We start from the raw sequence: 53,762 nt of genomic DNA, 5'->3' as shown, positions 1-53,762 counted from the left end.
TCCCCTCAGCTTCTCCCCCCTCTCTGCTGTCCCGGCCGGATTGTCCTGTCTTGTGCAGATGGGATTTTTTCCTTCCCTGTCTGCCTCACAGATAATTACTTTACCAGACAAGAGTCTACAGTCTGAAGAAAACAGGCCATCCATATTCTCAAAAGCAACAGTGCTAGAATGAGCGGGAAAGCAATTTCCTTCAAAACACTCTTCCCCAGAGCTAGTAACAGAAAATGCAGATTCTTAAGAGACTGCAGCCCACTCCTCCTTGTTCCGAAAAATAAAAGAACCTCCACCTGTCATTTTTACACAAGCAACACTTCTTTTGGATTTAGCCCATCTCCAGGGAGTCTGAATTTCAATCTCTAAGAGGCCATGAAACTTAGATGCCACCATGTGGGGAAGAAGTGACTGCCACATGGGAAATGACAGGTAACAGCACCTTGCAAAACCAGCTGACTTACAGGGTTCTGATCTTTGTTCCAAAGGAGGGGAAGGGGAAAAGGGAAAGGGAAAAGGGGAAAAGGGAAAGGGGAAAGGACAGGACAGGACAGAACTGTCCTCCAACCAGACATGTTGTGGTGATTCTTATATTGTGCACTACAGTGGTACCTTGGGTTACATACGCTTCAGGTTACAGACTCCGCTAACCCAGAAATAGTGCTTCAGGTTAAGAACAGTTTCAGGTTAAGTACGGACCTCTGGAACGAATTAAGTACTTAACCCGAGGTACCACTGTACAGCAGAATGGAGGTGGAGTGGAGGGATCTTCGCAGAATTCTAAATACATGTTGCCTAAAATTTAAAAGAGGGATGGGGGACATTCCTTTGGTATAGTAGGCTACATTCAGCCTCCGAATGCTATGCGCGCACACACACACACACACACACACACACACACACACACACACATGCACACTCACACACCCCTCTCCACCCAAGCAAGCAAGGGGCATTATCACAGGTCAAGAACCTGCAAAAACTCTTGAGGAGCAGAGCCGAAGAACGATGTGGCCTAGGGAGTGGGCAGGGCTCTCCGGTCCCAAGGGCCAGACCAGCTGGGCTGCATCCCCCACTAGTTATCCCAGTGCCTTGAACTGGAACACTGGAAGGCAGACACAACAGGTTTACTTCCAAGTGGCTACTTCAGGCGATTACATTATATAAAATATGGTGCAACACAAGCGCTTTATTTTTAAAAAAATGAAAACCAAGGAGAAGCCCCCTGCTCTACCCTCCCCCCTCACCATGATGGGCAGAGGAATCCCCTCCCCACCCCCACTGCATGGCAAATACCAGAAGCACAAAAACATCCATTGGTAGCATTGAGTAGACGAAATGGCATTCTTCTGCCACATTGTATTTTAAAACCAGGTTCTTAAACCTGAGGAAAACTCTGGTTTCTTATTGAAATGCTGCATGTATGTGAAGCATAAATATAAATGCCATTTCCCCTGCTACTAATACTATCCAATTCCACTTTACATGTTACTTATGATTCAGCTGGTAAAATTAGGTTAAGATAGATCTGCCATGCTAACATTCAGGCCTGCCCACATATGTTGTGTGTGTGTGTGTGTGGTCACTATAAAGCATTTTGCGCGACCCATGCAGGGACAGACTTGGGTCTTTCAGACTTCAGAGGCATTCTGTTCTTCTCAATTCACTACCAGGTAGCTGCAGTGCCCTGTGGCATCCTCTAGGCTTGGCTCCCAGTGTGTTGGAACTGGTTAAAAGGTAAAGGTAAAGGGACCCCTGACCATTAGGTCCAGTAGTGACCAACTCTGGGGTTGCGGCGCTCATCTCGCTTTACTGGCCGAGGGAGCCGGCGTACAGCTTCTGGGTCATGTGGCCAGCATGACTAAGCCGCTTCTGGCAAACCAGAGCAGTGCACGGAAATGCCATTTACCTTCCCACCAGAGTGGTACCTATTTGTCTACTTGCACTTGGACGTGCTTTTGAACTGCTAGGTTGGCAGGAGCAGGGACCGAGCAACGGGAGCTCACCCCATCGCAGGGATTCGAACCGCCAACCTTCTTATCAGCAAGTCCTAGGCTCTGTGGTTTAACCCACAGCGCCACCTGCGTCCCCTAAACCCACCTCTAACCTGTGCCTGGCAACGGTATCTGCAACTGGCAACCCTGCTGCTTTCCTCCCAGCTGGCAAGCATGGGGGAAGAGGGTGGATGCAGCAGAGAGATGAAGGTGAAAGGGTCCCCAAAGACTCCAATTTGCCCTTGCACCCCCTCCCACCTTGGGATAGCCCTGCTGACACGGAGTCTAATGTTTTCAGAATGGGGAGGCAGAGATCTTCTCAAGCACGGTGTGGCACAATGATATAAGAACTGCAGTGTGCTCCATGTGGGGCTGCTCAGAAGCATCAGTTGGTGTGGGATGCAGCTGCACATTTCCTGTCATGATACTGGGAGGCGTGCACGTATTTAGTTTGTTATGCGCCAAGTCCCATCCTGCTCCTTGACCCAATCCGAGGTTCATCGTTAAAGCTTTTCACAGCCAGCATCCTAGTTTCCCCAGACCCTCAACCCAATCTCAACGGCGAGGCACTTTCATTTTGCTGTAGATAAGTCTTCTCTGTGTGGATGCTCCACTCAACTCAGAACCAATTCTCCCTCAGTGAAATCCTATCCTAATCCCTACCTTCCATCTCAGATCAAGCCCTATCTCTGTCCCTGTCTCTCTCCCCCTCGGAAACGGCTCCTTTTATACTCCCTCCCAAAGTGCTGGCTCCACCCCCTCTGGCTAGCTGATTTGGTAGCCAATCAGAGAGAGGCTCCAGCATTCTGGTGGAATTCTGGGACATTGCATCACCAGACTGTGGTCTGGCTCTGCTGTCCATCACAGACACCCAGGTAAGTTTTCTTTCCAGTAAGACCCACCGGGCAACGACTTTTCAATAGGTTAAGACCTTCCTCTTTTCCCAGGCATTCAGTGAATTGATGGGTTATCCTGGCTCCTATATAGTAATGCTTTTTTACGGATTTTGTTGATGTGATTTGAGGTTGTTGTTTTAGTTACATATTGGTGACTGCTGTTTTTAACTCCATCTTCTTTATTCTGCTTGTTAAGTCTTCTGCAAACTACATTTTGTATTGGGCAATCAAAAAGAGTATGAAGAATAATTAATGTTCATTTAAAAGGCCCCAAGTATTCCTATGTCTTTTCTAGCTTCTGTAAGGCTCACTTTTGTGATAACCTTCTACTCATTTTGGTTTTAAAAAAACCCTAAAGCATGGGTAAGGCAACCTAAGGCCCGGGGGCCAGATCCGGCCCAATAGCCTTCTAAATCCGGCCCACGAACGGTCCGCGAATCAGCATGTTTTTACATGAGTAGAATGTGTCCTTTAATTTAAAATGCATCTCTGGGTTATTTGTGGGGCATAGGAATTCATTCATATTTTTTCCCCAAAATATAGTCCGCCGCCCCCGCCCCCCCCCCAAGTCTGAGGGACAGTGGACCGGCCCCCTGCTGAAAAAGTTTGCTGACCCCTCAAATATATTCACATTTTTCAACGTATCTGCTGTTAGTTTCCTTGAAAGTCACTTCTAGGGTGTCACTTTCAGAAGGAAAACAAGAGAGTCCGATATAAGCCCCTGTCCCAAAGGATGTAGTCAGGTAGCAAGTTTAGAAATCTTTTAAAATTTGTAAGCAAACACCAGCCAAGTGGTAATGAGAGCCCAGAACATGAAGTAGACAAAGGTTTAACCTCCTCCAGTCTAATGTAATTTTTAAATGCTGTTTATCCCAATTAACAATAGCACGTAAAGGAAAAAATAATCAGGTTCAATGTAACATTCAGATGCGTAAGAACACAGCAGCTGAGATGCCGTGAAGTTGTCTGCCAGAGCTGCTTTTTCCATTTGTGCCTCTAGGCTGCAGGAGATGAAACTCACTCCTTTTCCTATACATTGTAATACATTATTCTACCAGGGAAAGATGTCACTGGCACTTTTCCTGAATTACAGATCCGTTTGGAGAGATTCCACTAAAGCACAGTTGCTTCTAGTAGTAGTTTGAATTTTCCCCTTACATGGCATATTATTTGAAGGTATCATTCCCATATATGCAAAGTGTCCCTATTCACCTATAATCTTCCCAACACTGCTGATACTGATACTCTAAAATTTAATTAAGGCTTGTCATTTCTTCTTAGCCAGGTGCAGGCAGAGGGGCAAGTTCTGTGCATATTTATATTTGTGTGGTTTTAGTTGTATCTGTTTTGGTTTATGCTGTGAGCTGCATTGGATTCTGCACGGGGAAAAGTAGGGTATCATAAAAGAAATAAATAGATGGGAGAAATTTAACCATACTATTCTCTACAGTGAATGAACCTTTTAGATCAGGCATGGCCAAACTTGGCCCTCCAGCTGTTTTTGGGACTACAATTCCCATCATCCCTGACCACTGGTCCTGTTAGCTAGGGATGATGGGAGTTGTAGTCCCATAACAGTTGGAGGGCCAAGTTTGGCCATGCCTGTATTAGATATAGTGGGTGCAGAATGCTGCGGCGAGGCTCCTTATGGGGTCCTGAATCACATTCATCCAGTGCTTTACCAGCTGCACTGGCTCCCGGTGGAGTACAGGATCAGGTTCAAGGTGCTGGTTTTGACCTTTAAAACCCTATGCGGCCTAGGACCCATGTACCTATGGGACCGCCTCTCTGGGTATGCCCCACGGAGGACCTTAAGGTCCACAAATGACAACATTTTGGAGGTCCCAGGTCGCAAGGTGGTTAGATTGGTCTCAACTACAGCCAGGGCTTTTCCAGTACTGGCCCCGACTTGTTGGAACGCTCTGTCACAAGAGACTAGGGCCCTGCGGGACTTGACATCTTTCCGCAGGGCCTGCAAGACAGAGCTGTTCCGCCTGGCCTTTGGTTTGGACTCGGTCTGACCCTTATGTTTCCCTCCCCTTATGGTTTTGATCTATGGGCTTCTTTTAAAATGAGGCTGCATTTTAACCTGTATTTTAAATTGTTCCCCCCCCCCCCGATGTTTTTATTGTACTTTTACTGGTGTTAGCCACCCTGAGCCTGGCTCTGGGCGGGGTATAAATAAGATATAAGATATTATTATTATTATTATTATTATTATTATTATTATTTTATTATCAAAGTGCATGAGGCAATATAGAGGCTGTGTTTGGACACAATGTTAAAGTATAGTTTAGTGCTATGGGAAGGAATCATAACGTCATATGCTTCCTGATCCTCCGCCAATAAAATGGGTAGTTGAAGCTTTCAGCTAACTGTGGCTTCTTGAAGAACATTTCAGCAAAATAAGTGAGGATTGTTAACCACGGCTTGATGTTCACTATGGTTTAGAGAAGCAAGCAACTACTGAGCGGAGTTCGTAGTTTTAAGATGTACTTGCAGTTATTTGAAAAGGGATTGAGTGGAGGGAGAAAGCACACAACAGAAGACGCTTGTCCATGCGTTTTTAAGCTATAGTTTAGTGTTATGTGCGAATCAGGTTATAAGATCAGGTCTGCTCCCGTTCAGGAATTTTTTTGTAGGCATACTCTTGTGTGCAATAAAACAAGACATGGGACCTTATGAATGAAATAGCCATTTGGTCCTTCCCAGATTTAGTAGTGCTGCTATATACAGTATCAGCCTCACTCGTGAGTGTCCTGATGCTTAAAGAATCATTAAGTAGAAAGCTTAATGTAGCTGCAGTGATGCCTCTCCTGCTGATCGTAAGGCCCAGTGTATTGAGCAAGGATGGGAAACCCCAGACCCTTAGGGTTTTATATGCTTTTTTGTACAACAGCCACCCTGATGGCTCAACACATGAAGGCAAAAATTGCTTCCCTCAAGCAGCTGATCTGAATGTTGGCGTACCTTACACATTTTCAGAACCAAACAGTAGTAGTACTAAGTATGCTATTCAAAATGGAGTATCTAATTTCTACATTTCCTAGACGAAATGATGCATTTCCATTTTGAACTAAAATTTAAGCTTTTCTGGACAGGAAGTGCTAAAACGTCCAGGTATCTTATAGTTTGCATCCCTTATGTTTTTTGTACACGTAATGAGTAATAGCTTTAAATTTCATCTCTTGCTATTAGTTTATGCAATGTTCATTACTTGTTTTAATTTTTTCTCCAGCTCTCTTTATAGTTTTCCAGGCTCTACAGCATTTAATTCACTGCTACATAAATTTGCCTTATTCTACATGCAAGGATTCCTATTTCCCACAGTCTCTAGAGTCAGAAGTAATTTCCTCCATCTCTACTGCAATAGATTTTTCACCCTCATGCTACAGAAATAGATGAATCAACTGAAATCAGCCAAGCTTCTTGAGGTTATTTGGTGTCATAAATCAAGACAATTTGGTCTGTCATTTTAAGCTCTCTCTTATCTTGGCAACACTGCAAATGACTAGCTAAACTCCTTAGTCTGGAGCTTGCTAGGAGTCCACAGAAAAAGAACTTCCATGCAAGTAGCGTTACTCACATTTTACAGATCCTGTAAAAAATTTAAGAGTTTGTATTATCATCTTGCAAACTGCTTGCACTTTGAATTCTTGTATGGCCACAATCCAGCACAGAGGTAATTAATTTAAGTAAGAGGCATCTATTTTTTAATACATAGCCTTCAGTTCAGCTGAATAATTGACAGTGAGTTTTGTTATATAAAACATTTGAATTTATTTACTTCCTTTCTCATGAGTGCAGAACTATTTCTTTTCCATTTTAATTGTTTAAAGCATTTAAACAATTTAGGGAAGTTTTTAATGTTTTGATGTTTTCCTGTGTTTTTAATGCTCAGTTGGAAGCAGCCGGAATGGCTGGGGCAACCAAGACAGATGGGCAGAATACAAATATCATCATCATCAGGAAAAGGTTGGGGTTTTTTAAAAAAATCTGAATGTGATGCCTTCGAACTGTCTATATAGCTTTATGGTTGGAAAAATATGCCTCATTCTGTGATAGCATCAGTAACCAAAAAATAGCTGGTGCTCTTGATATTGAGTTTTAGTCTCTTAACTCCCTAAACATTTAAGATGAGTACTGCTCAACATCTTAGCAACTACTCTGTGAAACTGTTGTACTTTTTCATCGTTTTATATATATTCATGCCTTTTAACTTCTTTCTCTCTCTTCTGAAATTTTTTTTTTGGGGGGGGCTGTTATGTTGGAGTGAACTTACCCTCAAACTCTAAAAATTATGCTGAGGTTCAACAGCACACATTATTGCAAGAACACCCACACCATATTCTCCCACACAGTAAAAGGCTGACTATTCTGAGTCAGTGTTTGTTGCCAGCCACTTGTCAAAGTTGGCATTTGTAGCTCTTATGTACTTAGATACCGGTTATCTAGTTTATTTTACCATATTTCAGTGCTTCTCATAGTAGAAAACAAGGGTTGACCCTGTAGTTTGTGTTCCTGTTTGGGATTTTCACCGAGGGGGAAAAGGTAGAGTAAAAGCTCACAAACCAAGGAGGAATGAAAAGCAGAGAGTTGGAACCAGCAAAAGGCACTCACAATGTACATGCTACTACTAGCTGAAGCTGAACCCATCTTGTGTGAGGAGGCACTGCACACATTAGCACTTGCTTTCAACAGATATGCTTAAGGCACACACAAAAAGAGAAAATATTAACAGAAATTAGAGGGCACCCTTATTCACATGGAACAGTTGCCCTGTGTGTGTTGTACTTCTTTCTGTCTGAAGCTGCTTCACCCATCTTTTTGACAGGCTTTCCTTTTTATGCACATGTATGGAACACCACAAATTACCAAAAATGCTCTGGTGAGAAAGCAGCTTTCGTCTTCCGGCATTCCTGGTGGATGTTACTTCGAAGGGTGTCAATAATCACTATACCTTTCTTCAGTGGTACATTTGACTTTAATGAAACAGTATTTCAAATATTTACTTTATTTCCTTTTATCCCAGAGTCAAGATTAGACAGGTAAATTTTGAGTATTTACCAGTTTACTACAATGCCAATATTCCAATGTGGGGTTTTTTAACCGCTACAAATATAGGTCATTCCTCACAACCTACCTCACAGTTCCATATATAAATATCTGGGTGATTTTAAATAACATTTAACAATTATATATTTTTTTTAATTTTAAAAAAAGCAATAATTACTTGGCACTGTGTTACTGTGTGTTCAAATTTAATACAATTCTGTTTTTCTCTAATTTTGTACCAGTAAATAAAGTTCAGGTTTTTTTTTTAAACATACTACTTTCAATAGATTATATCCAGGAATCCAGTCCCAGATGACATTCTAATGTTACCCATTAAAAAAAAAAGTCTTTAAGCCCCAATGATAATGAAAGATGGTATCACAGTACCAAAAAAAAGAAAGGGGGAAAAATGCAAGAAGCTCTGTATGCATTCCATAGGAGAAAAAAACTACCTAGTGCCAAATCATTAAGCTAGAAATATACATTTGAGAGAGAGAAGTGCAGGCAGTTAAGATAATTAATTTGCGACAACAGACAGGCAAATTTCTATTTTAGTTTCCTCATAACTCTGCCATCTGATTAAGGATACATAATCAATTTTCACGTGAAACAATTTCAGACCCCAAAATATTCCGGGGGAAGGTTTAAAAAAATGTTTGCCATTTGATCCAATTTAAGAGATCATAAGCAAGATATAAAGACACTGATTTCAGAGTTCTTACAATATAAAGACACTGAACAGCATGGGATAAAGGCAAAAAGATGCAAAGATAAATCACTACAACCACATGATAGTAAAGAGCTGTTTGTCCAAAGGTTCTCTCGTGCTAAAAAAAGGTTCCATCCATGATGAGCTACAGACAAATGCCAACAGCATTATAGCAATAACCCAAGAAAAAGCTACTGGAATTACCCAACTGCCTACTGGGAAGGAACGATGTGACAGACAGGCTATTCGTGCCCTTGTTTTGTTTGCTGAGAAGTGGTCCAATTAAGTAGTCAAATATAGCCACATTTAAAATATCTAACAAAGGAACCAGAACAAAACCTAGCCCTTGGGTCAAAGGGCAGAGACAGGCCTTTCCGTGTCACATAGCTGAATGAGTTCAAAGATTGGCAATAAAGGAATGCGAGCATTGGAGCTGCGATGGGAGCAAGCTCCAGAGTTTATCTAACCGTCACACCAAGTTTCTCAAGCACACGTACTCCCTTCTCCTGGTATTCTTGTCTGGTCATCCAGAAGTTATCTTTGTCTTTCATGATGTCTGCTAGAACTGCACCACCAAGGAATACCATGTGCTTTCGACGAGGTGGATCTTCAATACGAATCTTAAATTTCTTAATGGGAAAAGATGATAAAGCAGCATTACTAGAGGTTATGGAGCAAAGCTGTAAAACCTGTTAAGAATGGCATTCAAACAGCTCTTTCTCTCTGGATGGTCAATGACTACAGTACTGGAATAATAGTAGACACCATGTATAAAAGAGCTATAGCTTGGGAGATTATGGGAAAGATTGCAAATTAGAAACTGAACTGTAGTTCCAATTTTGTCTTTTTCTAATGGATTTATCTGAGCTTGTAGCCTATTACATTAAAAAAAAACAACAACCCCTGATATATACATATATTATAAAAAAAGCAGGTTTGGATAGCAGGAGAATCTGTAAACTATCTTTATGTGGATGCATTTGGCAAGATAGGGGAGCATTCTACATTTTGCCTTATTTCCCTGAAGCGTTATAGCACAGGTTAGACCTCCAATCTATTCCCCCAGCTTTGGGTTTGGCTCCCTGTAGAACTGGACTCAAGGGCACCAGCAAAACATAGCATGCCTTGTATTCTCTGCTCAGAAACTTTTTCCTTATGTTCTGATCCAGAACAATCGCAAAAGTAGTTGTGGACAGAGATACTAAGAGACTAGTTTATAATCAATGACCTTATCCAATATGCAAGCGGAGTATAATGCAGATGTCTAATTATATACGTATTAAGCCACAAAATTAACCAAAGTATTATGTAAATATTAGAATATTAAAAATGTTAATATATAGGCTTTTTTAAGTTCTGTAATTGGTAAGCCACTGTATTTTGGAAGCTCTGTATATGACATACTGTAGAGTTGCAACCCAGTTTGCACAAATTTAAGTCAATTAACCTGCATATACACAATGTCTGTGAAGCAAGAATATTTTTGATACATTTAGATGCACACAATTTATAAGGCATTCCTCCTATGTCACCTACATTTTGTATAAACACTTGTATTAAAAATTGTGCTGTAAAAATATGCTGCCCAACCAATGCCGTGATTAATCCATTCACATTTAAATCTAACCTGTTACAAAGTCATCCCATAAAGCAGGTAGCTTCATAATATAGAAAATTAACTGATGCTAGTAAGAAAGAAATCAAGGTTGATCTCACAAATGTGAAGTCAGATCACATGTAATTTTGAGAACACAGTGGTGTTTGGTATTTCTGGAAACCTGAACAAAAGCCCAGCAATTTCCAGAGGGTCAAATATTTCACATCACAGGGTGATCTAATTTAGCAGGTTTATTTTACTTATTTTCAGTAAACCAAGCTAGAAACTTTGAAACTGCCAAGATTGCAAAATAAAATTGAATCAGTAGCCATTCATTGGTACTAACAAACACATGAAACGGAAGTTTTCCTGCAGAAAGATTGAGCACTGGAACATTTTCTAATCTACGCCACTGATGTGGATAGGTCAAAGCAGAGGTGGCTAATCTTTCTCTGCTCAAGGGCCACATTAAAGGTATGCCACCCTCCAAGGGCCACATTCCAGTATGTGTGCACACTCATATAAACACATACATGCTCTCTCTCAGCTGGTGCCATTGTCAGATGTTCTTAAAGAGGAACAAGGAAGCAGTGCTTCTTCCCATTTGCTAAGCCTCTCTGAGAACTTCTAACAAGAACACTGCACCCAAGGGAGAAAGTGCCCCTCTGCAATGGTAAAAAGAGGCACCTTAGGGGACCAGTGGAGAGGCTGAAACCTGTCCAGTATGACCAGCACAATACTAGGTCCATGCCGCCTGCTGGGGGATTTTTAAATTTTCTCTTGTTTTAAGATCATTGTTGGGAAGCTTCAGGAGCTGCCAGAAATTCCTTCAGGGGACTGTATACAACATGCACCCTGGCCATCCTGGGTTAAATAATTGTTTTATGAAGGATGAAGACCACCTAAGAGCTTCAGGAAACTAAACTTCTACTGTATGTAATGAAATGCACAACAACACAAAGCAAAACCAGTTTCTCCTCATTGTTCCAACTTAGCAGTTCCTCTACTGCAGGCATGGCCAAAGTCTGTTTCGGGGGCCTAATCCAGCCCGCTGGTCAGTTTAATCCGGCCCCTGTGGCAGTTTATTTCCTGGGGTAAAATCTTTAAAAAAACCTCAACAACTTCAACCCTAAAAGAAACTCAACAACTTCAATCCTAAAAAAGGTTAACAACTTGGGTCGGCCCTCACGGCCCTTCACTTCATCAAATCTGGCCCTCTTTGAAAAAAGTTTGGATGCCACTTCTCTACTGAGATGCCATTCTAGAGAGAACTCTAGAAAGTTAGTCACAGTGTACTTAAGTACAATCCAAGACGCTGAACAGCTTAAAGCAATTTCACAAACAACTGTAATCTCAACATGCAGTTGTTTATTCAAAGTTTATAAACTCAATCGACAGTCCCACGCTATTTTTGACCACCTTGCTCCCTCTAGTGACGGTCCTGTATATAATTTAGGATTTATTTGAAGGCTACTTACTGAAAGTTTCTCCACATCACCTTTCAGGACCCGTTCTAGGTAAAGCTGTTTAAGTTCACGTTCCAGTCGTGAAGGCAGCCCTGGGTACATCGTGGAACCTCCAGATAACACAATGTGCTTATAGAACTCAGACCTAAAGATGAAACACACTTCTGTAAACAATGAGCGTGACTGCAGCGACACCAGTGTGAAAGACATGTTTTCACTTCCAAAAAGGGGAACAGAAACCAACATTAAAGATGCAGTAATTGTCCCTTAAACATTCCCATTGAGGATTGTCTTTCTGCAGCAAGACAGGAGTAGTAAATGCTGTACAGATGATTGGTAGCCATTTCTGCCTAGTCTTTGAATCTTAATTGTATTTTCATATACTCATCTCTTTAAACACAACATCCATGCAACATCGGGAAATTGCCCGTCCCATCTTCTACCTTCACACAGATTTGAGTGCGCTAGTTTTTCCTGGTCCTACCTGGTGTCAATATCAGCGGCTTGGATGGTATTGAACAGCAGTTCAGCGACACCAACTCCCTCCACATTGATCAAGTGAGGCTGGAACAGAGCTTCTGGCGCCTCAAACCGTTCGCCACCAACCTTAATAATTCTGCCGTCTGGAAGCTATGGAACAGAACGTCTGATGTTACTGATAAAATTACTGTTAAATTACAACTAATAAAAGTGTTGTTTTTTTAAAAAAAATACTGACAGTGTTCAGATAAATCACTGGAATCCCCTCTAGCAGTCCCAAGTTGGTCCAAATGTGTGATGGGAGAAAAGTTACCAAATCTCATTTTGATGCACTTGTAGTTTGGGCTCTCTCTCCACTTGAATTCTAATTCTAATTCTAATTCTTATTATTAAATGTATATACCACCCTTCTCTGAAGCTCTCAGGGAGGTTTACAAGAGAAAAAGACAATATAAAAGCACAATATAAAAGCACTAATAAATAGTTAGAACAAAAACAAAACAATTAGTCCCCCTCCCACAAACACATGTAAAAGGTGGTTTTATTCCAGGAGTCTGACAGCTCTTTAAAGCCTCGCTTACAGCCACCATAGCGGTTGTTGTGTGGCTTTTTCTCTGACTTCTGACCAGAAAGCACAGCTGATGCAAGACAGGCTGTTATCATGACCCAGTATTGCGTCTCCTGGCAAAATAACACTCCAATCTTCTCTCTCTTCCAGCTCTTAATTTTAAATGATATCATTTTAAAATTACATCACGCCTGTCGACAAATCCTCCAAGGTGTCTTACAACAGTTTAAAAAACAACAAAACACAACCCCAACAAGGTAGCTGAGACAAAACGAGGCAAAAACAGAGGCAGGTGACCATTAACTGGAAGCATTTGCTTCCTGCTCTTTCCAAGAAAGTGGTTAAATTGTATGTCTAAGGTAGTTAGGAGCATAAAAGACATGAGTTAGACAGACAGTGATAGGCAAATGGCACACCAAGTGGTAATGTCTTCAGATGACTCATCAGCTTTTATTAAGCCTTAAGGAACATGTTTTCAATTGAATTTGGAACAAGGCAGCCCATTTGAACAATGAACACTTTAGAACAGGGATGTCCAACAGGTCAATCGCAATTTACTGGAAGATCCCCGTGAGGTTTTGGTAGATCACAGTCGATCTCCGGCTCCCTTTCCTTAGCGTCGCTAAAACTGACTCCTGCCCTGCCCCCTCGCCCCGCCCTCCATCGTTGTACGATCTCTGGAAGGGAAGACGGAGCTTTCTCTGTGCTGCTGTTTTCATCCATAGAGATTATTATTATTATTATTATTATTATTATTATTATATATTATTTATACCCCGCCCATCTGGCTGGGCTTCCCCAGCCACTCTGGGCGGCTTCCAAAAAAATATTAAAATACTGTAATACAGCAAACATTAAAAGCTTCCCTAAACAGGGCTGCCTTCAGATGTCTTCTAAAAGTCTGGTAGTAGTTGTTCTCTTTGACATCTGGTGGGAGGGCGTTCCACAGGGAGGGCACCACTACCGAGATGGCCCTCTGCCTGGTTCCCTGTAACTTGGCTTCTCGCAGTGAGGGAACCGCCAGAAGGCCCTCGGTGCTGGACCTCAGTGTCCGGGTAGAACGATGGAGGTGGAGAAGCTCCTTCAGATATACTGGACCGAGGCCGTTTAGGGCTTTAAAGGTCAGCACCAACACTTTGAATTGTGCTCAGAAACGTATTGGGAGCCAATGTAGGTCTTTCAAGACCGGTGTTATATGGTCTCGGCTGCCGCTCCCAGTCACCAGTCTGGCTGCCGCGTTCTGGATTAGTTGTAGTTTCCGGGTCACCTTCAAAGGTAGCCCCACGTAGCGCGCATTGCAGTAGTCCAAGCGGGAGATAACCAGAGCATGCACCACTCTGGCAAGGCATTCCACAGGCAGATAGGGTCTCAGCCTGCGTACCAGATGGAGCTGGTAAACAGCTGCCCTGGACACGGATTTGACCTGTGCCTGTGAGTGACTTCACTCCTTTGTCCCTTGCCTTTACCCCCCCCCCAAAAAAACAGAAGTTGCCCCTCAAAAAGCTTTTTTTAAAAAAACTCCTATAAAAACGGCGCTTTTCTATTCCTCAACAACTTTAAGCTGAACTCCCCAAAAACGGGGATAGATCACTGCCAGTTTTTAATTCTGAAAGTAGAACACAGTCACTTGAGAGTTGGCTACCCCTGCTTTAGAAGAAGAGGCTTCACTCAAATCAGCATTTGAAGTAGTGCCTAAGTGTGGTAGCTTAAGCCTGTGACATACTCACCGTGTAGGACTCAACTAGCACAGTAGTTTCCAAGGCCAGTTTCTGCTCCTGTTCAATGTTGTAGCCCACATAGCACAGCTTTTCTTTAATCATACGAACAGTCTCAAAATCAGCGGAATGGTTGAAGGCATATCCTCGTAGTAAAAGCAGCTGGCATGAAAGTAAGTTAATTAGTGGCAAATCTGAAAAGTGCTCTCCCTTCTACATAGTGTAAGCCCACAACTTGCGTGGGAGTTACGTTCCAAGAATTGTGCCTAAAGCCAAAATTGCATCTAATCAAACCCCATTGGGTTCAATGATGGTCGGGACTGCCAAAGTCATTTTCCCTGGAACCCCGCCCCCACCCCTTAAAAAAACATGCCACACATGTAAGGCTGAATGCACACAAATTAAATGCGTGTAAGTTGCAGGCTTACTGTATAGCTTTTTAAAATAAGCAGGCTTCTGAAAGACAAGCTGATAAAAGCATGACTTTTAAGAAAATAATCAAATTACATAGGTTAAGGGAACTGAGTTTTCAGGTCCAGCAATTTAGTTTGCTATGGACACGTGAAAACGTAAAAGGGTACTGGGAAATGATTTATAATGAATTGAAAAACACGTTTAAGTATAACTTTCCCAAAAACAACAGAGTCCTTTTTGTTGGGGATAACCCAGACTGAAATTCCCAGGTGTCAAAAATGTATGATCTATTATTGAAATGGGAGATGAAGAATGAAATAGTTAAATCAGTAATGTTCCAAGGATCTAGCACATAATATAGAAATAAATGTCTGGGGAAAGTTATGGAAAACAAATTTGAAATTTACTGCTTGTTATGTTATAAAAGAAAATGATATGAAAATGATGTATAGATGGTATAGAACACTTAGTAAATTGGCTAAAATGTATAAGAAAGTTCCTAAGAACTGTTGGAAATGTAAACAAGCAGGAGGATCCTTTTTCCCATATGATGGAATTGTAGGAAAGTAAGGATGTTTTAGAGGATGATATATGATGAGATAAAAAATATGTTTCAAGTGATTATACAATAAAAAACACCCTAAAGCTTTCCTTTTAGGGATTATAGGGACAGAAGTTTTTAAAAAATGATTAAATTGTTTATGTACGTTACGACAGAAGCAGGTATTTTATATGCTCAAAAATGGAAGGAAGAAGAAATTTCCACAAAAGAAATATGGATGGGTAAGGTGATGGACTACACAGAAATGGCAAAGTTAACAGCTAAAATTAATTGATGACCGTTTTGTGGAATAATGGAAGCCTTTTTGGGACTATTTAAATAAATATTATAGTTTGATGAATTCGCAAGTAGGATTTTAAGTATGAGCAACAAAGAATTAGGACTTACTGTAATACTGTTATGACATAAGAGATAGACAGGGTGCAACAAAGGGCAGAAAACAAAATCATCATGGAAAATGTATATTGTGTATTGGAGTGTATATGTGGAAAGTTTTATTTTTTCTTGAAAATAATAATAATAATAATAATAACAACAACAATAACAATAACAATAACAATAACAACAACAACAACAACATGCATTCTGCTCAGATTCAACACCACTAGCTTACCTTGATGAGGTATCTGGTAATATCTCTACCAGCAATATCTAGTCTTCTCGTGAGATGAGGAAGAGAGAAGCCTTCATAGACTGGACAAATATGAGTAACACCATCTCCAGAATCCACAACAACACCAGTAAGTAAACCTGAACAAGAATAATGGCAAAGCACATGAGAGCATGTCAATATGGATCCTGGTTTTAAGTCTAGGAAACAAAACTAGCCTTGGTCTGTATGCTGGGAGAAGGTCAGAGGAAAGCATGAGCCTACAGATTCTCCTAAATCTCTCCGTGGCTTGTGACACAGACAACGAAAGTATAATCCTGGAAGAGTTATCTAGATTAGGGACTGGGACTGCCACTTCTTGAATGGCTTACTCCTGAAGCCTGTGAAACTAACATCATGGTACAGTGTCCACACTGAGCAAAAAGTAAGTTAAATTCAGTTGTGTTATTATATTTATATCCCACCATATGAAGATATCAAGAATGGCTAGTGTCATTCTGCCTCAAGATGAAAAGCATGCTACTATAACATTTTAGGGCTTTCACACTACAGCGTAGAAATAATTATTATTCAAACTATTAAAGAAGACATTTGGGCACATTCCTAGTGTCGTTTTTTACGCAGTCTTCCTTTCTTTTATAGGCCTGATGCAGATTGCTTTTGCTTATTTCCTTCAAGGAAACAAAGGCATCATAGTGGAAAATACCAGCTAGCATTTCAAACGTGTACCCTAACATACTGAGCCACGAAAAATATATACTGTCATTCTCCATGTATGAAGGATGGTCCTGCACACATGGAGAATGGAAATATATATTTTAGTAGCTGAGCATGTTGCTGATAATAGTCGTTTTTTCATATTCTTTACAATGCAAGCTCATTATAATAATCATCTGGCTTGAACAACTTTCATCAAGCATGCATCATGGTTCCATTTGTATTTGGATACAAGTTTTATTTTCTTCAGGCTCCAAAAGTCAAGCTGTCTTCCTCTAGTCTCAGTAAATGAAGCGGCCAGTTGAATAGGCTTTTGAGCCTTTTCAATCAATACATGAAGAAGCTTGCTTCCATAAAAAATTATTAACTTGACCCAAGAGTAAAGCAACATGCAGTTCAGACTAATACATGTCATAGTGTTCTCTCTGCCCTAATTATGAGCTAGCAGTAGTCTCTCAATTAGCAATAGAAAAGAGTGCACTTTAGAGAACAGAAGTACTACTAGCTATGCTTTTTAGCTACTAATTAAAGTAGGGATGGGTGGCCCAAGCCACAGTGGGCAGAGCTGCCTCATAGTCACTCGTCAACAAACAATACAAGCAGCACCAGTATATTAGATAGCACTGCAATTCTTATTGCATGATATACATGATTTAGTACAACAAAAACAAAATGTGTACACTTGTAAATTCTCTAATATGTTTGAAATCAAATGAACACACATGTGTCAATCTTTGAAAGTCCATGGAAGTATAATAAGTCTATAGTTGAAACAACATAATAGATGCTATCCTGTGGGCTAATCGGTAAAACTTTTTTAGGCGTTAATTGTGCCGAAGTAGTAATTGAATAACAACGCAGGGCAGTGATCCCGGATGATCTGACTGTTTTGCTGGAATCTTCTTCAGCACAACCCATAGATTAGAAAAATGCACATGGAGCAGTGGTCATGAGGATATGTAACATAGTCACTCGTGGCACACCATGAAGATCTCCTTGCACAGCAATTAAGCTTGAACAAGGCCTCCAAACAACATTGTTTGAGAAAGATACCATTAGCTAGGGCTGGGATGGCTAATTTTGCTAATACATAAATAAATCTTAAGTACAAAGTAGCATTTACATTAGCAGTCGGCCAAGGTGGGGTGGCAGTTCTCACCCAACCTGTCACCTGTATCTTTGTTGCTTTCTAGTAGGTAGAGAGAGAGGGGTGAAGCAGCAGTTAGGTTCAAATGCACCAGAGGAGACAATCCAGTACTCCCAATTATGCATTTGTACCAATGCCTTGGCCCTCCTTCCAGTAAACACCAAAAAGAAAATGACTGGAGTCTGAGTGGTGCAGCCTCGCCCAACTGACTGCTATTGAGTATTTACACTTACCTTGTGCATACAGAGTGAGAACGGCTTGAATGGCTACGTAGACACCAGAAAACTGGTAGGTTTCAAACATTACCTGGAAAATGAAAGTTATCTCTTATTTGAAGAAAGCACAGTAAATTTCATAGGTTAAGTCAGTGTTTGACAAAGCACTATTTGGCAACTTCATTATCTGTATTTGCAAAAAAAGTGTGGTTTACAGGTCATAAAATGATCGCTGCAAGTCTCTCCACCCCTCAAACATAGAAGCAGTCCATACTTTTAAAAATTCAATGTACAAAAAAATGATTTTATCTTCTGAACATTTAGAGCAGGGGTCAGCAACCTTTTTCAGCCGTTGGCCAGTCCACCGTCCCTCAGACCATGTGGTGGGCTAGACTATATTTTTGGGGGGAAAGAACAAATTCCCATGCCCCACAAATAACCCAGAGATGCATTTTAAATAAAAGCACACATTCTACTCATGTAAAAACACCAGGCAGGCCCCACAAATAACGCAGAAATGCATTTGAAATAAAAGGACACATTCTACTCATGTAAAAACACGCTGATTCCCGGACCATCATATAGTTCATGGCTCATAGTTGTTTGGAAGTTCAAAAAGAAGTTGTCATAAATTTAACATATCTCAATTCAGTTAATATGCAGCACAGAACAAATGAATTGCTTTTTGATGCTGAAAAATTGTCAATATTTAACAGACTGCTAAAACTATTTTTGCAGACAACTAAATTTCTAATAGTTAAATTAGAAGTGTTTTCAGAACACAAGTGACGAAAGGCCTTCCATCTAACACTATTAAACACTTTATATCTATCCCTACTGGTGCATTATATGATGTTCCTATCTTTAATTTTTTTAGTTTTTTAAAGTGCATTTCCTTCATGTTTTCTCATGGTTACTGAATTATCTTGAAATGCAAACTTTATTGATGTTCCAAGCCAGGATTTGCTATAGGAAAGTGGCATACAAATAAACTGATGTTCAAGAATCTCCATCTAGGGCATGGGTAAGCAAACTAAGGCCCGGGGGCCAGATCTGGCCCAATTGCCTACTAAATCCAGCCCGCGGACGGTCCGGGAATCAGCGTGTTTTTACATGAGTAGAATGTGTCCTTTTATTTAAAATGCATCTCTGGGTGATTTGTGGGGCCTGCCTGGTGTTTTTACATGAATAGAAGGTGGGCTTTTATTTAAAATGCATCTCCGCTTGTTTTAACAAGGCCTAAAATGCTCTTTAGGGCGTGGGTGGCGCTGTGGGTTAAACCACAGACCCTAGGACTTGCCAATCATAAGGTTGGTGGCTCAAATCCCCGCGACGGGGGAAGCTCCCATTGCTAGGTCCCTGCTCCTGCCAACCTAGCAGTTCAAAAGCATGTCAAAGTGCAAGTAGATAAATAGGTATCGCTCCAGCAGGAAGGTAAACGGCGTTTCCGTGCGCTGCTCTGGTTCGCCAGAAGCGGCTTAGTCATGCTGGCCACATGACCCGGAAGCTGTACACCAGCTCCCTCGGCCAATAAAGCGAGATGAGCGCCACAACCCCAGAGTCGGTCACGACTGGACCTAATGGTCAGGGGTCCTTTTACCTAAAATGCTCTTTAGCATGCAAGAATAAGCCAGCATAGGGAAGTAAAGAAACGAAGGACAAATTACTTCACTGAAAAACATCCTAAGCATTGAAGGATGTCTAACTTTCCACTGCCTTTTCAGAAGGTTCTGAACACACGTAACTGCATGATCCTGGATAAAACCTGTTTTCCCTGCCCCCAAACAGAATATAACTCCTTCTGAAGAATATTGCTACCTGGGCTTTCTCAGAGAGAGAGTAGGGTCTGCTCCAAGATACCTACCTCCACAATCTTCTCCCTGTTCTTTGTTGGATTCATAGGAGGCTCTGTTAGAAGTATTTTACAGTTTTTTGTGTCAATGTTAAGTTTTTCTGGTCCAAAGGTGTAGTCCCAAAGGTGTTTCATATCATCCCAGTTCCGGACAATGCCATTCTCCATGGGGTAGTTAACTTCTAACATGGACCTTAGCTCACTTGCTTCATCACCAACCATAAGATCCTACAAGTTACAAATGAAAACTGGCAAATTAACATTTTCCAAAACCATTTTTTGAATTCAACTCTTTAAAAAAACTATAAAAAGAAGCTGCTTTTATTATTCAGTCTTACAATACAATGGAGAGGGATAATACTTACATGTCCGAATGAAAAACATAGCAAGGTATTTAAAATGAAAGAAACACAGCAGGCACAACTCTACAAACAGCTATGCATATAAAAATCAAATGGAATTTGGGACAAAGGGCCTAGTTTACATGTAGATTCTAGACCAATACATTCAACTTTTTATTACACATTTATATATGAACAAGTCACGTGATGTGGAATTGCACACAATAATAGGTGGGCTTAGCAGAATAGAATTTCCATGCATGTTTCATGTTTTTGGGCACATTACTAAATGGGAATAACGAGTGCTGCACAAGCATAGGGAACAAGTAGCAAAAGCAAATAAGGGACTGCAAATTCCACACTGATTGAGGAGAAAAAAACAGAAGTTTTATATTAGTCAGAAGGTTTCTGCAATGTGCACCACTTAATCAAAGTCTGTAAACTATCCTCCACAAACATATGAACTTCATTCCTAACTTAATTTTGATTTATAAAGACATTTTTGAAATGATTAAGCAACTCTGATCTATTCTGAAGTTACCAAAAATACTTTGCACTGCAAGTCAGTGATATGGCATCATTCTTGCAATGAACACAGGCATAGAAAAAGTTTACCTCTAATCTATTTTGTGTCCTATCCCATCAATATCCTAACTAACACGATATTAAAAAGGAACAAAGTTAAATTTTTTCTCATGCTTCAAAACAGGGGGAGATTTAAACAGTAAAGTCCCTTATTTTCAAATAAAGTAACAGATCTCCAGCAACTATGGAATATTTGAGCCTAAATATATCTGTCATATGGGGAACTTTCATGCAAGTGGAAAAGGCATCTTTAAAACCAAACTGAAATCCTCCTCTAAGCAGGATTTTAATATTGTGCTTTTTAGGATTTTTTAAATTGTAATTCTGCACCTCTACTATAGCTCTTAACTTCATACCAGTTGTGGTTAAAATAGTCTGCTGAAGATAATTCATTTAACAAATTTAGAAGCAAAACTGCCTGAAAGGTAAAGAGAGTATATTCAATGTATCATTTTACCCCACTGCTGCCTTGGTCCTATTAACGCTACTTTTAAAATACTATTTTTTCAATCTACATCAGGGGTAGTCAACCATTTTATACCTACCACCCACTAACGCATCTTCTTGATGGTAAAATTTCCTTACTGCCCCCCCCCCCCAGTGCTCGATGGAAGGAGGATTCAGCTTGTGCCGTAGAACCCCCTGCCGCCTACCTAGAATCCTGAAGCGCCCACTAGTGGGTGGTAGGGACCAGGTTGACAACCCTTGATCTACATCAAACAAGAGGAGCAACGAATCACAGCTTTTAGCACATGCTTCAGACATGATCTTGAAGAAGCATGTTGAGAATCCTGTATTCAATTTAGAAGAACAAATATTAAATATATGGCAACACGATGACACAGAACATATTAAGGGTAGATTCACACATACAAGCCAGTTAATTTTTCCCTTGAGTATCCCTAGAATGCAGGACTGCATGGGGAAATCACAGAAAGGTTCGCTTCATAGACATGATTTCTGCATCTGCACTTTTGGGAACCGCTGTATTAATGAGATTGTAGAAATAGCTCTATGTGCGAACAGTTCACCACTATTTCACACACTGCATTTCCCCATGGGGATTGCAAGAGGAATCATCAGAAAAAAAGAAATGGCGAGTTTGCATGTGTGAACTGACATTATTGGTTTTAATACTCTCCATATAATATGTCTTGCCTACATAGCAGACAAGATGCAAGTAGTTTTCGATGACTCATTTTTGTTATGTCTCAAGGCAAGTGGTTTCTAGCACTGATACTGACCTTCAGATTCCTTGCCTCTACAGGCAGCTGCAATTATTGGGGCATGTCACATCTGCAAGATGTGTACAATAGCTTTAAGGAAGTACTAGCTACTGAATGAAAGCAATGAAGAAAGATTAAAATGGTTATGTATTCAGAACATAAGTGGACAGGACATGAAAATTATAAAGCACCCCAAAAAAAGAGGCTACAAGGTCCCACCAAGCAAAAGAGTGGATGATAGCACAGGGACGCCTCACTTACCATCTTTTTGTTATTCTACTTCAACAGGTCAAGAAAGATGAAGAAAAGGCAGAAGCAAGAGAATCAGAAGAGGCCTAAGTGAAATCTTTTTTTTTCAAATTATTTCAAGTATAAACAACAGAACTAAAGCAGAAAAAACAGATGCACGGACAGGTGGAAATGCTCCAAATTCTGCATACTTCAGGGCAAGTGAGAATAAGTCTACTAAGTTTAAAAAACAGAACAAAAAAACCAAGAACCCAAACAGAAATAGAAACAAGAAGAGCTTATTTCCATGCATGCAATGCCTGATGTTCTGATTTTCATCAATAATGCACTACAAGTATCCTGGTGTGCCTGCAATTTTGCTACGCAGGATGGCATTTGTCATCCCCCAAGAAATGACTATTATCCTTTAACCACTAAAAATATATTGAATAATAAAGGTGTTATTCATTTTGACTCAAAATGTGAAGAAATAGGATGAAATATATACATACAACCAGATAAATGTTAAACACTGCATGCTTTACTTCTCTAAGTATATTGCTAATTCGAAAGCAAATCATAGAACTTTTCACTGTTCTATAGTGCAGTAATCTGCATTTCTGTAGGCAAGCAAAATTTAAGTACTGTATTTTTTGCTCTATAAGACTCACTTTTTCCCTCCTAAAAAGTAAGGGGAAATGCATGTGCGTCTTATGGAGCAAATGCAGGCTGCGCAGCTATCACAGAAGCCAGAATAGTAAAAGGGATTGCTGCTTTCACTGCGCAGCGATCCCTCTTGCTGTTCTGGCTTCTAAGATTCAGAATATTTTTTTTCTTGTTTTCCTCCTCCAAAAACTAGGTGCGTCTTGAGGTCTGGTGCGTCTTATAGAGCGAAAAATACGGTACTAGTATAATATCTATACAATGGCTATTTGTCACTAATCTAAGACAAGGAGCCCACAATATATCATTTCACTAAGGAAAGCCATTAACTTCAAGTATACTAGATTACTTACTATATTTCAATGTAGAGCCAAGGAGAGCAGATACACCTCCATCTCTGCCAGAAAAAAATCCAGACTGTACCATGCAGCCTATTTTCATCCCCTTAGAGCCAATTTCCTGCTGTCAGTGTTTCAGAAGCTTGTTTCTTGGTTGGGAGTTTGGGTTAGGGAAGAAAAGGAGGAACTGCCACTATAGTTTATTACAGTGCAGTTACACAAATCTTTAAACCAGTAGGAGTCAAAGAGACTTTCAAAGGTGTTTGAAATGTAAGAACACTAAGCATTGTGAGAACTTCATCAATAACAGCTGGGGTCAAATTTGGGGTGGTTTTTTTAAAGTGTTTTAGCATGTTTTGAAAAATCAAATCTTTGGCAAAGTTAAGTCCACTAAGCTGCCCAAAACACTACAATTATTCATAGTTGTTTTTTTTTAAGGGCTACCCCAATGTGCACATACAGTCCAGGCAGCCCTCAGTATGCTCTAAAGAGGCTAATAGTTTAGTTGAGGGTTTTGCATGCATTAATGCTGCTTCTGCAAAATTTTGACTTTTGTAGCCACTTCACAATCACCCCTCTTTCAGTGCCCTACTTTGCCCATAAAGGTAACTCCAGGTCAGAAATAAAACCATAGCTTAGCATGAATGAGCAGTGTGCCGGTATCACTGTTCAACTGTGCCTTGCCTGCCTGTGGCAAAAACAAACTATGAAGTTTGGCTAAACCAAGAACAAACCTTGGCTTCAAGTCATGGTTTTTCTGCAAAAAAACAAACCACAAGTGCTGGTTTCCCTTTAATACGGAGCCCAAAACTCATGGCTTGTTTCTCTGAGGTACACAAGCTGAAACAGGTATGATTGATTGTTCATGACAAGCCATAGTTCATTTCTGATTGTAGATTACCATTATGTGTGAAGTGGGCCATTTTCTGAATATCACTTAAATGAAAATTATGTATTTTGCATATAAAACAGATATCAAATTATGCAGCCCCCAATTTCTTCTTTGCTGTGTTGTTGCAATTAGCATCTAGGTTCCAATAAGTATATTCTGGAAACTTCTGTATCATTGTGTATGTTGAAAAGACAGTTTAGAAATCTGATCATGCTCCTTACTGTTTTGCCTATTTATATGCCAGGAAAAACTGAAACGGTGTGGAATGTTTCTATGTGACACCCCACTTTTGCTTTCAGACGAAGAAAATGCATGACTCAGGAGCCCTCATTCTTAGAACCTGCTTAAGCACAATTTGCTAAGGATGAAGATCTCACAAGGATCCAAATAACCAAGGCTTCCTTTAGATGGGGAAAGTTTCAGCCCCAAGCCCACATTCTGTTCAGGTCAATCTTTCAGGGGCAACATGCCACTGGTGGGCAGGGGCCAGAGCAGAGCAATGAATATAAATGTTGCCTTCATAGAGAAGTCTAGTTTCTACACATTCGCACACCTCTGTATTCTCCATCCAAACAAGCAAGAACCATTATTAGAGTTCACAGACTCGTTCCCATCAGGCAAAAAACACCAGAGAAGGATGCAAAGTATGGCTAGGAAGGGGTGTTGCCAAGGGAGATGGGATGTAGGTGGAGAAGAGTAGGATCTTGGGAGAATCCCAAGGATCAGATTGAGAGGTCTGGAGGGGCCCTTTTGACCCCTGAGCCCAAGGCTCTCCACCTCAGCTTTGAAGTTTCAGCTGGTGCCCAGTATGTAATGCCAGTGCATTTCATATTTGTGTAAGGCAGCTAAAAATGTGGGCCTAGAGCAATCCTCTCCCAAAGCACACTTTCTTTGTAATACCACTCATTAGCCAAGTGAAAATCACACAGATGTGGAGGCTGCTCCCATTAACATGCAAGCCTGGGCATCTATGAGCACTGTGAAACTTATTAAAGATGGATTTTGGTGGCCAGAGCTGGGTTACACCAGGTGAGAAGAGCTATCTCATCCTTCGAGTTTTCTTCAGCCTTGCACGGATGTGTTTTTCAGATTACAGGAACACATGAATTTGCCTTATAGATGGAACGTTGGCCCATTTAGCTCTGCATTGTCTAGACTGACTGGCAACAACTTTTCATGGTTTTAGGCAGGGGACAATCATAGTTCTACCTGGAGATGCTGGGGACCGAACCTGGGTCCTTCTGCAGGCAAACCAGACAATCTACCACTCAACTACCACCCTTTCCCAAAGGTGAATCATCTTCCCCTTGCCTTCAAGATTGGACATGAATAACTGAATTGCCTATTGAGTAGAATGAGGTCTTAATCCAAAGCAGTAACAAAGCAGAATCTAGTCAAGTAGGATGGCCATCGTTCTTCTCTTCCTAATGCCTGCTAAGTATTTGTGCTATTTGGCTACAGAAAATTCTTGTGGGACCTCTAAAGTTGGCAGTGCTAATATAATGTTTAACTCTTGATAGTATTAATACTCATAGTAAAAGCCAAGGTTTCTCTAAAGTCGTGCTAGCCAATCACTGTTATAGTTTGAAAGTAGGTGCAGACTTTGAACATCTTTGCCCCCCCTGCCCATGCTTGGTGTGTTCTCTTCTTCTAAGCTGTTTATCTGTTTGGGCATCGTGAGGAGGAGAAAACAGAACTGTTTGTTACGCTATCTGAGATGTTGTAAGTTGGCCAGAAAAGAAGAATGAACATTAGCCTAGACACAGAATGGAGTAGCAGATGGGAAAACTACACATGATCCTAGACAGTGAAAGGCAAGGAAATGGAACTGCTGTCATATAACGCAAGTTATAACTACTCCACTAAAATGCAGGTGACTGACAGTGCTCCAGTTATATTGCATGAACATGGATACAAGGTGGTACTGCCTGTTTGTAATCACCCCCTTTGCTTTTAGAAAGCTCTTCCCCGCCCCCATGATTTGGTTTTACTAAAACATTCTGAGGCCAGCTTGTCTGATCTCTCCAATTCCACCATGTTTCCTTGTGGTTATGCAGTTGGTTGAGGAGGGCAATTTGGGCCATAACCTAAGTGAACAAATCAATACACAACTCTCTACTGATATCAACCCATGTTATATCTTAAGCAAATCTCACTTTAGCAGGCTCTCTGCCTGCTACTCTCCACATACAGTGGTACCTCGCAAGACGAATGCCTCGCAAGACAAAAAACTCGCTAGACGAAAGGGTTTTTTGTTTTTTGAGCTGCTTCGCAAGACGATTTTCCCTATGGGCTTGCTTCGCAAGATGGAAACGTCTTGCACGTTTGTTTCCTTTTTCTTAACACCGTTAATACAGTTGCGACTTGACTTCGAGGAGCAACTCATAGAACGCGGTGTGGTAGCCTTTTTTGAGGTTTTTAAAGACTTTGGTGATTTTTGAAGCTTTTCCAAAACTTTCCCGACACCATGCCTCGCAAGACGAAAAGAATCGCAAGACGACAAAACTCGCGGAACGAATTAATTGCGTCTTGCGAGGCACCACTGTACTTGATTTAGTCTGATTCCCCTGCTATACCTCAACATAATAAATGGGGCAATGCCAGGATCCCCAAACAATCATGACTCAAAGGAAAGGATATTCTTAAACTCCAACAGAATGAGTCAATAGGAATAAAGGTCTTCTGGAATGTCACAGAATAAATATTATACCCAGCTTATCTGTTGCGCTGTCAGGGTCGAGAATGGGAAGCAAGAATGTCCTGAAAATTCCCTTCCTGTGAGCAGATTAGGCTGATGGAAAATGACTGGTCCAAGGTGATATTTCATGGCTGAATGGGTTTCAGCATGGATTCCCCAATCATAGTCTGACACAATAACCACTACTGTACAAAATATTGCTATCAGCTCGCTCACTTACTCACAACAGTTTAAAACAGTGGACGCTCGGGTTGCAAACATGATCCGTGTGGGATGCACGCTCGCAACCCACAACATTCGCAAACCACAGCAGTGCGTCTGCGCAAGCGCGGGTTGCGATTCGGCGCTTCTGCGCAAAGCGCAATTTAGCGCTCCTGCGCATGTACGACTGCCGAAACCCGGAAGTAGCCCGTTCTGGGTTTCGGCGGGTCCATAACCCAAAAAAACACAACCTGAAGCATCTGTAACCTGAGGTATGACTGTACTTAAATAGCGCCATCAGTGTATTTTTTGTCCATAAAGAAGCCACATCTCAATTTCCATTTGCACTGATTTAACAACTAGATTATCACATAATACATTAGAAGAAGTTATCCAGAAGAGAGAGGTAGCACCCCAAAGTACCATGCAGAGGACTTAAGTTCTTTAATAGTACCTTGATTTCAATGTTTCCCACTTTGGTAGTTGAACGAATAATTGGTCTTCCAACCAAAGCTGGGAAGATGTGTTCTGGAAAATTGGATCCTGCATATCCGCATTTCACAAACTGAAAGATAAAATAAAAATCCTTCAAGTTAATTTGTTGGCGCCCACATACATTATAATAGCTTGTTGATGCTGTTCTGTTACTTTAACATAAAACTACAAGTTAAAGATAGCTGGACAAATTCCCAAATAAGCACATCATTTTAAGTTAAAAATGTTCTCATGAAGGAAATGCTGGAAATCGTGAAAAGACAATTACCGTATTGACCCGAATATAAGCCACACCTTTAAAATTGGAGGGGGGGGGGAAAGAAAAAATACCCAAATAAAAAATACCCAAAAAAATACCCAAAGCCGCTCCATTCCTTGCTGCTCCTGGCTGCATACTGCGGGGGGGGGGGGAGCCGTGCTGTGTTGCCGGCAGCCTTTCCCCTTCCTCGCTCTCTCCCTTCCCGACCTTGGGGGAGAGGACAGGGGACTACGCGCGGGGTGGACACCATTTTGCCGCACTCCTGCCGCTGTTTGCCCCGTGCTGTTTGCATACTGTAAGGTCGCGAATATAAGCCACACTTTAACTTTTCATGGTCGGAATTTGGGGGAAAGGTGAGGCTTATATTCAGGCCAATACAGTAAAGGAAAAATACACATAGTCCAGTTTCATCTGGTTATGTATATTAAAGTCTGTTTAGAGATTTAGATTTATCCATGGATTCTGCATTTATGCTGATAGAAAACCTCTGAATGTATGAAATGTCAATTATAAAAAGGGCAATAAATTCTTGTCTTGCTGATGGCTGGATACACTTCAAAAAAACCAATCTAAGCAGTAGGGATTTCCTTAGGTTTGCCAGTATCTATAAGACATAGAGCTGCTGGAATTCTGTTACTTGATGTGAAGTACCGTACATAAGCATGGTGCACTAAACTCAGCTTCCTGAAAATCCCAGCCATCATTTTTTTAAAATGCTCCAAATATTTTATATGTAAAAAGATGCTTGAAAGTTGTGTAGGCAATGCCTGATGAAATCTTTGAAATTGTTTAATAAGTCCAGTGGTCTGGGTGGCCAAATATAAACCCCCTCATTATTAGCATAATCAGAATGCATGTCCTTGATTTATATAATTTATGCATTTTTTATCTCAATTATTTACACCCCACCTTTCAGAATATAAATCCTTCAAAGGTGGCTTACAGGAAACACTAAACTACATTTTAAAAATTAAGAATGTTAACAGTAATTTTCTTTTTAAAAAAACAAAAAAAACAACTAGGATCCTTCCCCACAGTTGGTGGTAAAATAGCACTGTGATAGTGAGGGGATAGTCCCACTATCTTTGTGGAGACTTTGCCTGTCTCTTGGAATTCTTCCCCCAGGACAGATAATGGTGGTTCATCCTGGTTTAGGCTGGCACGCTTGGAAATGATTAACCGTCGTTTCCAGTTTGCACTTAACAGGAAGCTATGGTCAGCTATGGGCTTACTGGTTTGTTTCCCTGCTCATGTGAAGTGAAAGCAATGGGGGCTGCATGCTGGTGTACAGAGCTTCCCATTCAGTGGGAAATTGATTTTTATTTTATTTTACCAGATTTATATGCTGCTTCGTCAAAGCCATTAAGCAGGTTACATAAAATATCCAGATACAATCAAACAGAATTTGTTCTTTAAAAATTCAAAATATTTAAAAGTAGTTTTTTTAAAAACACATAATAAAATACAATTACATATTAAAATACTTGTCAAGTTTGCGTATTTAGGGAGACTTCCCTAAACAAGAATGTTTTTAGCAGGTGTTGAAAGCAGTTCAGCAAAGTTGCCTGCCTAATTAATATCAATGGGCAGGAAGTTCATGTGGTGCTGAAGGCAACTTGACTTGACTTTCTCTCAATGCATGTTGAACGAATCTTGTGATTTATGTTTTCCAGCCATGGCTTATTATATCCTGCACCACCCTGCAGGGTGTGTTGAGTCATGATCTCAACACAAGAGTGTCAAAGGATATTTTCAAAAATGCATCGACACACCAAAGCCGTCTATTTATGATTATTTCAAACTGGTTTTTAAATGGTTATGAAAATCTATAGACTTTAGAAAAACACACACAAAGATTGCTCTTCGATTGATTGTGAAAGATCTTTTCAGTGTAGGAGATCATTTGGGAATCTGTTTCTTTCCCTTGTGCTGCAAAGTGTTTTTGCACCATAAATAGCTTTGGATTTGTGTAAAAGCAGCCTATAAGTGTTTTAAATGCATACACCTCATTTGTCGTTGCTCTTCCTCCCCCTCTCTCTAGCTACATAAGCCAATCTTCAGTAAAAGCATTTTAGATACTAGCTTTTATACATGTGTATGCTGCGAAAAAGCATTTAAGCGATATGCTGTTTTGATATGTGGCATAAGGTCCCCTGATGTCTATAGAAAACCAGGGTAAAATTAAATAAAACAAAATAAAGTAACCAGGGAAAGCTTTTAACCTATTATTTAGGTCTCTCTACTATTAAGTTGCCTTGATTTTTTAGTTTAAAGTCTAAGTATAAATAATTTAAATTTTAATTAAGTAAATGAATAAAACTGGCTATTTCAGCTTACCGCAGTGCTGAGCACATTTGCTAACTATTTGCCTCTTCAAAAAGAAATACAGCACTAAACCAGCTAACTTCACAATTGTAAATATAGATATTAACATAACCTTTTTTTAAAAAAAACCTAAAACTCTTCTAGGAAAATCTGCTGGGTTTATCTAGTGTATGCTTTACCATATATAGTTTCTTCTACACGCTGTGTGGTTATGACTGGCTCTCTCACTTCCTGTTAAGTCATCAAGTGGTAATAAATTGCTGTCTATAAATATTGCTTCAAATGGAAAGCACAAATGTTTGAAAAATAGGTCTTCTCGTTAATATTAAATGGCATTATTCCCATCATAATTTCCAGATAAGGTAGACTTCATTCATTTTAGTTTCTCCTGATGGAAGAATAAGGTTTTAATGAGAATACGCAAACCTGAAGCATTCTGCCATTAATCCAAAGACACTAAACTGAACACTCAGTTTTGAAGTATCCCTGCTGATGGTGCTAACACTGCACAAACTGGAAATATAAACGTGTTCCAATTGTTGGTGAATGACTACTTTAGAAGAAAATTCATCTTCTGAAGCTGGCATTTTAGTTAGGCTGAAATCCCATTGGTGTCAACAGGGTGTTTCCTCTAAATGCAAAGAGCAGCTTCAGAGAAGGGATTTTAGCAGGACTTAACTTCCTTCTCCATGCCTGCTGAGATCCTGACAATTATCAGCTCCCCCACTCCACTTGCTATGTGATTTTTTTAAAACATACATGTTAAAATTTAAACATGCATTTAACGTCACATCTAACTTCACCCTAAGGAAAGCCTGAGCTTTTAAAAAATGTTTATTTGAAAAAATAAATTGTGAATGCGCCAAAAGTTAAAAATGCTCTGCCTCCGCAGTTGAAGGCTGTATCCTTCTGAACTCCAACTGCTAGAAACCACAGAAGGAGAGAGTGCTCTTGCGATCAAATCCTGCTAGTGGATTTCCCTCAAGCATCTGGGTGGCCACTGTGAGAACACAATGTTGGACTAGAAGGGTCACTGGCCTGATCCAGAGGCCTCTTCTTATGTTCTTAATGAGGATTTACATAGCAGTCATATGTGTTCAATGAGACTTACTGCCAATAAATGTGCATAGGACTTACAGGCTCAGGCTGCAGATAGAAAGCATACCATTTTTCATCAACAAAAAGCACAAGCAATAACCAAAGTGAAGCTTTGCCTTACATTCCAAAAAATGAATGAGCCCTCTGTGATACAGAGAAGCCAGATAATCTGTTTCAAACACACACATAAAGAATAGTCACAGTAAGCATCAATTTTATAAGGGGCCATTACTCACTTGCAAAGAAAGTCATTACACTTCAGCATACCTTTAAAGTTGTATTTTAAACTCTTGTAACCCTCCGTGGGAGCTTAGGGTGAATGATAGGCTAATAATAATTCCACCCCAAAGCTCAGGCCTCTCATCGCTCTGCAGTGCAAAATGCTGTAACAGTGGTACCTTGGTTTACAAACTTAATCCGATCCAGAAGTCCGTTCTTAGACCAAAGCATTCTTAAACCAAGGCGTGCTTTCCCATTGCAGCAGGGGACTCAATTTACGAATGGAACACACTCAACAAGAAGTGAAACATGTTCTTATTCCAAGGCAAAGTTCACAAACCAAAACACCTACTTCTGGGTTTGCAGCGTTCTTAATCCAAGTTGTTCATAAACTAAGCTGTTCTTAAACCAAGGTACCACTGTATTCCCTGCCACAGCACTATAAGCAATAAATCTACACAGGGGGGGAAATGTTTTAATGGCTTGTTAGAGAAGGGTACAAAAAATGATTCTAGCCTCAGGCTGAAAAAAGGCGGTTAAGTCTTCTGACTTCAATATTCTACTTTTGGTATTCTCAAACTGAAAGACCTTTCGTTAGAGAACATATTTTTAGAGGAGGGAGGAGTCTAGGTACTATTATTAGTACTGCTGATTCTAGGCCCTTCAAGGGGAAAAAAACTGAAACCAACACTCTGGTGTCTTGTTTGAATAACTGACTGTGAAACATGAGGGGTGGGACACTGAAGCAAGCAATACAGTATTTCTATTGTTTTACTTGATCTAGGGGGCCACCTGACCCCCCCCCAGCTATGCCCATGTGAGCACATACCTATCTAAATATAATAATAATTTTATTCTGTATACCCCACCCATCTGGCTAGGTTTTCCCAGCCACTCTGGGCGACTTACAGCATATGTAAAAGCATAGTAAAACATCAAACATTAAAAAATAGGGAAAGAGTCACAACAGTGACACACCTAGAGAACAGATATGGGGTGGACAGGCAGGGAGGGGAGAAGTGGCGTGCAGCTGTGACAAACTGCTTGAGGGGACAGCCAAATACAAAGAAAGTACTGTATTTTTTGCTCTATAAGACTCACTTTTTCCCTCCTAAAAAGTAAGGGGAAACGTGTGTGCGTCTTATGGAACGAATGCAGGCTGCGCAGCTATCTTAGAAGCCAGAACAGCAAGAGGGATCGCTGCTTTCGCTGCGCAGTGATCCCTCTTGCTGTTCTGGCTTCTGGGATTCAGAATATTTTTTTCTTGTTTTTCTCCTCCAAAAACTATGGTCTTATGGTCTGGTGCCTCTTATAGAGCGAAAAATACGGTAACTCGGGTGCCAGTAGATGGCAAAATGTTAGAAAAGTGGTAGGAGTGTGGGGGGACTTCCGGGGTGGCGCCATCGGCAATGGCGGATTCCCTCTGAACTGGAGGGACCAGCTCCACGGGAATCGGGTCTTTTCCGCTACGGCGAAGCGGGGACCCATTCAAAAATCACAGGCGGATGAAGCCTGTGACCATGGGACTCGGCGGGCACCTTTAGCGCCCCCCAACCCGCAAAGGAACCCACTAACGGGCTCCGGAGCGAAGAGGGGGAAGTGGCGCGGTGCTGAGAGTCAACTGCTTCTTCCGTTGAGCGAAGCCGCACAGCCATTGCTGGAGAGCGCTGCCTTTTTCCTGGGACAATTTGGCTTTTAAAACAACCACCCATGAGTACTTAAGTTTCGGACAATTGGACTCTAAATAAGGATTTGCGAGCAGAAAGGAAAACTGGACTTAAAAGTTTAATTTAATTTGGCACTGAAACGGGAAGGTCTAAACAGGAAGTCAGCCTTCCGTTTCTTGTAGATAGATTAAAGCAAAGGCATGGCAAACTAGAGTTCAGAAAATCGTTTGTAAAGGATTAACTTTCATCATTTAAAATTGTTGAACCCCCTTCGGAAGCAGGAGAAGAGGGGGGATTTTTTCTGGACTGTTTAAACCTGCAGAAGTGAGTGTAAAGTAAAGTAACTTTCCACCGTCTTGATCCTGGAGCGGGGTGTCAGGACTGACGTTCTTTGAAGCTCATTGACCAGAGACAAACGTTTTTGACAGATAGCTAAAGGAAGAGATACATAGTGATTCCATTGTTCCCCTTCGCATTTTGAAGGAACAAATATTGACAAAATATCTGAAAAAGGAAACTTTGTTGTTAGATCTGTTTTTAAAAGAAAAGAACAAGCAGAAGTTTTTCCCCTAGAGGGAGCCTGTGAAACTGTAACCAATTTTGAATCGGGAAGCTCGCAGCTGTTACAGATTACGATCGTGGGAACAGACTTCTGACCTTGCAGGACAATGTATTCAGAAGCTATGTTGAGTGCTTTCTGTAAAACAAGTGCCCTACTGGAACAGCTACATGAGAAGACGGATTTTATGACTGATGCGATTAGAAATTTTGGACAGGCAGTGGGATATTATATAGAGCCCACCCAGGAATTAGATCAGGAGTCTGCCCTGACAGAACAGATGAGGGAAGAGGATGTTGCTGAATCTTGGGCGCCAGGGATGGAGGGAGCTGCGGCCCAGCAGGAACATGAATTCTTGGATTTGACAAATGAACTTGGAAAAAGCCAGATTTGGAAAGATAAAGTTTGGTTTGGTTTGGAAATGGGGGGTTGGATAGACCCCCTATGCAGGGAGGTTTGGACTTTTCGAGTCTGGCAATGGGCCGTGAGATGTTTGGGGTTGTGGGGGCTCTCAGTTTTGGAGGGTCTTTGAAACATGTTCTTAAATACCACATGGAGCTTAGTGGGGACTATGGAAAAGGGGCTGATTTGTCGAGAAGGGTCAAAAGCATTGTCAAGCTGGAGTTCCCAAGAGTGAAAGAAGTAGGAGATAAAGGAAAATATAGCTATAAATATGAAGAAGAGCTGCGGAAGGGACATGGAAGAGACTTAAGGGCCTCGGACATAAGGTTACCAGGTTAATGCGCTAGATTGATGGGATAGAAAGGACTGACAAAACCCGGGTCCAGGAGCAAGAGACGCTGGATGAAGATTGGATTGTTATTTCTTTTATTATGATTGTTTTATAAAATTGATGAATGTTAGAAAAATGTTGGAACGAAATTATTTGGCTTTAGCAAAAATGTTTAAAGAATTATGTAAGAATATTATGGTTATGAGAAATTGGTAAAAATAAGATTTAAGTTTTAAGTTTTAAGGTTTTCATAGTAAGATAAGATTAAAATAGATTAAGGTAAAGTAATGACAGAATATTATGAAATATGGAAAGGATTTGCTGTGACAATTAATAATCAGGATACAAAAAAAGGGAGGAGGAGGAGGTCAAAGAAAGAAGGTAATGACAGTTAAAGATATGAGAATATTGGATTTGTTTTTAAATGTTTGTGGTATATTTTTGTTTTTTAATTGTGTCATGTTATTTTTTGATTTTGATTTTTATTAATCTGTATTGTTTGACTGTGGTTTGTCTTTTTTTGTTTTTTCTTTCTTTTTTTTCTTTTTTGTTCTCTTTTGTAATTTTAAAATTTTCAATAAATATCATTTAAAAAGAAAAGAAAAGAAAAGTGGTAGGAGTGTGTGTGCAATTGAGAGACACTCATCCAACTTCTGCCGGATTGTAATCCAACAGAACTGGAATACAAGCGACCATGGGACTGATTCTGTGCCAGCGCTAGACTGCTGGACTAGGACTTGGGTGATGCAGGATGAAATCCCTACCTCACCAAGAAGCCCACCTTGGGCCAATCACTCACACCCCCGCAGCCTAACCCGCCTCACGGGGTTGTTGTGAGGATAAGATGGGAGAATGTGACGACGCCACCTTTAGCTCCTTTTATGAAAGTGTGGGATAGGGATGCAACAATTCAGAGAAAAAGCGAAAGAATTCGTTTAAAGAAAGCGTGGCAGTATGAGAGGAAATGCTTAACTTAGGCACGCGCGCACCACTGGCAAGTTAAAAGCTACTTATGCCAGGGAGGAGAAAGAGGAAGGATCATTCTAGCTTCTTCTACCAGCACCTCAAAAGGACTCAAAGAATTGCAGCTCATTGATGTTTAACAGTTTCTCAATGGTCGGTGTTTCTCTCCCCACCCCCGCCGTATGCTTTAGAGATGTTCTTCTTCTTTTTTAATCTGTAAGCCGCCTTGAGTCCTTGTCAGGGGAAAACCACAGAGTATATAACTACAGTGGTACCTCGGGTTAAGTACTTAATTCGTACTGGAGGTCCGTTCTTAACCTGAAACTGTTCTTAACCTGAAGCACCACTTTAGCTAATGGGGCCTCCTGCTGCTGGCTCGTCTCCAGAGCACGATTTCTGTTCTCATCCTGAAGCAAAGTTCTTAACCTGAAGCATTATTTCTGGGTTAGCGGAGTGTGTAACCTGAAGCGTCTGTAACCCGAGGTACCACTGTATATAATTATTTGAAACAAAATAAAATAAAATCCTTCCAGTAGCACCTTAGAGACCAACTAAGATAGTTATTGGGTGTGAACTTTCGTGTGCATGCAAAGCTCATACCAATAATAATAATAATAATATCTTTATTGTCATTGCCCCCTTCGGGGACAACGAAATTACTTAACTGCTCCATAAAAACACTAATTAAACAATACAGTATAATACAGCAAGGGAGATTAGATGACTTTCAAAGTCCGGGCTTCCCATTCAGGGCCGAGATCAGGGATGAAAATTAAACACCAGGAAAGCTCATACCAATAACTTAGTTGGTCTCTAAGGTGCTACTGGAAGGAAATATTTTTTTTTATTTTATTTTGTTTGGACTACGGCAGACCAACACGGCTACCTACCTGTGTATAATTATTTGGCAGGGTGGGCTAACGCCTTACCTCCCAGACCCCGCACCCCCCCCCGCCTCAGGCCCCGCTCCCCCGTGTGGCGGGCCAGACACCCACTAGGCTTTCCCCTCCAGGCTACTGAGGTGAGGTGGGGAAAGGCGGTTGACGCGAGAGCCGCCAGTCCTTCCCGCCCTCGTATAAGGGGGGGGGGGGAGCTCAGTCGCGGCCGCCGCTCCAGGAAGCGAGGCGGCTCCTCCTCACCCCGGTGCCGTTGTCGCAGACGACCACTTTCCGGCCCAGCGTGTCCATGGCTCCTTCTTCCGTGGGGAAAGGGGCCCGAGAGCGAGCGGCTGAAGTGAAGGGTAGCTTCGCCTCCTCCCCGCGACTCCAACCAGGCCTCTCTCTCTCTTCCCTCACAGGCAGCCCCGGAAGGGAAGGCGGCAAGGCGGAAGACGACCCCGCCGTGACTGACAGGCCGCCGGCCGCCCAATCACAGCCTCCCGAAGACCTCGAAGCCCCGCCCCGCGTTCGGGCGTCGCCATGGCAGCCGCTGCGGGAACCTGGGCCTTTTCGCGCCCGGCCGTGGAGAGGATGAGGCAGCTGCTGCTCGAGGGGGGCTTAGCGACCGACTGCCTCCAGGAGGCCATGGCAGGTAGAGACGGATCATAAATGTGAAGGAGTCAAAAAACCAACGACAAAAAGCCCTTCTTCCGCTGCCTAGCAACGGGCGACGTTCCGGGCCAGCCCTCCCATGAGGCAGAGTGAGGCAGCTGCCTCAGGCATCCCCAACCTTCGGCCCTCCAGATGTTTTGGACTACAGTTCCCAGCATCCCTGACCACTGGTCCTGCTAGCTAGGGATCATGGGAGTTGTGGGCCAGAAACATCTGGAGGGCCAAGGTTGAGGAAGCCTGCACCAGATCCTGGGTCACCCTGGTTGGGCTCCCTCACCAACTGTTCTAGCGCACAGTTTTTGGGGGCATCCATAGTTTTTTTACTTACAGTGGTGCCTCGCAAGACGAAATTAATGCGTTCCGCGAGCCTCTTCGTCTTGCGGTTTTTTCGTCTTGCGAAGCACGGCTATTAGCGGCTTAGCGGCTATTAGCGGCTTAGCGGCTATTAACGGCTTAGCGGCTTTAAGAAAAAGGAAACAAACTCGCAAGACGTTTTGTCTTGCGAAGCAAGCCCATAGGGAAATTCGTCTTGCAGAACGACTCAAAAAACGGAAAACTCTTTCGTCTAGCGAGTTTTTCGTCTTGCGAGGCATTTGTCTTGCGGGGCACCACTGTACTGTGACATCTTTTGGATGCTTCCCCGATCCCATTCTCCACCAAAAGATCTCCCTGAGAGTTTTCTCCAGGAAGTCAATAGTGTGCCCCCAGTAGTAGATTACTTCTGGAGTCAGGTATTAGCACCAACAATAATTCTTTGGAGGAGTCTCCCTTATCTGGGATTTCTAGCTTGCTTGAATCAGCGCCTTCTTTCGCATACAAAGCAACATCCCCTGCAGTATGTCCTTCTGTGCCCTTCCTATTGGGTTCATATCCAGAGATAACAGTGTCACACTGGTTCTCTCCAGTGCCATTTTTCTAGAAAAACAGTTGCCAGAACTCACCATGAACATCTCCCTCATTCTCTTAGAATGGCAATGGTGCCCACCGGAGAGGTGCCATAACTGAGTTCTGTCTGGTGAGTTTTGGCTAGGGAAAAGCCCTGGTTCTCTCAGTTCCACCAAGTTTCCCTTACGTCCACTATATATCAGTGCTGTCCTCTAAGACCTTAGGCTGTAGATGCTGGGGTTCAAGGAATGTCCAGAGCTGGGAACACTGCAGGACCTCGGCCTGCACACCTTGCACACCAGCCTGCTGCCCTCAGGTCCAGTGGAAGGTGCTGTCCTTTGTAGTACAGTCATAACACATGTTACATCCGCTTCATGTTACTTCCGGGTTTCGCCGCTCGCACATGCACAGAAGCACAAAATGATGCCACGCGCAGAAGCGGCGAATCACGAACCGCGTGTGCGCAGACGCGCCGCTACGGGTTGCGCTCTTTTCATATTGCGAACGGGCCTCCGAAACAGATCCCGTTTGCAACCAGAGGTATCACTGTATTGGAGCAAGGTTCAAAGGCGGGTGGGCTGACCTCGTGTGTGTGCACCTTGAGGGAGGGTGCCATCTTGCCCTTTGCCTCAGGCAGCAAGATTGCTTGCACTGGCCCTGGTTGGGTACCCAGGGGGTTGGACTTAGATGGCCCTTGTGGTCCCTTCCCACACTACAATCCTATAATTTATTGGATTTCTTAGCCATCCTTCAACGCGCTGCGGGTTACAACAATATCAAAACCAGCTTTTAAAAATTTGCTATCGGAATAGCAGGGTAGGCCCAAATAGAGATATATAGATATGCAGATATCTCACTTGTCAAAGACTAAGTGTAAAGCGTGGATGGAGAGAAATTTGGATATGTACAACAAAATATTAAGGATCCAATTCTTTCGTTTGAGACTCGAGGCTTGGGACTTGAGGCTTCAATCTGAAAGGCTTTAAGACTTCCCCCCATGATTTAAAAAACAATGCAATAGGAGAGATGCCTACCCCAATGGTGCGCTATGGGCAGTGCTTTTTTCCAAGGATATGTAGTACCGGCAGCTCTTTTGTTGTTGTTAAAAAGTGTGACACTTACTACAACAATTTCATGGTGGGTACCAGCACGTAATTTTCTAGGGAAAAAACCACTGGCTATTGTCCCTCTCCCCCTCAGTTTCTGCAACAAAAAACCAGCCAAATGTATATGCCAGCATACCAACAGTGAAAGTACTGTGGCTGTAGCTAACATATAACTTAGGTAAGGGTAAACAGCATTTCCATTTGCTCTGGCTTTCGTCATGATATTCTGTTGCACCAGAAGCGGTTTAATCCTGCTGGCCACATGACCCAGAAAGCTGTCTGTGGACAAACACCTGCTCCCTCGACCTGAAAGTGGAGATGAGCACCACACCCCATAGTAGAATTTGACAGGACTTAACCATCCAGGCGTCCTTTACCTTACTTATAAAGGTTACTGTTTCATGCTATATCTAGTGGCATATGAATGACATAAGATGTCAGTATTGTCCACCTAGCTGATCAAAATAAAGATGGCAGATATGTAAAGGTTATGCACCACAAATATGACTGCCACATAGAAAGGATGCAGTACTTGTGACAATTGCTTCCTTTCGTATGAATGGTACAGACCCAGAAAAAAGCACTGTATGTAACTGAGATGAATTCAGGACTAATTGCCCTTTAACCAATAGTTATGTATTATCATTAATATCAGTCCATCATGGAAAATAGTTTTTTCCAACGAGGTCAAAAATAATAATACAAACACCTAGCTTATTAAAGCACATGCTGTTAATCATACATTAATGGTTAACTGTCGCACACTGGATACCTTTGTATGCTAATTTTCAAATGCTAATATGAAATCTTAGGCACATTTTCCTGTTAAAGAATTCTGGATGCTGTAGTTTTCCACTCACAAAGTTACAATTCCCAGCAACCCTTAACAACAGGACTGTACCCAGAATTCTTTGAGGGAGAAAATGTGCTTTGAATGTGCTCAAGGATATAGCTATAGAAATAAAAGGTTTTAAAACACTTTTTTTCTTAAAATATGTTTTCAGATATTGAGAACGATGAGAAAACAGGACGTTTTGTAGTAGGACGGGGAGGCTACCCAAATAAACAGGGCATAATCCAATGTGATGCAGCAATAATGGAAGGACAACCTGGGCGTTTTGGAGCTGTGGCAGCCTTGCATGGGTATGTATTATGCCTTGCTATGCGTCAGAGGTCACCAGCCCGGCACCAAAAACTCTGAGATTATTATTTTTTAATTATGCTTTTTCACAGATTTTTTTTTTATTCCTTCGAGCCTAATGGTTTAGCTCTTCATAATTTTTATCACTGCATTTAACCATAGAACTCAGTTCTTTAAAAGTATATATGGAACAAACCCCTTCTCAAATTATATTCTTTCTGCTGATAAAGAATTGGAACTCCTCTCGCTGTAGCACGTAAGGTCATGGAAGAAACTCCACACAGTTTTCTGGTTGGGGATGGTGCTGTGGCTTTTGCAAAAGACCAAGGCTTCACTGTGGAAGATAACCGAAGTATGATGAGTGAGCAGAGTACAGAAGCTTATCAGGTAACACTCTACTTTGGAGCAATAGTGATGTGAGTTTATTTATGCAGTAGTAGAATAATTCACATTCTGAATAAATATCCTAACAGATGTTCTGAGCACCCCTGACTCTCATGAATCATCAAGAAGTCTCTTTGAAGTCATTTCAAACAACAAAGGAGGCACCCGATGTGACATTTTCAAAATGTCACGCATCAGATAGTCAGAAATAGAATTCAAATTAACTGACTACTAATATTCTGTTGGCCAAAGTGCTTCCCAACTGCATGGACAATGGCATACGTTCATGCTGACTGCTGAGGAAGGATCAGCTATGGGTGGCTTGGAAAGGAGAGAAAAATAGATTGAAATTCTGCTTATTTCTCCTTTCTAAAGTTAACGTTTCCTCATCTCACCTGGCATGAGACTACCTGGGAAGTTATGCTACTTCTTAATGTATTGGAAAACCCCTGCCAGTGGCTATGGGCTGTGAGTTGCCAGCCCTTAGAATAGTCCCAAGATTGAGGGTTGAATTCAACTAATGAATCCCATCAGTGTTTCCCCCCTGTGTGCCCCCACCCCCAAAATTGGCACTGGGGTTTGGAGAACCTGTGGAACAGCACATAGGAGGAGGAGAGTGGATATTGTTCTGTCTAGCACAGTGGCGTAGCGTGGGGGGTGCAGGGGGGGCCGGCCGCACCGGGCGCAACATCTGGGGGGGGCGCACTCGCACTCGCAGCTCTCTGCCCCTACCTGGCTCACTCTCTCTCTCTCACTGCAGTGCTGGCTGTGCGAATCCGATCCGAGCCGCTGGGTCGCCGCCCACTGTGGAGGGGGTGGGTGCCAGGCGTGTGGTGCGGAGAGAGAGCGAGGGACTATCTGGGGGAGGGACAGTGCAGCGGCCGCCCAGCGCAGTGCTGAGCGCGGGAGAGAACCACACCAGACCAGACCAGCCCAGGCAGCAGCAAGAAGAAGCTGGCAGCGGCGGCAGGTTAGGGGGCGCAAATTACTTGCCTTGCCCCGGGTTAGGGGGCGCAAATTACTTGCCTTGCCCCGGGTGCTGACAACCCACGCTACGCCGCTGGTCTAGCAAGCCGACAATGCTTGCGCTGACAGAATGATCAGAAGAGCCCAACCATTTCTCCCACTGAACCCACATACAATTTAGGATTAATCCTTTGAAAGAAACTATGTTTCAGATACAACTTCTGGATGTTAGTTATACATAAGAAGATACATTCTGCTTACTTCACAGATTTCTACTGGGGGGGGGGGGGGAAACTGTCATTACAAATGTGTGGCATTTGATAGCACAATTCATTCTAGTCTTATCTTTTCTGTAGGAATATTTAGAAAAGGGAAAGAGCTTGAAGAAACATGATACACTGGGTAAGTAATATTTTTATTAAAATAACACTTTTATGGGACATGCTGGGTCTTCTTTTTGTAATTGTGGAGGCATTAACTTGCCATTTTCTAGTTGTATGTTTATGCTACCAAGAATTTACAGGTACATAAGATGCTGTGGTTAATTAATTCTTATGTATTAACTGGCAACTTTTACAGACTTTCTGAAATAATACAGGAATTAATCTAAGTTTTGGAAACAATCTGGGCTGATTCCAGCAGAGGCTTGACAACCTTATGTCAGGAGTGCTCTGATGGTGTTTCCTGCTTCGCAGGGGGTTGGACTCGATGGCCCTTGTGGTCTCTTCCAACTCTATGATTCTATGATTCTATACATATTCCATTTCCTTACAGCCAAGCATGCAGGTCTTCATGTAGTGTGTCATGCATGACAGCAGCATCTACATCTATCTCAATGAAGACGTGAACATGTGCAGAAGGCTGCAACAAATAGATGTTGTCTTTCTCAGATGACAGTGTGTATGGGCATGGTTTCTTTTCTGCCTGACATACATCTCTAGTTTAAATGTAGCCCCTTTTTAGTACGCATAGAATATCAAGAAAGCTTCAATATAAGTGACATGGTGCCTGGAAAATTCAGGGAGCTGCCTTGAGATCATGGAGTATAGCATGCTCTCTAATTCATCCTAATAACTTCACTTTCAGTGGCCAGGGGACCAACAGGAAGTAAATAGAACTTGTTGCTAGATCTTTTTACTTGAGGGCCTACAGAAATCTAGGTTAGGAATTCTTCTGCCTATTGCATTACTGGGCATTCCATTCCAGAAAATGTTGCCCTTTTCAGTATCCTGCAAAGGTTTGTACATCCTGTTCTTTGTTCAGCCTCAAGAGGGTGCTATGGCTTAATAAAAGCTATAAGAAAATTGTTAAGGTTGGATTTAAAGGAAATGGTGGCTAGGAAAAGGTATTTAATTTCTGCCTTGAAATAATTGAAAATCACCTGGCAATTATCCCAGCTCTAGTGATTGTGCCTACCATCTCCATTACAAGAGACAACATAAATACATGAGCTCTAAGGGTGCTTAGGATAGGATCTAAGCCTTATAGTGCAATCCTATACATGTCTACTCAGAATAAGCCACATAAAAAGGGGGGGAAAGAATAAGCCACATTGATTTCAGTGAGTCTTACTCCTAGGCAAGTGAGTAAATGATTTCAGCCTCAAAGTGACATTGTAAATATCCAGTTGACAGAACAACTGTAAGCAGTTGCCTTCCAATCTTATGCAAGTTTGTTTGAAAATGAGTCCAGTGTCACTCCCAAGTACAGTAGGTAGAATCACAGGGTTTTTAAAATTAATTTAAGGGTAAATCTTCCACCTTCTTAAAAAAATTCACTGTTTACATACACATTCCCATGTTAGATATGCACAACAGAAGTGGTGAAGCTAGCAGTGCACAAACATTTCTATGGAACAGCTACCATTTCCCCTTTATTGTTAAGACGTGGCACAAGTCCTGATCTAGGATTGAAAGAGTCATCACTATTAATGTAATGAATGGGAGGGGTGGGAGAAGAGAAGTATCTTAGGCTGTGTTTTCCTATTGTAGCCACTTTGAACTTTCAGGGAACCCTTCTCAATTCATTAGTCGCTGCTGTCTTCCATTGAAACAGAAGATTCTATTAAAATTTCTCTTAGGGAGATGTTGAACTTTTCTTTTTAAAGACCTCAAGAGCTGTATATTGATAAATACTTCAGATTTAAAAACAATAACTTTGTTCCAAAAGTGTTCTGCATATTTAGGATGGAAGAAATGCAGCATTTTTCTTGGGATGAAGACAGTGCAATAGGCATCTGTGAAAGTCACGTCAAAACTACCACACTCTCTTTTTTCAGCAGCGCCACATTTCTTGAGACTTGTTTTGGCTGTTTCCAGAATGCAACTTAAAGCCTTATAAACACTTGCAAGGCCAGTTTGGCCAGAGGCAGTAGTGCACAATAAAGAGCAGGTATACTGCAGATAATAATGGCTCTATAACACAAACTATTGTTATGTTCCCAAAATCATCAAAGACTCATGGAAATTTGGTGTTGGGTTTGATATTTCTGCTGGTTCTAAAACAGCACCAAGTTTAGTCTCTCAAATAGTTATTGTGTGCTAGGCAGCATATAAAAAATGAAAGATAATCTAAATGCAGTTGCTTGACATCTAGGTGTAAAGTGATGTCTGAAAAGATGTTTCAGTAGAAATTATGACAATTAATTGTTTACACTGGCAGATACTCAGTACCTGTACAATATGCCTGAATGTATGTATATAAACAATCTCAAAGTAATCCAAAATATTCAGATAATTTTAAGATCACATATCACAGTGAGACTAGTTAAACATGATTCTGGGTTAATGCATGTAACAGGGGCATCAGAAGTAGACTTCTCTGTCCCCACTTTCCCCACGGCTACCCTCTCAAAGTGGAAGGGTTGGTTAACAAGTGTACTAGTACAGAATTTATCCAATATATACTTCTTTTATCTGGATCTCTCTTTATTCCAGATATCATAGCCGCATGCTTGGTTTTTTTAACAATACAGTGGTACCTCGGGTTAAAGACGCTTCGGGTTACAAACTCCGTTAACCAGGAAGTGGTTGCTCCAGGTTAAGAAATTTGCCCTAGGATAAGAACAGAAATCGTGTGCTAGCAGTGCAGCGGTAGCAGGAGGCCCCATTAGCGAAAGTGCGCCTCAGGTTAAGAACTGTTTCAGGTTAAGAACAGACCTCTGGAACGAATTAAGTTCTTAACCCAAGGTACCACTGTATTGAATTCTACAGTGCACTCACCCATATTATTAGAGTCCTTTCTAAGTTGCAGGGTGACAGTATAGCAGACTTGGGATGAAATGAAGATGTCATCTGGGTTTCACTCTGTTGTCTAGGAAATTTCAGATAAATATTCCTGTATTTTTAAAAATGGGGAAATTACAAAATTTCAATAGCTAACAGAGACTGTTATTTGAAGCAATATTCCTAGTGTTGCTTGGTAAGTTAATTCTATTATTCTATTTTTGTCTTTTCATTAGGTTTGATTGCCTTGGATACCTTTGGAAATATAACAGCTGGTAAGAGGGAGCAGCATAAACAAAAAAAATAATGAGTTTCATCCCTGCCTTATGTTATACAACTGCTGCTAATTAGCTGTGTGGGTCTTCTCATCATTTACAGGAAGGGAAATAATACACTTGCTTTATTGGAGGGGAGAAGGAGGCAGAATCTGTCATGAGAAACATCCATCTGTGTTAGTATTTACAGGGGACTTACGAACCCTTAAAAAAATAGAGCTTGATTACAATTGTTAGCACTGTGTAACATTCACAGTCAGTGACTACAGCAGAATTTGTTAGCGGAGAAGCTGTGTCATTTGACAGTTTTTCACCGAGGATATAAACCAAACGCATGAAAGATAGTGAGGTGTGTGTTTGTGGTGAATAAAAAATAATGATTCAGTTAGCTCCATCATTTCTGCTATCTCATGTAACTATTTTTCTATTGCTATCAGAATAACTACCAATATTTTACTGATTTGAAAAAAAAAATGTTTAGGGGTTTCTACTTCTGGAGCACCATTTAAATATCCAGGAAGAGTGGGAGATTCTCCGATGCCGGGATGTGGGCTGTATGCTGATAAAGAGGTATGTCAAGATAAATTGTATGGAGCATAGGAATGGCAGTAAGATACAGCATTTAGAAACAAGTAGTCAACCATAATACTCCTAAAAAGTAACTTGGGAGTAACAGTATTTCCCACTCCACTGTCAGCAATAGTTATGTGATCACACAGGTATCTCTGGAACAGTTAGTAATATTGATTTTGTTATATTTAAGAAGTGTATAGAAACACAAATATTCAGAAGTTTCTCTTCAACCTTTAATGACTTTAAAGGAAAACTTGCTAAAAATGTATAGATGGCATTTGACGCCAGTAAAATTAGCTAAAATGTATAGGAAAAAAGAAAGAAAATGTTGGAAATGTAAAAAGGCAGATGGGGACTATTTCCATATGTGGTGGACCTGTGATGAGGTAAAAAAATTTTGGGAATCAATTTATAATGAACTCAAAAAAATATTTAGATATACTTTCCCCAAAAGACCGTAAGCGTGTCTATTAGGCTTAATAGGAACAGAAATTAAAATAGAAGATCAAAATCTTCTCATGTATGCTACAGCTGCCGCGAGGACCCTTCTGGCCCAAAGATGGAAAGTACAAGACATACCAACTATTCAGGAGTGGCAGGCAAAGTTGACAGAATATGCAGAACTTGCCAAACTGTCAGGGAGGATCTGGGACCAGGGAGATCAAAGATACCAAAATAACTGGAGTAAATTTATTGAATATTTAAAGAAGAATTGTAAAGAGGTCAAGACACTAGCAGGATTGACATAATACCTCCAATGTATAATAGTACTAATATGAGAATGATGTGCGTGATGGAAAGAGGATAAATATACCAGTTGTGGGGAGGGAGGGGGGTCGCGACTCGGCAGAGTCAAAGGGAATGTATGGTACTATTACAATTTGTTGGAAAAGAATATGTAAGGAAAACAATAAAAATTCACTTGGGGAAAAAAAAAGAAGTTTCTCTTCAACCAGGCATTTGGCTGATTAATATTACTATTCATTTAAATGTGTCTGTGGAAGAAAGGGTTATTGGCTTCTTTTGCTTTTATTTTTATTTTTTATTTTTATTTTATTTATGAAAAGAACAACAGGGCAACTGACTTTCGGGTTTGGTGGGTGTGCGTCAGTAAACGAGGGGAATTAAGACTAAGAGAGCTGAGTGGGGGGGGTGCTTGTGTAACCTCACGGTATACAAGTTGTGCAAGTGACAATAAAGTATTTAAAATTCTGTGATTCTATGATTGTGCTCAGAAGGAATATGCTGGTTAATTGCAACCTATTATGCGTTTCCCCCCATCTTATTTATATAAAGTTCCTTCTTTTAAGATGGCGGAAAAGGCAACATTTTGCAACAGGGAAACCTCTTGTCCTTTTTGAAATGTCAAGGTCTATCTTCAAGCGGAGTGATTAATAATAATAATAATAATAATAGCAACCCTAAATGTGGTTGGGAAGCAATGGAGCCACCATTGCATCCAAAGCCCTGCTACTCACAGCAACCAGAGTGGAAGGGGGACATTTTTTTGTTCTTATTATTTTGCTATACCAGCTCCAGACTGGACTAACCAAGGGGCTTAGAGTGAGCCCTTGCCTGGACAGGATAGAGAGGTAGCTTTACCCTGCTCTCCCCTCTCCCCTGTTTCTGTGCCTTACACTGGCCACTGCTGACAGTAGCTTCTCAACCACCCACACTTTCAGTTAGCGCAACAGGGGCATCTGTTGCAGCGGAGCCTGCCTGCCAGCAGAGAGAAACCTCCACCTAATTCTTACCTTTCCCAGCCATGCTGATCAGGGAGTTAGAATTGTGCTGTCAATTTCTTTATGGCTCTGAGAATAATTAATCCAGATCATGCTACTTCCAAAGTAATTTCTTTCTTTCTTTCTAGGTAGGAGCTGCAGTAGGTATGTATTAGTAGTGATAATTAAAAGATTTGCATACCTGTTTATGTTTAAATACATTCATGCATATCTAGAGCTGAAATCTCCCATGAACCAGTTAATATCCTTGATGTTAATTTTTACTCCAGGTTCTTTTAGAGTTTCTCCTGCTGGTAGTTTAATTGGCCTTCCAAGAATCCACACATTATGGAAACATTTACCTCTTGTACTCGTGCCAGAAAAGAAATTGTTTGGGGCATCAGTCCCTTTCTATTTTAAAGGGTTCTAAACACTTCAGGCCATCTTCCTGCTTCCCAGATCAAGATTCTGTTTTGCTGAGCTCATGTTGGTGCAGTTGTTGAAAGGAGCACACTAGCCAGAAATAACAAAGCAATGCTACTAGGGTATGAGATCAGGAAGAGTGAGTATGTGATGTTACTTAACAGGGCTATTCAGAGACTAGTTGGGCCATGAACACAGTTTTAAAAGGAAGAATATATCTGTGGTGAGGATGGGGGAGAAAGTCAGTTTTCTTTGCATTTGAAGGCAAGCCTATCTAATCCACACTTTCCAAAACAATACATGACCGCAACCATCCTCCGAAACTTTCACTTTCTGAAGGATGATTGGGGTGGCTATGAAAGGAGGGAATGGCCACACAACCTTTTCCCTAGCATGTAGGGTGTGTGTGTAGCTTTATTGTACTAGCCAAAGGCCATGACAAAACCATACAGACTACCAAAGAAATAAATCTCTATAAATCTATGTATAAAAACAGAACCTCTGCCTAAAATCATCAGAATCATAGAACACAGGTGCATGCATGACTTAAGGGTCTCCACATAGCATACAGTATTTCCCCATTTATACCTTTGAATCTCACTTACAGTTTACTACAATTTTATCCTGATAGTCTTCCTAATCTTTCTTGCCACCACATTATGGGCCGCTGGGGCATTAACGTGATTATTCTATGTAACTTGCACTTTAGGAAACAATATGTGAATTGAAACTCGGCAATCATTCAAAATTTGTACTTCTCTGAATTTTGTGGTGCAGTTCTCTAGCCAAGTAATGTTTACAAAAATGCATATAGTAGGGTAAAGGGTGTGTAAAATGTATATAATATATTATAAAATAGGGGATGCGGGTGGCGCTGTGGTCTAAACCACAGAGCCTAGGACTTGCCGATCAGAAGGTTGGCGGTTCAAATCCCCACGATGGGATGAGCTCCCATTGCTCGGTCCCTGCTCCTGCCAACCTAGCAGTTCGAAAGCACGTCAAAGTGCAAGTAGGTAAATAGGTACCGCTCCAGCGGGAAGGTAAACGGCGTTTCTGTGCACTGCTCTGGTTCTCCAGAAGTGGCTTAGTCATGCTGGCCACATGACCCGGAAGCTGTCTGTGGAAAATGCCGTCTCCCTCGGCCTATAGAGCGAAATAAGTGCCACAACCCCAGAGTCATCCGCGACTGGACCTAACGGTCAGGGGTACCTTTACCTTTACCTATATTATAAAATACATCTAAAGTGTGCATATAGTGTGTGTGTGTGTGTGTGTGTGTGTGTATTGCATTATATTAGGGAAAACTAGTTTGCAAGTATGCATGTATGAGGACTTTTTTTAAAAAAAAAAAAACATTGCAAACTGATTTGGAAATGTTGAGAACTGAATTTCAGATAAGAAAAATAAGAAATGGAGAAACCAAAATGGACAGATTTGCCCGTTCGTAGCCTGTGCAAGGCAGTTTCCTATAGCTTTGCCGTGCCCTTGAAGTCAGGCAAAGGGAAACTGGAATGTTGAAGAAATCATTATTGCAGCAATATCTGCTGATAAACACAGGAAACATTAGTCCTCCCCTCCAAAAAAAGAGAGACCTGAAAGATGTAGGTTTATTGTTTCCCCTGCACATAGCCTGTTGTTACAATTCCATACCTTGGCTAATTAAAATAGGAATACCCTGTAGCCTCTTTCCTTTTATTTTTTTTAAAAAACACCTAGCCTAATCTCATGCACTAACCTTGTTATGCTAATGCTAGCATTTTCTGTTGCTCTAGCAAGGGCTTAGCAAAACTGCCACGCCTGTTTCCAAGCTGCTTGGATAACTGCTAAGAACCGTTTGGCTTTTTAGTCCTTAAAAGTACACATTCACCTAAAGCGTTTTGAGGGATGAATAAGGATCATGTACAAACGTTTATTGCAAAAAAAGTATCCCAGCCATAATTGTAAATGTTATCTGTTTGTTATTTATTACATTTATATCTCACTTTTCCTCAAGGACTTCAAGGTGGTTTACACAGGAGTCCTCCTCCCCATTTTATCCTCACAATAAGGATAAAAAGTGAGGTCAGTTAGGCTGAGAGTGAGTGACTGACCTGTGAGTTTCGTGGCTGAGTGTTGCTAGCCTGCCAAAATTACTCACCAACCACACAGTCACATAAATCTTTTACACTGCAATCCTGTATGTCTCTGCTACAGTATAAGCACTATTGCGTTCAGCAGGATTTACCATAGTGTGTGTAGGTTTGCAGCCTTACAGTGCAATCCTATTCTTGTTTACTCAGAAGTAAGCCTCATTATAGTTACTGTTGCTTCTACCTGTTTGCCTTGGATTGCAGCCTCAGTCTGTATTTCCTAAAAGCATGGGGTGCAAAACATCACAGGTTTTGTAAAATTTCTCTGACTGGAGGTGATTGTTGCCATTGTGATACAAGCTACTAAATCCAAGACAATACAGAGAGTACAAGAAAATATACTTTGGGAACAGTCTAGTCAAAGTGTTTCTCTGTTGGTATTATCCACTGAAACCAGACAACATTGTCCTACTCCAACAATGTATGATAGAAAAGGAGTGATTTGTATATAGATGCATTGCAATTCTGTTTTCTTATTTGCAGAAGTTAACACAGAACACTTATTCACAAGTAAATCTTTTTTTAACCCATCAGCTACTGGTGATGGAGACAAGATTATGTGTTTCTGTCCATGTTTTCATGCAGCCCTGTTAATGAAACAGGTATGTCATCAGTGGGTTTCAAGCATGCCTACTTTGAAGCACTATCATTAAGAGCATCACTGGGAGAGAGGAGAGGAAGAGAGACTAGCTCAGGGGTCAGCAAACTTTTTCAGCCGTGGGCTGGTCCACAGTTCGTCAGACCATGTGGTGGGCCGGACTATATGGGGGGGGGGGGAATGAACAAATTCCTATGCCCCACAAATAACCCAGAGGTGCATTTTAAATAAAAGCACACATTCTACTCATGTAAAAACACGCTGATTTCCGGACCGTCCACGGGCTGCATTTAGAAGGCGATATGGCCGGATCCGGCCCCCGGGCCTTAGTTTGCCTACCCCTAGACTAGCTAGTAAGGGCAAGGGAAGTGGTTTTCAACCATAATGTGTTGACTAGAAATGATTGAAGCCTCCTGCTAGAGAAGAGAGTGGTGTAGACTCTCTAAAGAAATTGTTTGTGGCAGCAGTCCCTTTCAAGGAACATACCTCTGACATAGGTGATTGAAAAGAGCAGAAAGATAGGCCAAATGGTAGGCAGAAGCTGAAAACATCAGTACAGTGATACCTCAGGTTAAGTACTTAATTCGTTCCAGAGGTCTGTACATAACCTGAAACTGTTCTTAACCTGAAGCACCATTTTAGCTAATGGGACCTCCTGCTGCCGCTGCGCCGCCGGAGCCTGATTTCTGTTCTCATCCTGAAGCAAAGTTCTTAACCTGAAGCACTATTTCTGGGTTAATGGAGTCTGTAACCTGAAGCGTATGTAACCTGAAGCATATGTAACCTGAAGTACCACTGTAGTCAAAGTTAGCCAGTTAAAGTTGAGGACAGAGTGCTGAAGAGGGTGCAGGCTAGACTCTAGCACTTTATATGTAAAACATTCTGTCCCTTGTCTGTTCATAGAAGCTTGCCAGCCCTGTTAAAACTTTTACCCAGCCCTCTTAATACAAGAAAGCGAGGCTCTGTTAGGAAGTTCTGTTCACTAGACCACTTTCTTACGGACCCTTATGAGACCAGTCCTGCAAACCAGGGACTGGTCTAGAGGGACTAGATACGTTTCACCGATTTGTTAGAGGTGGTGGCAATCCATTGATCGGCAGCACAATTCTGAGATAAGGATTTGAGTTCCAATATAAGAATTCTTCTTGCACAAATAAATCCTGGCACATGCTCCTGATCACTGAAATTGCCACAGAATGTCCTTGTGGCATTTTCTGCAGAGTTGTAATCCTTACGTTGCCCTCTGTTGAACAGTCCAAATTATGCCTTGCAGTGTACTGTGTGATTTAATGTATAAACAGATAAAATGAAGAGCAATGTGCCTCTGCTTTTACATCTCGGTCTGTTGGTCAATGTAAGCAGCATTGAGAGGGCAGGAATTAAAACTTCCTTAGATACACAGAATAGAAATGAGTGGCGAAAGAAACTTGTTTTAGGTTTTGTTTACCTTTCAGGGCTTGTCTCCTATGGATGCATGCCAGACTGTTGTCCAGGATATCCTCCAGCGAACAGGAAAGGAAAATATGTTTGAACTTGGAATAATTGCAATGAATATGAAGGTACGCAAAGACAAGTGTTTCCCCACGTTTTCTTGGTTGCTCATGGCTATGATAACCTATTTACCTTTCATCGTGTATCCTACATATGGGATAATGTAGCAAGCTAGCCTAGATTATGACTAAACAGGGACAAAATGGTAGGATGGGAGTTGCTACAATAATAATTGAGGCAAATCGAATAGGATATTAATGAATCCTAATTTATTCATCTTTTTTCCCCTTGTGGATTTCTAATGTTTAGGGAGAAGTTGGAGCTGCTTCGTCAATGCCATTCCCATATTGCATCTGGTCTCAGGGAAAGGACTCTGTAGAGCAATTGATGCAACAATGCTAACAACTTTTAAAGGATCAAAGAAAAAATTATTCTGCACCTCTTGCGCCCAGGTTCAGAGTCACATCCACCTTTATCTTGTGACGTTTCCTTTTCTTGTGTAAAGTATTGGGGAGGAGAATCTAAATTGAGACTTTTCTTCAGAAGGTCTGAACTATGGGTATATGAGAGCTTCAGCCTATACCTAATCAAGAAACTGTGATTTCTTACAGCCAAGCTGGACGATACATTAAAATGTGAAGTTACTGTTCATCATCTTTATACCATGTACGCCAGGGAGCCAGCCAGCAATAACTCACACAAAGTACATGAAGTTAACACTTTATTAGAGAAAACAAGGCCTGCTCAGGGTGTTCTGGGAGACCAGGGCGGAGGGGAGCTGGTTGCAGCAGGAGGGGGAGACACCCTGGCTTTTTCAGCAGTCTGCCTCCACTCTGCCTCTTGACACACTCACCCCGCCTCTCCTGCTTCTGGACTGCTCTCTGCCACAGCCTCTTCTTGCTCACTAAACCCTGTTAACTCTTCAGCTTCTGACACCTCCTCCCATGTTTGCCCCTCTTCTCCCTCTGATCACTCATTGTTGTCCCACGACCAATCTGGGCTCTGAGCTGTGTTCCCCTGGCGATTCCCCAGCTGCTGCCTCCCACCATTGACACTGTGTGTGAGAGAGAATAAAGACCTTGAACTGAGAGGAGGATTTTAACTCTTTCTCCCCTCTGCTGTGATCATTACGAAATCACACCCACCCTCAGCTGCTGTTCATTCCAGGAAGAAAACTGCCATTAACACCAGTGACAGCTTCTCTCCTAAGACAAATAGCAGCTTCAGTTATGAGGTGGCATTTGGAAACTAGCCACAATAGCTCCACTCATGGAAGAAGATGGTAAGACCATAGAGATATTAAGGGGGGTGGAGTTCTGCTTTTTTTAAAAAAGAAACCTTTCATAATATGCTTATACTGTATTTCCCTGAGAGTATTTTTGCAAATGTATAATGCTGTCTTGTGTCTAATATTAATTAAAAATGCAAAAAAACTGCAAAAATGCCATATTTCCATATTACATACAGACATCACAGGTTTACTCTCGGGAGTAAATGAAATCTAGCGCTGTATTTATTAAGGGAAAGCCTTTTCAATAAAACTATACATGCTTTAAGTTATACATGCTTTGTCCAGGCTTTTTTTAAAAATAAAAGTCGCTCTGGGATGCATAGAGCAGAAACATGCAATATTTTATTACTGATAACTGTTCCTTCTGTACATCACAGTGACAAAGTTCTGTGTGCTGCTGATTTCACAGAAGTTGCGCAAATCAGTGCAGATTTTCGACCTTTGGTACTAGCACTGATAGTCCTGCCACATTGGAGGCAGTCAATTGCCGTGGTAGGCAAAACTTATAACATTCTGTAGCAAATCTG

General features: G+C 41.4%; 2 protein-coding genes across 5 annotated transcripts; one reads left to right on the top strand and one right to left on the bottom strand.

The window, feature by feature from the left end:
* Nucleotides 1-7,879: 7,879 nt before the first annotated feature.
* On the bottom strand, nucleotides 7,880-36,763 carry ACTR2 (actin related protein 2). Of its 3 annotated transcripts, XM_080999266.1 has the most exons (10): nucleotides 36,618-36,763; nucleotides 27,615-27,725; nucleotides 22,402-22,416; nucleotides 20,001-20,216; nucleotides 18,155-18,227; nucleotides 16,061-16,197; nucleotides 14,484-14,633; nucleotides 12,193-12,338; nucleotides 11,721-11,853; nucleotides 7,880-9,274 (listed from the first exon to the last, which is right to left on the bottom strand). In XM_080999266.1, exons 1-10 carry the CDS (start codon nucleotides 36,663-36,665, stop codon nucleotides 9,104-9,106), a joined length of 1,200 nt encoding a protein of 399 aa, XP_080855392.1. In that variant the 5' UTR covers nucleotides 36,666-36,763; the 3' UTR covers nucleotides 7,880-9,103. The 3 variants fall into 3 exon arrangements, with proteins under 3 accessions (XP_080855392.1, XP_080855390.1, XP_080855391.1); XM_080999264.1 differs by lacking the exon at nucleotides 22,402-22,416; XM_080999265.1 differs by lacking the exon at nucleotides 36,618-36,763 and having other exon boundaries at nucleotides 22,402-22,419; nucleotides 27,615-27,724.
* A 112-nt stretch (nucleotides 36,764-36,875) lies between these two features.
* Nucleotides 36,876-53,504, top strand: LOC308473582 (N(4)-(Beta-N-acetylglucosaminyl)-L-asparaginase-like; the record flags this gene model as incomplete). 2 transcript variants are annotated; one of them, XM_080999332.1, is made up of 10 exons in its annotated part: nucleotides 36,876-37,008; nucleotides 40,024-40,162; nucleotides 40,391-40,547; nucleotides 41,867-41,912; nucleotides 44,971-45,009; nucleotides 45,491-45,579; nucleotides 47,453-47,468; nucleotides 50,390-50,457; nucleotides 51,908-52,012; nucleotides 52,254-53,504. In XM_080999332.1, the coding sequence occupies 10 exons, from the start codon at nucleotides 36,897-36,899 to the stop codon at nucleotides 52,344-52,346; spliced, it is 864 nt and encodes a 287-aa protein (XP_080855458.1). In that variant the 3' UTR covers nucleotides 52,347-53,504. The 2 variants fall into 2 exon arrangements, with proteins under 2 accessions (XP_080855458.1, XP_080855459.1); XM_080999333.1 differs by lacking the exon at nucleotides 40,024-40,162 and having other exon boundaries at nucleotides 36,897-37,008; nucleotides 40,414-40,547.
* Nucleotides 53,505-53,762: the final 258 nt, after the last annotated feature.

This window comes from Podarcis pityusensis, assembly GCF_964106645.2.
Source record: "Podarcis pityusensis genome assembly, chromosome: 3".
In the NCBI taxonomy this organism is placed as follows: domain Eukaryota; kingdom Metazoa; phylum Chordata; class Lepidosauria; order Squamata; family Lacertidae; genus Podarcis; species Podarcis pityusensis.
This window is presented reverse-complemented; position numbering and strand designations above follow the sequence as displayed.

Coding starts and splice junctions, on each gene's coding strand:
- ACTR2 (XM_080999266.1), bottom strand. CDS start 36,665: ATGGACACGCTGGGCCGGAAAGTGGTCGTCTGCGACAACGGCACCGGG. Junction 14,634..16,060: donor TTACCAGATACCTCATCAAG/GTAAGCTAGTGG, acceptor CTTTCATGCCAG/CTGCTTTTACTACGAGGATA. Junction 12,339..14,483: donor TGCTAGTTGAGTCCTACACG/GTGAGTATGTCA, acceptor TCTGTTCCATAG/CTTCCAGACGGCAGAATTAT.